Source organism: Hypanus sabinus, chromosome 2 (genome assembly GCF_030144855.1).
Source record: "Hypanus sabinus isolate sHypSab1 chromosome 2, sHypSab1.hap1, whole genome shotgun sequence".
NCBI classification, from domain to species: Eukaryota; Metazoa; Chordata; class Chondrichthyes; order Myliobatiformes; family Dasyatidae; genus Hypanus; species Hypanus sabinus.
Window position 1 is genome coordinate 7769662 of NC_082707.1, and position 72089 is coordinate 7841750.

The following is a 72089-nucleotide window of genomic DNA, read 5'->3' on the forward strand; positions in this document are numbered from 1 at the left end:
GTGCCCCGAGCTTTCACTACCCACGACGGTACTGTGCTACTCGTTTGTCACACGTGCATCAGTACATCGAAGCATCCAGGGAAATGTGCCATTTGTGTCAACAACCAACACAGACCGAAGACAGGCTGGGGCAGCCCGCAAGCTTCCAGCGCCAACAAAGCATGCCCACAGCTTACTAACGCTGACCTGTACGTCTGTCAACCATTTACAGCACTCTCCCCTCTAAGCAACAGAAGTGTTTCCACACACATAGCCTTTGTTGCCACGCAGATGCAATTGGAGAAAGCTAAAAATAGTTTACAAAACAGACTGAAAGAACTGCCTACTTTGAACAGAACAGAACAACATACACAAAGTGCCAGAGCAGTGGGCTAAACACTCATCCTTGAGGTATGCTAGTACTGGTTGTCAGCAAGGAGGAGATGATATTTCTAATCTTCACTGACCGTAGTCTCCTGATGAGGTTTGGGGGCTTGTTGATTATTGATTACAGCACCATGGTGTTGAACAGAGTTCTGACAGCAGGCTGAGAAAGGTACCTGTACTGCTGTTGTCCAGGTGACCCAAGGCCAAGTGGAGAGGCAACGAGATGGCATCTGCTGTCGACCTATATAACCTAGGCAAAATGCAGTGGGTCCTGGTCCTTGCTTAGGCAGGAGTTGGTTTTGGATTTAGGAGTTGAGTTAGGGTGAGAGGAATGATAGTGGATGTTTGGGTGGAAACCCTTCAGAACTGGAAAGGACGACTACAGAGGACAAGTAAAGTGTGAGGGTAGAGGGAGGGGTATGATAATCAAAGATGTAAGAAGCTGGGAGGTGATAGGTGGGAGCAGTAAAGGGTTGAAGAAGAAGAAATTTGATATGACAGGATAGTGGACCATGGAACACAGAGAAAGAGCAGGGGAACCAGAGGGAGGAGATAGGCAAGTGAGGAGAAGAGAAGAGTTAAGAGAGGAACCTAGATGGGGATTTGGAAAAAGGGAGAAGGGAGGAGAGGGGGTAAATTACCGGCAGTTGGAGAAATTGATATTCATGCCATCGGGCTCAAGCCTGCCCAGACGTGGGGTGTTGATCTTCCATCAGGAAATCCACTCTGTCACGGTGGAAAGAACAAAGATTATTTTATTTACTTATGGGAGATACAGCATGGAACAGGCCCTCCAGCTCAGAGCTGCACCGCCTAGCAGCCCACCCACAAAGCCTAATCACAGTGACCAATTGACCTACTAACCAGTACGACTGTGGACTGTGGGAGGAAACCAGATCACCCAGAGGAAACCCACACAGTCACAGGGGTAAACACAAACTTCTTATAGAGTGTGCTGGAACTGAATTCCAAACTCTGACGCCACTGTACACTACTGTCCCCCAATCTTCGTCACACCAATGTAGAAGGGGCCACACCGTGAGCACCAGACAACCCCAAAAGATTCACAGATGGTGTTGGCTCATCTGGGAGGACTGTTTGGGGCCCTGTTTGGAGGTGAGGGAGGAGATGTAGCACTTGTCTTGTTGCAAGGATAAATACCAGGAGATAGATTAATGAGGAGGGACGAATAGACAAGGTGATAGTGGAGGAAGGTGATAGTGATAGTGGATAGTGCCAAATGCAGAGAGAGAGAGACAGGGAAGATATGTGTAGCAAGGCATCTGACTCAGAGTCTCGACATGGGCACCTCCTGTCAGAACCATATTTGAGTGGAGCTCGGCTGTGTGATATCAGATTCACAGCTTCAGTGAGTTGGACAGAAGACACACACTACCGGTAAGTAAATTACCATAAGGCCATATTCCCCTCAACCCCATTCTCCTGCCTTCCCTGACGGGCAAAATCAGGGTCACATATCATTGGTCAAAAAGACCATGGCGGAGTGAAATTAATCCATTCAGCCCTTCGAATCACCAAATACTCCACCATTTGACCATGGCTGATTTATTATCCCTCTCAACCCCATTCCCCTGCCTTCTCCCCGTAACCTTTGAAACCCTGACTAATCAAGAACCTATCAGCCTCTACTTTAAATATACCAATGACTTGTCCTCCACAGCCATCTGTGGCAGTGAATTCCACAGATTCACCATGGACTGACATGTCGAATGGGAAAAGAAATTCCTCCTCTTCTCTATTCCAAACGGACATCCCTCAATCCTGAGGGTGTACCCTTTGGTACTAAACTCCCAAATCCACTCTACCTAGACCTTTTAATATTCGATGGGTTTCCCTCATTTTGCTCAGCTCCAGCGGGTACAGGCCCAGAGCCATCAAACGCTCCTCATGCAGTGACCCTTTCATTCCTGAGGTCACTTTTGTGAACTTCCTTTGGACCCTCACTAATGCCAGCACATCTTTTGTTAGATAAGAGGCCCAAAACTACTGACAATACTCCAAGTGCAGTCTGACCAATGCCCATGTATTTAGACAAGGCAGACACTAAACATTCAGTAAACCCTTCCAGTTACAAATACTTGTCTAACGGGGTGCTCGAGCCCTGCCTCACTGCAGCACATTTCCACTGATCCCACAGCACCGGTTAACCTACAGAACAAGGTGACCCAGTCAACGTGCTCGCTTTATTGTCGGCCAGCGCCATGAAGTCACCAGCCAGCACCGCGGCCCCAAACGGTATAAAGTGGAAAGGTGATAATGTTCCTAAGGGCCAATTCCTGGCAAACACGGAGGAGTGGTTGTTGCTGAGCACGTAAGATTGATACTTACAGCAGCATAAAGGTGCCAAGAGACTCCAGAGTATGTGGTAATCCCAATCAGGGTGACCCCTGGAACTGGCTGAAATCACCCATCCAACCCTGGCCACAGAACAACCTTTGGAAGTCAGTCCAACAAAAAAAGAGGTCGCCTCTGGAAAATGCATGTGTGTTGATGAGTCATGGGGCTGGATGTCTCTGGAAGATGTTCTATTATTCTATTCAAAGCACAGAATATATGAAATAAGGTGGACGATCTTGTTGTGCTATTACAGACCATCAAGTATGATGTTGTGGCCATCAGTGATTCATGACTGAAGGATGATTGTAGCTGGGATCTGAATGTGCAAGGTTACACATTATATTGGAGGGATAGGAAGGTAGACAGAGGAGGTGGCATGGCTCTGCTGGTAAAGAATGGCATCAAATCAGTGGAAAGATGTGATATAAGGCTGGAAGATGTTGAATCCTTGTGGGTTGAGTTAAGAAAGGGTAAAGGGTAAAAGGACCCTGATGCCAGTTATATACAGGTCCCCCAACAGTAGTTGGGATGTGGACCACCGATTACAACAGGAAATATAAAACGGGCATCAAAAGGGCAATGTTATGATAGTCATGGGAGATTTCAACATGCAGATCAACTGGCAAAATAAAATTGGTAAAGGATCTCAAGGGAGTGAATTTGTTTTATGCCTAGGAGATGGCTTTTTAGAGCAATTTGTCAATGAGCAACTAGGGGATCAGCTATACTGGTTTGGTTGTAACGTAATGAACCAGAGGTGAATAGGGAGCTTAAGGTAAAGGAACCCAGAGGAAGCAGTGATCACAATAGGATTGAAACTTAATAGGGAGAAAGTAAAGTCTGATATAACAGTATTTCAGTGGAGTAAGGGAAATCAGCGGTACGAGAGTGGAGGTGGCCAAAGTAAATTGGAAGGAGCTACTGGCAGGGATGTCAGCAGAGCTGCAATGGTGCAACTTTCTGAGAAAAATGTATTCCAAAAATGAAGAAATATTCAAATGCCAAAATAATACAACTTGGCTGACAAGAGAAATCAAAGCTAATGTAAAAGCAAAACAGAGAGCATACAACAAAGCAAAAATTAGTGAGAAGAGGATTGGGGAGCTTTTAAAAACCTAGAGAACAACTAAAAGAATCATTAGGAGGGAAGAGATGAAATGTTAAAACAAGCTAGCAAACAATATCAAAGTAGATAGTAAAAGCTTTTTCAAATATATGAGGGAGGATATAGGACTGCTAGAAATGAGGCTGGAGAAATAGTAACAGGGGCCAAGGAGATGGCAGATGAACTAAATGAGTATTTTTCATTACTAGAAACACTAGTGGTGTGCCAGATGTTGAAGGGTGTGAGGGAAGAAAAGTGGACACAGTTACTGTTACAAGGGAGAAGGTGCTCAAAAAGCTGGAAGACTTAAAGGTACATAAATCACCTGCAGCCAGATGAACTGCACCCTCGTGTTCTGAAAGAGGTAACGGCAGAGATTGTAGAGGCATTAGTAATGATCTTTCAAAAATCATTGAACTGTGGCATGGTGCTAGAAGACTGGAAAATTGCAAATGTCACTCCACTCTTTAGGAAAGAAGGCAGCAGAAAGGAAATTCTAGACCAGTTAACCTAACCTCAGTGGTTGGGAAGATGTTGGAGTGAATTGTTAAGGATGAGGTTATGGAGTACTTGGTGACACATGATAAGATCGGACAAAAATAGGAAATTTTTGCCTGGCAAACCTGTTGGAATTCTTTGAGGAGATTACAAGTAGGATGGATAAAGGGGATGCAGTGGACCTTGTGTATTTGGACATTCCGAAGGCCTTTGACAAGATGCCACACATGAGGCTGCTTCCCAAGTTAAGAGCTCATGGTATTACAGGAAACTTACCAACATGGGTAGAGAACTGGGTGATTGGTAGGAGGCAGTGAGTGGGAATAAAAGGATCCTTGTCTGGTTGGCTGCCAGTGACTAGTGGTGTTCCACAGAGGTCAGTGTTGGGACCACTTCTTTTATGTTCTATATCAATGATCTAGAAGATAGAATAGATGGCTTTGTTGCCAAGTTTGCAGATGATATAAAGATTGGTGGAGGGGCAGGTAGTATCGAGGAAACAGGTAGGCTGCAGAAGGACTTAGATTAGCAGAATGAGCAAGAAAGTGGCAAATGAAATATAATGTTGGAAAATGCATGGTCATGCACTTTGGTAGTAGAAATAACTGTGTAGACTATTTTCTAAACAGTGATAAAATTCAAAAATCTGAAATGCAAAGGAACCTGGGAGTCCTCGTGCAGAACACCCTAAAGGTTAGCTTGAGTTGGTGGTGAGGAAGGCAAATGCAATGTTAGCATTCATTTCAAGAGGTCTAGAATACAAGAACAGGGATGTGATGCTGAGGCTTTACAAGGCACTGGTGAGGCCTCACCTTGAGTATTGTGGACAGTTTTGGGCTCCTCATCTATGAAAAGATATGCTTGCTTTAGAGATGGTTCAGAGGAGGTTCACAAGGATGATTCCAGGAACTAAAGGGTTATCATACATTTGATAGCTCTGGGTCTGTATTCAGTGGAATTTAGAAGAATGAGGGGAGATCTCATTGAAACCTTTTGAATGTTGAAAGGCCCAGACAAACTAGATGTGGTAAGGATGTTTCCCATGGTGGGGGAGTCTAGGACAAGAGGGCACAACCTCAGGTTAGAGGGATGCCTATTTAAAACAGAGATGTGGAGAAATTTCTTTAGCCAAAGGGTGGTGAGTTTATGGGTCTTTTTTTAATACAGGCAGCGGTAGAGGCCAGGTCATTGGATGTATTTTAAGGTAGAGCTTGAGAGGTTCTTAATTGGACACTGCATCAAAGGTTACGGGGAGAAGGCTGAGAATGTGAAAAGGGTCAGCTATGATTGAGTGTACCTATCCAAACTTCTTTTAAATGTTAAAATCAAACTTACATGCATCATTCCACACTCACAACCCTGAGTGAATAAATTTACCCTTGTGTTCCCTTTAAACTTCTCCCCTTCTGCCCCGAACTCATCTCTGGTTAAGGTCCCACCCAACCACAGTGGAAAAAGCCTGCTTGCATTTATCCCGTGTCTAACATCACTTTATGGACATACAATCAATCGATGTATGTAAGCCAGCTTATGTATTTATATTTATCGTATTTTTATCATTGTATTATCTCATGTTTGTTTTATGTTGGATAGGATCTGGAGTAACAATTATTTCATTCTCCTTTACACCTGTGTACAGGAAATGACATTAAACAAACTTGAATTATTCAATATAACATTAAAGGTTGCTAAACAGGTCAAGAAAATGGGTATATTGTTTCCTTTGTGAGCGAATCAAAGAAAGAATTAACAAGCTTAAAAGTCACAGATTACTCGAGTTGAGTATGATGTTCTCCCAAGGAGTTATTCCCTAATGGAGAACGCCTGTGTGTGACTTTATTTAACATGCACAGGCAACCACCACACAAATCAGAGCCAGGGTCCCATCTGCACAGGATTGGCAACAGCCTCCCCAGCATCAAGGACACTTTGAAAAGGCAATGCCTCAAAACCACAGCATCAATTATTAAGGACCCCATCACCCAGGACATGCCCTCTTCTCATTGCTACCATCAGGGAGGAGGTACAGGAGCCTGAAGAGACACCCCCAGAAGTTTCAGGAACAGCTTCTTCCCCTCTGCCACACAATCTCTGAATGGACAATGAACCCATGAACTAACATTTTCTTTCTTTTGCTCTTCTTGCACCATGTTAATTTGTGAATATATTTCTAATTGCACTTTAGTTTCATTATGTTCTGCAATGTACATATTTTTATGTAGTGCTGCCACAAAACAAATTTCACGACATATGCTGATATTAAACCTGATTCTGGATTCTGATTCATTTACATGGACAGTTATACCCACAGGCCCTCCAGCATCAACTATGGATGCTGTCACAGCTGTCTACGTCAATATGTAAGCTGGTACACAAACTAGGGCGGTATGATATGGAGAGCAAGCTCTTGCCTATGCAGCAGGCACAATTCATTGTATGTTTCAATGTACATGCGATAAATAAATTTATCTGTATCTGCTAAACATTGTGAGCACGCAGTGTCCGAGTCTAGGCCAGGTAGGAGACATCCTGTCATGTTTTGAGGCCTGGCTGTGAGAGGATGGGTAGGAGGGCTTGATTTGCTTTTGTCTTTAATGATACGAGACGAGTACCCCCCCCCCCCCATCTGAAGTGCTTGGGGATGGAAGTGTTTCAGATTTCAGAATATATGTTAGTTTCCATACCCGAATATTTGTGCTACCAGTAAGCAGACTTTACTTACACTTGTTCCATTTGTACTTAACAGTAACATCACATACCATTAATATAATGTCTGTGCAGGATACCAAAAGCAGTATGACAGTATCGGGAGAATACCTGAACCAGCTGTTGAACAACTGCAAGCTTTAGATCTCCATCTACAATGCCGTGTTTTGATTAACAAGTTATAGTACACTAGTGTTTCACTTTTTGTTTTCTGTACAGTATAAAAACAATCAGCATTGTAGACCTGATGTTAAGTTTCATCAGCAACGATCTTTGCAAAGTCATCAAGGAATTTTTCTGCTGCTTCATGATCAGCAGACACTTTTAAAATGTAATACTGGGCCTTCTTAAATTTTCTGCAACCAGTCTGCTGAATATTCACAATAACCATTGCTTTTCAGTTCGCTGTGATAGATCTTTGCCTGTTTCATGATTAGTATACTGTAAGTGGCATATGTTCACTTCAATGCTGACAAATCCACTCAATACATGAGAGATTGCATTTTTCACTGTATTTCTATTTTCATTAACTTGTGTTACATGTGAAGTCACTTCTCCAAATGCCTGCAGTGCAAAGACCTTCCTGACACCCTGCGCAATTTTCTATTTGTGACCCGTCAGCCCTCAAAACAATGTTGAATTTCAGCTTTGAGTACTTTTCATACCAATAATGTAGCTCAAACTGCTTTACAATGGAACAAAGTGCAAACAGGAAGATAAAAGGACAAAAAGACATTAATTAAAAGCATATCCCCTTGCCCACCAGCGAAGGAAGAGGGCGATTAGAGGTCCAGACAGGCTCTGGATGATCATGTTTCATATGTATGGAGCAGACAAGAGCAGCTCAAGAATTGATGCCGCTGGCTTCAGCACTTGAAGCTGGCGAATGACACTGCTTAAGCTCTGGAGGGTGTGCAATTGCAGATAAAAGAATTAACAGCTGAAATAGTAGCTACCACAACTAAGGCTTTGCAGAATCGCATGGCCTAGATTTTCTTAGCCGAGCGTGTGCCATCACATGACAGGAATGCTGTCCTTATATATCCCTGGAGTCTGAGAATAGAATAACGAATATGACACTTTCTTAAGGAGAAAGTGGAAAAGATAAAGTTTTTTTTATTGGATAGGTTTTCAGCTGGCATTAATACAGATGATCACCAGGATGCTGCCTCGATTAGAGGGGATGTATGAAATTGGACAAACTTGGGCCGTCCTCTCTGGAGTGGTGGAGGCTGAGGGGAGGTCTGATAGACCATGAGGGGCACGAGTAGGCAAACAGCATCTTTTTCCCAGGATGGAATACCAGAGGGCATGCATTCAAGGTTAAAAGGAGTAATTTCAAAGGAGATGAGGGGCAAGTTGTTTATAGTGTGGGGAGTGTGCTGAAAGCGCTGCCTGGGGTGGTGGTAAAGGCAGATGAATGTGAGGAAAATGAAAGGGTATGGTCATTCTGTAGGCAGGAGAAAGAGATTAGTTTAGTTGGCCATTTGACGGCAAATTCAACTAGCTTGGAACAACACAGTGGGCTGAAGTCCCTGTTGTACTGTTCTAAATTCTACAAAATGGGAGAAGATACTGGAAGGAGAAAAATGACAAACCTTTGGCAAAAGAGTAGGAAAGCGTTTAATCAGGACAGCTGAGATAGAATGTGCTGACTACATCCTCTTGTGCTGCCTGATCTGTCACTTCACCACTGGCAAGCAACCATCACTCAAGTTCTCAATGGTTTCTAATCTGGAAAATGAAAGAACACATTTTCTGTAAAGTGGTCTTACAGTCTGCGATGTTTTATTAATAAGTTAAAGAGAGTTCATTGAAAAGGACACACTTCTGTGTCTGCTGTTCCCAGCACTTCAGTCCTCTGCGTCAGACTCCTCTTCCTCCTGGCTGATCTGGAAATAGCGCAGCTCGTAGCTCTCCTTGTCAGAGGCAACCACCCGCAGCCAGTCGCGCAGATTGTTCTTTTTCAGGTACTTCTTTGTCAGATATTTCAGGTACCTGAAGCATGAGAGACACACAGCCCAGTCAATCATGGAAACCACCCTCACCTCCAATGACTCCATCTACACTTCCTGCTGCCTCAGAAAAACAGCTGACATAACCATCGTGGTTAGTCTGAAGTTCCTACAGCGCCAGCAACCTGGGTTCAATTCCCGACGCAGTCTGTAAGGAGTTTGTACATTCTCCCTGTGACAGAGTGACTTTCCTCCGAGTGCTCCAGTTTCCTCCCACAGTACAAAGATATACTGGTTAGTAGTAGGTTAACTGGTCACATGGGTGTAATTGGGAGGTGCGGGCTGTTACCGTGCTGTATCTCTACATAAATACATAATCAAGGACACTCTTTATGCCCTCACCAGAGGCAAAAGATAGTGATTTGAGAACAGGTACACCAGACTCAGGAACAGATTCTGACAGTTCTTGAAGGGACTTCCTATCCAATAAGCTCGAGCTCTGAATGCGGAACAGTCCTCTAGTACCGGAATATGAATCTACCTGATTATGATCTCATGCCTGATTTTCTGCCTACACTGCATTTTCTCTGCTACACTTTATTCTGAGTTGTTATTTTCCCCTGTACTAGCTTAATGCACTGAAGTGATGGAATTATCATATGGATAATAATGTCGCTATCAGGTGGGGGTAAGCATGCCTGATGAGTCACCAGTTGGAAAACAGTACCGGTTGGGCAAAAAGCAAAAGTGGCCCAAAGTTAAAAGTATTTACAAATAGACAAATGAAAACTAACATCTACAGAAATACAGAGGCTTTCTGCATAATTCCCTTTGTCGTTAACCATTCACTAACCGTCAAATCCAACCCCCACACCTCCCAGCAAAGCCAAAATGAGGGTTTAAATCTGTCTGTATAAGGTGTAGGGTGCCTGCACCCACTAACTGGGCATTATCTTAGGATGCCCTAAACTGTCCCTAGGGCCTTTTGGGGCCATCGTGCTGTCTATAAACCAATGTAACAGCCTGAGTTAAAATAAATGAAACTGGAATGCCTGGGCCTAGAATCCTTATTTTCATGGGTTATAAACTAACATAGCACATTAATTGAAGGGGTTGTTCTGATTAGCCAAGCTAGTGACTGTATTACTGTTGGGGTGTAAATGGTAAATTCCCCAAGAACTGCAGAACAGGAGGGTAAAGTGCGTGAACTACTGGGGAAACTAGACCAGGGACAGAATGAGGAGTGACTAGCCGGGCAAGGGGCAAAGTTAGCGGGAGAATTATTATCACTGCCAACCTATTCTGTCACGTGCTACTCTGAGTTATGTTCTTTGCCACGTACTCCTTTCTGCACTGAAGTGATCAGATGATCAGTATACAACACAATGCCTCACTGTATTCAGTACGTGTGGCGATAACCTAGCCTCACTTCCACCCTTGCACTTTGTCTGCATGCACTGTAACTAGATTCTCCAACACTTCACCTGCGAATCTGTTTGGGTCACCTCCCGAATCCAGTGCTCCCAATGCGGCCTCCTCTACATCGGTAAGACTCAACATAGATTGGGGGTCGCTTTGTCCAGCACCTCTGCTACATTCACAACAAACAGAATTTCCTGGGGGCCAACCACTTTAATTAGAATCCTCTCTCTCTCCGACAGCTTCCCCCCCCCCTTCTTTTACTCCTCACTTACCTCATCTCCTCCCCTACCCATCACCTCCCCAGGTGCCCCTCCTCCCTCCCTTTATCCACTCCTGTTAAGATTCCTTCTTCTCCAGCCATTTGCCTTTTCCACCTGTCACCTCCCAACTTCTCACTTCATCCCCCTCCCCTACCTATCTACCACCTTCTTACCCCCCCCCACCTTTTTATTCTGACTTCTTCCACCTTCCTTTCCAGTCCTGAAGAAGGGGCTCGACAATTCATTTCCACAAATGCCTAACTGCTGAATTCCTCCAGCGCGTGTTACTCATCTGCACAATCTCTCGTGCTCATGATATTCTGCTTGGTTTTCCTTTAGTATCACCTCAGTGTACCTTTATTTAGAGATACAGCAGAGCAGGTGAAGTGGACAGTGGGTGGGTGGGGGAAGAGGTACAAAGGGGGTGATAGGTAGAAAAGGTGTAAGGGACCTTGTGGAGAAGATGTTTCCAATAATGCCGGAGTAAGACCAGAGGGCATAGAATAGAGGGATGAACAGAGATGCGATGGAATTTCTTTAGCCAGAGGTGGGGAATCTGTGGAATTCATTGCAACAGGCAGCTGTGGAGGCCAGGTCATTGAATATTTTAAAGCAGATGTTGATAGGTTCTTGATTAGTCAAAGGTTAACAGGGTGAAGAGAGATTAGGGTTAAGGACTAGTGGCTAATCCAACACAAATCCTGGAGGGCAGACTGTAACATATGCTTACCTCTTGGAGAACTGTTTGGCCGAGGTGACGGTAATCTTGTTCCGGAAGCGTTCAATCTGCACGATGTTGCCCAGATTCCCAGCCTTCCCTCCGACCTTCACCTTCTCCCTCAGGAACTGCTCCTGTCAGTAAAACAAATGTGTGGGACACTAGGGAAGGAACCCTAGGCACAACTAGGGACAGTAACCCTAGTCAGAACAGGCAGTTAGGAAAGCCACTGGAAGATCAAACTGAAAGCCAGATTAAATTCCGCAGCCCATTACATATTTCTTACATACCCATTTCCTGGGGAAGGGACTAAGCAAATTCCAGTACCCACTCACCAGTTCAAAATAAATTATCAAAGTACGTAATTCACCAGATGCCACCCTGAGAGTCATTTTCTTGTGGGCATTTACAGAAAATACAAGAAACAGCACGGTAGCGTAGCATATAGCATGATGCTATTTCAGCTTGGGGCATCGGAGTTCAGAGTTCATCCTCTATAAGGAGCTTGTACATCCTCCCCATGCACTAAGCACAGCCTTTGCTGTCGCACAGGTGGAATTTTCGTCTATATCATGTAAATATAATTTTGAAATTATGTTGCCATACGTCACCTTGATCAGAACAACATGAAGCCATGACAGCTTCATGACACGAGACATTACCCACTTCAATATAACTTTCAAATCTATGTTAATACAATAGACAATAGGTGCAGAAGTAGACCATTCGGCCCTACGAGCCTGCACCGCCATTCTGAGATCATGGCTGATCATCTACTATCAATACCCGGTTCCTGCCTTGTCCCCATATCCCTTGATTCCCCTATCCATAACATACCTATCTAGCTCCTTCTTGAAAGCATCCAGAGAATTGGCCTCCACTGCTTTCCGAGTCAGTGCATTCCAGACCCCCCACAACTCTCTGGAAAAGAAGTTTTTCCCTAACTCTGTCCGAAATGACCTACCCCTTATTCTCAAACCATGCCCTCTGGTACTGGACTCTCCCAGCATCTGGAACATATTTCCTGCCTCTATCTTGTCCAATCCCTTTATAATCTTATATGCTGCAATCAGATCCCCTCTCAATCTCCTTAATTCCAGCGTGTACAAGCCCAGTCTCTCTAAACTCTCTGCATAAGACAGTCTGGACATCCCAGGAATTAACCTTGTGAATCTACGCTGCACTTCCTCTACAGCCAGGATGTCCTTCCTTAACCCTGGAGACCAAAACTGTACACAATACTCCAGGTGTAGTCTCACCAGGGTTCTGTACAAATGCAAGAGGATTTCCTTGCTCTTGTACTCAATTCCCTTTGTAATAAAGGCCAACATTCCATTAGCCTTCTTCACTGCCTGCTGCACTTGCTCATTCACCTTCAGCGACTGATGAACAAGGACTCCTAGATCTCTTTGTATTTCTCCCTTACCTAACACTACACCGTTCAGATAATAATCTGCCTTCCTGTTCTTACTCCCAAAGTGGATAACCTCACACTTATTCACATTAAACGTCATCTGCCAAGTATCTGCCCTCTCACCCAGCCTATCCAAGTCACCCTGAATTCTCCTAACATCCTCATCACGTCACACTGCCACCCAGCTTAGTATCATCAGCAAACTTGCTGATGTTATTCTCAATGCCTTCATCTAAATCGTTGACGTAAATTGTAAACAGCTATGGTCCCAATACCGAGCCCTGTGGCAACCCACTAGTCACCACCTGCCATTCCGAGAAACACCCATTCACCGTTACTCTTTGCATTCTATCTGCCAATCACTTTTCTATCCACGTCAATATCTCCCCCCCCCCCCCCCCAATGCCATGAGCTCTGATTTTACCCACCAATCTCCTATGTGGGACCTTATCAAATGCCTTCTGAAAATCGAGGTACACTACATCCACTGGATCTCCCTTGTCTAACTTCCTGGTTACATCCTCGAAAAACTCCAGTAGATTAGTCAAGCATGATTTGCCCTTGGTAAATCCATGCTGGCTCGGCCCAATCCTATCACTGCTATCTAGATATGCCACTATTTCATCTTTAATAATGGGCTCCAGCATCTTCCCCACTACTGATGTTAGGCTGCTAGGACAATAGTTCTGTTTTCTCCCTCCCTCCTTTCTTAAAAAGTGGGATAACATCAGCCATTCTCCAATCCTCAGGAACAGATCCTGAATCTAAGGAACATTGGAAAATGATTACCAATGCATCCGCAATTTCCAGAGCCACCTCCTTTAGTACCCGAGGATGCAGACCATCTGGACCTGGGGATTTGTCAGCCTTCAGTCCCATCAGTCTACTCATCACCGTTTCCTTCCTAATGTCAATCTGTTTCATTTCCTCTGTTACCCATGTCCTTGGCCCATCCATACATCTGGGAGATTGCTTGTGTCTTCCCTAGTGAAGACAGATCTAAAGTATTTAAATTCTTCTGCCATTTCTCTGTTTCCCATAACAATTTCACCCAATTCATTCTTCAAGGGCCCAACATTGTTCTTAACTATTTTCTTTCTCTTCACGTACCTAAAAAAGCTTTTTCGATCCTCCTTTATATTCCTGGCTAGCTTGCGCTCGTACCTCATTTTTTCTCCCCGTATTGCCTTTTCAGCTAAGTTCCTGCTGTTCCTTAAAAATTTCCCAATCATCTGTCCTCCCACTCACCTTAGCTCTGTCATAGTTCCTTTTTTTAAATGCTATGCAATCTCTGACTTCCTTTGTCAACCACTGTGGCACCTTTCCCCCCTTTGAATCCTTCCTTCTCCGGGGGATGAACTGATTTTGCACCTTGTGCATCATTCCCAAGAATGCCTGCCATTGCTGTTCCGCTGTCTTTTCTGCTAGGATATCTGTCCATTTAACTTTAGCCAGCTCCTCCCTCATGGCTCCATAGTTTCCCCTGTTCAACTTCAACACTGACACCTCCGAGCTGCCCTTATCCTTCTCAAATTGCAGATAAAAACTTATCATATTATGGTCAACACCTCCTAATGGCTCCTTTACTGCAAGATTGCTTATCAAATCCTGTTCAATACAAAACACTAAATCCAGAATAGCCTTGTCCCTGGTCGAGTCTCATACAAGCTGTTCCAAGAATGCATCTCGTAGGCACTCTACAAACTCCCTTTCCTGGGGTCCAGCACCAACCTGATTCTCCCAGTTCACCTGTATGTTGAAATCCCCATAACTACTGCGACATTACCTTTGCCACATGCCAATGTTAACTCCCTATTCAACTTGCACCCAATATCCATGCTACGGTTTGGGGGCCTGTAGACAACACCCATTAGGGTCTTTTTGCCCTTACTGTTCCTCAGTTCTATCCACACAGACTCTACTTCTCCTGATCCTATGTCCCTGCCTTGCAAAGTACTGAATCTCATTCCTCACCAACAGGGCCACCCCAGCCTCTCTGCCCACATTTCTGTCCTTACGATAGCACGTATACCCTTGTACATTCATTTCCCAGGACTGATCTCCCTGCAGCCATGTCTCCGTTATCCCAACAACATCATAGTTACCCATTCACACCTGGGCTTCAAGCTCATCCGCCTTATTTCTGACACTTCGTGCATTCAGATTTAGAATTTTTAGCCCATTTCTCCTCTCTCTGTTTAAATCACTGCCTATTGTGCTTAACCCAGCTCCTCGAACTCCCATCAGACTATACGCCCTTTGAATTTTATGTGAAATACATGTACAGAGAAGAAATGTACAAGAGAAATATCCTGTAATTATGTGAATGTACCACAATCTTGAAATATTTTAGTGTTTCACAATACTTACAAATTGTACAATTAACACAGTATAGAAGTCGGTCATTCTTTGTTAATAAAACATTGTCCTTCTGAACTCACCTGTTACAAAGTACAAAAAAATTGTTGCCTAAAAGTACTGCAGAAATACTGATGTTGAACTACATGCTTGGAAGCAAAGAATTTGAAGCATTGTTAATTCTTGTTGACATTGTTGGAACATTTCGAACTTCTAGTGCTGACTGCAAATGTGGATTCAGTTTTATGAATTCAAACAAATGTACATTAAAGGGTACCTTTCATCTGGATGTGAAATTAACCTGGACAGTGTTGAAAGGCAATGGATTGTAATAAAGACAGACAAGAAAAAGATTACAAAATGTTAAAGATTTTCTTTGTTGTTTCGTTATACTCTTATCTTATTTAAATCTTCTCTTCAGTATATTAAAGCCTCCAGTATTTAGTCAATTATACAACACAGAAACAGGCCTTTTAGCCCATCTGGTCAATGCCAACCACAATGCCCCGTTTCCCTGAATTTGGACCACATTGAAACTTTTCCTATCTGTGCACCAGTCAAAGTAAATGTTATTTATCAAAGTAAAATTTGTCACCCTGAGATTCACTGCAACACACACAAAATACTGGAGGAACTCAGCAGGTCAGACAGCATCTGTGGAAATGAGTAGTCGACTTTTCAGGTCCTGAAGAAAGGTCTCCGCCTGAAACGTCGACTGCTTACTCTTTTCCAGATCTGCCTTGCCTGCTGAGTTGCTCCGTCATTCTGTGCACGTTGCTCTGGATTTCCAGCTCTTGCAGGTGCTCTCATGCAGGAAATTCATTTTCCTGAGGGCCTTCACAGTAAATACAAAGAAAGACAACAGAAACAATGAAAAACCACACCAAATACAAACAAAGACAACAAAATGCATATACAAAAATAGTAATAATAAAAAGGTAATAAATAAATATTGAGAACATGAGTTCTAGAGTCCTTCAAAGTGAGTTCAGAGTTTGGGTGAGTGAGTCGGGTGGTTCCCCTCTGGTTCAAGAATCCGAACTGTTTCTAAACCCAGTGGTGTGGGATCCAAGTTCCCTGTACCCCTTTCCTGATACAGCGGTTAGAAAAGAGAATGGCCTGGATGTTGGGAGCCCTCGATGATGGATGATGCATTCCTGTGGCAGGCTGCCTTAAGACTTGATAATTCCAGCATGAGAAACTTTGTCTCTCGTTGTGCTGTCTATAAGGAGGGTGAACCCAGTTCATGAAGCTAAAAGATCTACTATGCAATCAGAAGGTAGATATCCAAAGTAGAATCCGCTTCCTCAAGTGTTACGTATGGTCAGTGCTGAGGTGTGGATCAGAAACATGGACGCTGAAGAAGGATGACATGAAACGAAATGTGGTGCTATCGATGAATGTTGAAGATCAGCTGGGTAGAGGAGGTTTCAAATGAGACGGTTTTGTCTGAAACTGATAGACCACGGACAATGCTGGAGAAGATTATGAAGTTAAATTTGCTTATTGCGGACACATTACGTGGAGAGATAACATCTTGTCAGACCTGCTATATGGAAAGGTGGAGGAAGGCAAAGAACAACGTGGCCGGATAACATCAAGGATTGGACCAAGCTGGACAAAACTAGGGACGTTGTGTATGCGTTGGGACGGAGCGACATGGAGGGAAATCGTCTGCCAACTGGAAATTCCAGATGCGACCGAACGATGATGAGCCCTCACAAGGTGACAGGCCCTGATGGAATACCTGGTAGGACTCTGAAAACATGCTAACCAACTGGCGAAAAGAGCTATAAAGTTGTAAAATCAGTCAGCTCCATCTTGGATACTAGTCTCGTAGATTCCAAGACATCTTCAATGAGCGGCGCCTCAGAAAGGCGACATCCATTATTAAGGATACCTTCTTCTCATTGTTACCATCAGGATGGAGGTACAGAAACCTGAGGGCACATTCTCAGTGATTCAGGAACAGCTTGTTGCCCTCTGCCATACAATTCCTAAATGGACATTGAACCCATGAACACGACCTCACTTCTTAAGAAATATATATTACTTCTATTTCTGCACTATTTTAAAAATATATATATTAATTGATTTACTTATATTATCTATATAATCATGTATTGCATTGAACTACTGCTAAGTTAACAGATTCCACAACACACGCTGGTGATATTTGAAGTACGTACAAAGTTGGCCGAGTCAAGGATACCATCTTCCACTGGATTGGAGATGTTCAGGGTGAATTGCCAGACCGGCCTCCTCTTTCCCTCAAACGCAAGTTTTGTTTTCTGCCGGGAGATGAAATTCGAACAATCAGGCCCTGACGGACATCAATCTCAACAACCCCCACAACACAGGCAGCCGATATGTGTTCCGCACCCTCCCAGACAGCTTGGTCCTTCCTCAGGGGATACATTTCTATGCTTGAGGTGCAGGACCATAAGACACAAGAGGATAATTTTCTATTCTGCCCTTCAAGTGTGCTCTGCCATTCAATCATGGCTGATTTATTACCCCATTCTCCCGCTTTTGATGCCAACTAATCAACCTCCACTATACCCAGTGACCAGGCCTGAACTTCATCTGTGGCAATGAATTCCAGATTCAGCACCCTCTGGCTTAAGAAATTTCTCATCTGTTCTGAATGGATACCGAAGTTGTGCCCTCTGGTCCTAGACTTCCCTACTACAGGAAACTCTACCTAGGCCTTTCAATATTTGTTAAGTTTCAATGAGATTTTCCCCCTCATTCTTTTAAAGCCCAGTGAGTGCATGCCTAGAGTCAAACACTCCTCATATGTTAGCCCTTTCATTCTTCTGAGCCTCCTCTAGACCCTCTCCAATGCCAGCACATACTTTCTTAGTATGGGGCAAAACAGCTAAAAACTCTCCAAGTAGGAAGTTGGTTATTGGCAGACCGAAGAAGGGGCAGGCAGGAATAGTTCAAAGTTCAAGCAATTTTATTAGCAAGGTACATACATGTTAACACATACTACCCAATTTAGACAGCCCAGTCAGGACATTGCTCACACCACACAATGCCCAGGCAGGAGATTCCTCATACCACCCACACACTGCCCAGGTGGAAGATCCCTCACATCAGTGTCCAGATGGGAGATTCTTCACACCACACACACAGCAGAGTGGAGATTCCTCACATGATACATAGTACAGGCAGGTCCCTCACATTACTCCCTCAGCCCCAGTGGGTTATCCACATAATCCAGGTGGGAGATCCTTCACACAACAGAGCACGTGGGAGATCCCTCACACCAAGACCAGTGATCCCTATATCATACACACCCCAGTGGGAGATCCCTCACTACACACACTGGCTGGGAGCAGGATTCCCCACAAACCTAGTTTGATCCCTCACTACACAAACAGACCGGGTGGGAGATCCCTCACACCACACAGGCAGCAGAGGTGGGAGATCCCTCAGACATACACACACAGGGGACTAGGCGATGGGGACGGGTAGGTGTACCAGCACGGGACGAAAGATCGATAGCCCTGCCAATTTTGTAAGGTAAATGGTGTAATGCCGGACAGCACATGGCGGAGTGGCCGAACGGCTTTCCGCCCGGTTTATTCATGGGAACTTGGTGCTAAATCGCACACTCCTATCTCCACAGGCACCCCCATGCTCCAGAGTCCTGGCCCTCGGGCTCGGCCTTCTTCACCTACCGGCGACATCGATCACCGATCCCCGGCTACTAAAAGGAACAGGAGCCCGCGCCTCTCCTTTTTATAGGCCATGGGCTGCGTGATGACGTCAGCGCGCCGGCCACGCCCCTCCGTTCGTGCCGTCCCGGGACAGCGGACCGCGTCACGTGGTAAGGCCAGCCGCTGCCACGTGTTTCAGATACAAAGCAACACGGGAAGTGTTGGAGGAGCGTCAATGCAAAGAATGAACAGTCGACTTTTCGGGCCGAAACTCTTCGACAGGACTAGAAAGGAGGGAAGTCGGAATAAGAAGGTGCAGAAGAGGAGTTAGAAGTAAATTCCGTTCAATTTCTCTAACTTCCAGTAATTGCCCCCTCCCCCCACTTCACCATACCCCCATACCTATTTCTCACTCATCTTATCTCCTTACCTGCCTGTCACCTCTCTCTGGTGCTCTTCTCCCTTCCCTTCAATGGTCTCCACTCCTTTCTCTAGCCCTGTATCTCTTTCACCATTCAACTTCCCAGATCTTTACTTCCCCCTCTCCTGGTTTCACCCATCACCTTATACTTAGTTCCCTCCTACCCAGTCCTGATGAAGGGTCTCTGTCTAAAATATCCACAGTTTCTTCATTTCCGGAGATGCAGCCTGACCTTCTCTTAGTACCTCCAGCATTGTGTGTGTTGCTTGGGATTCCCAGGATCTGAAGATTTTCTCATGTTTCAGGTGAAAGACGTGTTTCACTCTACGATATTTAGCCATAAGAGCTCTACAGCCAGAAGAAAAAAGCTCATTTGGTCCATCTAATCCTTACCTTGTCCCAGCAACCCACACATGACCAAAGTCCTCCACACTCCTCCTATCCATGTACTGATCCAAATTTATCTTAAATGTTGAAATGAAATCCTCACTCCCTGGCAGCTCGTTCCACACTCTCACCACTTCCTGAGTGAAGAAATTCTCTCTTAAACTTTTCTTAACCCATATCCATTGGTTGTATTTTCACTCAGCCTCAGTGGAGAAAGCCCACTTGCATTTAAGGCCATCTTAATTTTGTATCAAATTTCCCCTCATTCTCCTATACTCCAGGGAATAAACCATAGCCTATTCAACTTTTCAACCAAGGAGGGCATTAAGGTGAGAGGCGGTAATTTCAAAGGAGATGAGAGGGACAGGTTTTTTACACAGAGAGTGGTGGGTGTGTGGAATCTGCAGGTTGGGGAGGTGGTAGAGGCAGATATGTTAGAAACTTTTAAGAGATGTTTAGATAAGCACATGAATGTGAGGGAAATGGAAGGATATGGACATCATGTAGGCAGAAGGGATTAGTTTAGTTGGCCACTTGATGACTAATTGGCTCACCACAACATTGAGTCAAGGGCTTATTCCTGTGCCGTACTGCTCTATGTCTGTTCCTGTAACTCAGGTCTTCAAATTCTGGCAATATGCTTGTAAATTTTGTCTGCATGCTGAAATGTTTCAGGGGAACAGGAGGAGGAACTCCTTCACTCTGGTGAGAAGTGTGAAACAAGCTGCCAGCGCAAGTGGTTCAACATTTCAGAGAAATTTGGATGAGTACACGGACAGGAAGGGTATTGAGGGCTGTGGCATGGTTGCAGATCGATGGGACTAAGCAGAATAATATCTTGACTTGTACTGGATGGGCCAGCTGGTCTGTTTTTATACTGTAATGCTGTATGAGAGGTTGGTCAACAAGATTAGGGCACGTGGAATTGGGATTGAGGTAGTGACATGGAGTGAGAATTGCTTGATGGATAGAACGTCAAGGGAAAATAAACAGATGGCAGGCTATGACTGATGGGATTTTGCAGGATTGCATACATTCTGCGTGAACAGGTCACAGCTTCACTGATACAGAACCAGATGGAAAAGTGACTTAGGAGGCTTCATGGGGATGTCAGCAAGCCTTGTGAAAGAGACTAGGCAATGGCGTGCACCTCAAATAGCCTCTGACAACCAAGTCTATCTCCAGGCCCTCACATGTGGCTTACTCCTAAGCCCGGCAGAAACGTTTCTGCTGACGGAAGAAAGGGTGAAGGTGGATTACTGGCAGATGGGGGTCGTGTGTTGGCAGTTCATCTAGGAGAAGGAAAACTCTGATCTCAAACCTGTGCTGCCTTGTGACTATACCCACTCACAGGGAAGGTTTCGGAGTAGACCTGAGGAAAAGTCCAGGGCTGGAGTCCCTGAGGCAGTCCTATGTTGAGTTCAACACTGACCGGCAGCACCATCGACGAAACTGCATCGGTCTACGCCGTTCCTTTGGGTTCATCAGTTTGTGGAGAGGGAGAGCCTGCTCTCCAAATCATACTACCCTGGTTTGTGTATCTAGACAGCTGGGACACAACATCCATGGTTGACCCAACCAGTAGAGTCCTCAGTGAATGAGAACTTATGGAAGTGAGATAGATCAGCTTGTTGGGCGTTGTTACAATGACAACAAGGAAATGATTATGGACTTCAGGAAGGAGAAGACAAAGGAACACACACCAGTCCTCATCGAGGGAGCAGAAGTGGAAAGGGTGAGCAGTTTCAAGTTCCTGGGTGTCAAAATCTCTGAGGATCTATTCTGGAACCAACATATTAATGCAATTACAAAAAGTCACATCAGCAGCTATATTTCCTTGGGACTTTGAGGAGATTTGGCATGTCACCAAAGACTAGCAAATTACTGCTATACCATGGACAGCTTTCTGATTGGTTGCATCACTGGTATGGAGGGGCCACTGGACAGCATCAGAAACAGATGCAGAGGGTTACAAACTTAACCAGCTCCCCCATGGACACCAGCCTCCCCGGTATCCAGGACATCTTCAAAATGGTAGCATCCATCATTAAGAACCCTAATTACGCAGGACATGCCCTACCATCGAGGAAGAGAGACAGGAGCCTGAAGACAATCAATGTTTAAGGAACAGCTTCTTCCCGTCCATCATTAGATTTTTGAACAAACCCATGAACAGTACCCTGGATTCTGGAAAAGAACTTAATCTTGAACAATGTTAAATCATCCACACGGACACACAGAAACAGTATTTTTGTTTAAATATACAGTACTGGAGGTAGTTCATAAAATGTTCACATGATTAAAACCTGGAAGGGCAAACTGTCTTGAGGAAGATTTGGTCATTTGAATTCCTGTATCAGCAGCCGCTTAAAGGAGAGGCAAAGTGATTTAAATATTTAAGGTCCTTAGGCCTAGATGGGATAGACATGGATAGGATGCAGTTAGTGTGACACTATTACAGCTTGGGCTTTAGAGTTCGTAGTTCAATTCTGGCACCATAGTAAAGTGTTTTTACATTCTCCCCACGGCCGAGTACATTTCCCCCAAATGCTCTGGCTTCCTTCCACAGTCCAAAGACGTACCAGAATCAGGTTTAACATCACTGATATCTGTCATGAAATTTGTTAATTTGCGACAGCAGTACATTGCAAGACACAACAATAAAAAGCTATAAATTACAATAAGAAACATAGTAAGAAAAGATAGTAGATTTGAAAGTGGGAGGGGGAGATCCGAAATGATAGAAGACCAGAGGGAGAGGGATGAAGCCAAGAGCGTGTAAGTTGATTGGCAAAAGGGATACAGAGCTGGAGAAGGGAAAGGATCATGAGACGGGAGGCCAAGGGAGAAAGAAAGGGGGAGGGGAGCACCAGAGGGAGATAGAGAGCAGGCAAGGCATGATTGTGAGAGGGACAAAGAGGGAAAAAGGCGGGGGGGATAATAAATGAATAAATAAGGGATGGGGTAAGAGGGGAGGAGGGGCATTAATGGAAGTAGAGAAATCAATGTTCATGCCATCAGGTTGGAGGCTACCCAGGTGTTGTTCTTTCAGTTAGTCCTGACGAAGGGTCTTGGCCCGAAACGTCAATATTGCTTCTTACTATAGATGCTGCCTGACCTGTTGCATTCCACCAGCATTTTGTATATGTTGCTTGAATTTCCAGCATCTGCAGATTTTGTGTCCACATTTACTCACTCACTTTTAAGGACTCTATAACTCGTGTTCTCCGTATTATTTATTTATTATCAGTGGTTTTTTTGTATTCTTACACTTTACTATTTTTGCACATTGGCTATTTGTCAGTCCTTGTGTATATTTTTTAATTTGCTTGGCAAAGCTCGCAGTACAATCTCCAGCATGGTTCGCAGACACCCAAACACAAACATATCATAGCGCAATCTCCAGCAATGTTTGCGGATACACAATTAACGCAAACCTCATGCAGCGCAATCTCCAGTGAGGTTTGTAGAGTACCTAACCAGCACAGATCTCTTGTAGCACAATCTCCAGCAGTTTGCGGCATACCCTACCAGCCCAAAACTCTTGGACAGAGTACAAGTCAGATAGAGGTGGAGAACAAAGTTCATGGAGTTATAGAAGACTGGAGCACATAAACAGGCCCTTTGACCTTTCTAGTCTGTGCCAAATTATTCTGCCTAGTCTCATTGACCTGCACAAAGACCACAGCGCTCCATACCCCTCCCACAATCAACACTCTCATTTATTTTGTTTGCTTCTGTATTTGCAGTTTTGTCTTTTGTACACTAGCTGTTTCTCAGTCTTGTTTTTTTTACAAATTCTATTCTTTCTTTGCATGAATTCCTGTTAATTGGGCCATCAGTTAATCGGGGTAGCTGTTTGTTTCAAGAATAAAACTTAATCAAGTAAAATAGCCCGGATTCCGAGCACACAAAACAGAATGCTGGAGGAACTCAACAGGAAAAAAAGTACAGCTGAGGTCAGCACTTTGTGTGTGTGGCTCAGATTTCCAGCATCTGCAGATTTTCTCTTGTTAGCCTGGATTCCCTTCACTTGTTTGAGACATTATGCTGCTTAATTGAGTCAGGAGACTTGCAAACAGCATCAGTAAAATGGATGCTAGGCACTACACTGCTTCAAGCAAATTATTTTGAAATAGCATTAGTTGTACTTGCTTGTGATCAAAAAAGAGCAATATTTGTCACTGACAGTTGGCAATAAGCAAGCAGTAAGACAATTCAAAACTGTTTTGCCCACTGCATTTTCAAGCATGGATATGGCAGAAAGTGAAACAATTTTGCTGCTTAAACAGGTTAGGAACTACAAAGATTATGAAGGTATTAATCAACAAAAGCATTGTATGAAGACAGTCCATTAACTACTGTACTAGGCATTTGCACTTCACTTCAAAGGAACAAGTCCAATGAATTCTTCCATCGATTAATTTTATTAAATTGCAGTATTGGTAGTGTTCTAATTTATTCTGTATTTCACTTAGTTACTCAATTTGTTGTTTTAAAAACATCTTTTCCATGAAACTTCAGCTGAGCAAGCCATTTCATTGGGTTAAAATGTCCTGATGTGTCCAAATTAACCAGAAATCCACTGTACTGTGAATGTCCAGAAGCTAAAGAACCTCAGGGTTGTATATGGTGACATGCATGCATGTTGATAAATTTACTTTAAATGTTGCATGAACTTGGAGTACAAGTCACTGGTGATCATTTAATTCTGTCATTATGGATGGAAATCTCCCTATATTGTTGCAGTCTTGTCTGACGCACAAGATTTGCACCGAATTTAATACACCCTGCTAAACTACGCACAGAACAAAAGAATGCAAAGTGCTCAGATCTGCATTTACTGAAGAATAGATTATGTTTTTAGTGGACTGACCCCACCACAAGGTCATCCACAAGTGATGTTGTAGGAAAGCAGCATCCATCCAGGCCATGCCATTGTGAAGGAGGTACAAGAGCCTTATGTCCCACAAGACCAGGTTCAGGAAGTTATTACCCAAAAACCATCAGGCTCTTGAAAGTGTGGTTAACTTCATTCACCTCAACAATGAATTGATTCCACAACCTATGGACTATCTTTCAATGACAACTCATATGTTCTCAATTTTTTTCTTTGCCTTCTTTTGCACATTGGTTGTTTGTCCATCTGTGTATTTTTTCATTGATTCTATCTTTTTTTTGTATCAAGAGTGCCTGCATGAAAAGGAATTTCATGTCAAATTTGAATTTTGACACACCTCTGATGAACCCCACCTCATCAATACTGGAAACAAAGGTCTAATAAAATCAGAGGTTCAAACCTAATGATTCAATGCGTGGGCACAATATTGCGCAATGCTATTACAACTCAGGACGTTGCAATTTGGAGGTCAATTCCGGTGTCCTCTAAGAAATGCGTAGTTTCCTCCAGGTGCTTTGATGATATAACAGTTAGTATGTTAGTTAGGGTTAAATGGGTGGGTGGCTGGGCAGCACAGCTCAGAGGGCTGGAAGGGCCTATTCCGTGCCACATCTGTAAATATACAAATCAAGTAAAAAGCGGATAAAATCCAACATCAAATGCATGGCACAGAGACAAATTCCAGCAAAATGCTTCACTCATTTTAATATCATCGCATGATAAATACAATAAAATAAGCAACCAAATAGTTATTTTTTAATTATATTTGTGATTGCAGTCTGGGTGACAAAGGCCTCGAGTGAGATTTCACAGCATGGCATCCCCACCCAACCCCCTGCTCTCCAGAATCATATCAGCATTCTTAAAACGCCTGTATATAAAACAATCGGAACACCGAGGCAGGACAAGCGCCAGCATTGAATGGAAATTTACAGGATGAGCAGCCTAAATAAAAAATTCAAGAAGCGCTGGGATTATAACCGAGGTAATACATCTTGGTTGCTGTTAGCTGCTCAACCTGTGGTACAGAAACCCTCAAAGCAAGGCAGATTGGCAGAGAATCACAGGGCAAGTGGCTGTCTGATTCATTCTACAGGTCAGCTCTACTAACAAAGAGGACCAACTCCAGTAAACGTTACATCAAGCTTTTATTTGGGAGCACCAAGAGCCGTGATTTAGTACAGTGCCGATCGGCCCGCAGTGAACACTGGGAAGCTGGCTGGGCAATAAGGTCATGTCCGTCCGGCATCATTGGGAAAATAATTTGAAGGAGATGAGGTCGTGTTGTGAAGGCCATTACTTTGGCGATAATTAATCCAATTTAGATCCCAAGAGTTTGGCCTGAGTGGTCAGTACTGGCTGCTGATTTCCCATTTACTGTTTGGCCATTGGCTTGATGGCAACGGCAGCCTCCTCTCTCATGGCTTGTTGAACTGTGACCTAGTAAGGAGGAAAAAAAGTACATCAGCAAGGTGAATGAGACGGGGACCAGCTTAATTCACTCACCACCCAAAACTACTTCCATCCAGCCCATGCCCTATTCCCACTACTCCCATCACGGTGCTGACACAGGATCAGGACACACACCACTCACTTTAGGAAAGCTCTTACTCTGCCACCATCAGGCTATTGAACCAATGTGATTAACTTCACTCAACTCAGCACTGAACACAAGCTATGGACTCACTTTCAAGGATTCTACAACTAGTTCTCAGTAATGTTCATTTACTTTATTATTAGTCTTTTTCTGGTTTTACGGTTCTACTGTGAATAGCCACCAGAAAATGAATCTCAAGGTGAATACATACTGCGATAGCAAACTTGTTTTGAACTTTCTCCATTCAGTTCTGAATGGCTAATGGCACTTCAGAAGACCATGACAGACAGGAGCAGTATAAGTCTTTTGGGCAATTAAGGAGTGACCTCCTTGACACCTATCGAACATTGAAAGGCCTTGATTGACTGAATATGGGGAAGATGTTTCCTATAGTGAGGAAGACAAACTCAGAATGAAGGAGACGAGGATGAATTTCTTTAGAGAGTGTGGTGAACCTGTGGAATTCACTACCACACCAAAGGTGGCTGTAGAGACCAAGTCATTTGGGTGTACTTAAGGCAGAGGTTGATAAATTCTTCATTTGTCAGGGTATGAAGGGATACCAAGAGAAGGCAGGAAATTGGGGCAAAGAGGGAAAACCAATAAAATGGCAAAGCAGACTCGATGGGCCAAACGGCCTAATTCTGCTCCTCTATCTTATGGTCCTGTTGTGTCGCCTGGTCCTATACTCTCCCACCATTGGGAACATCCTCTGCACATCCATTGTACGGAGTCCTTTCAATATTCAGTAGATTTCAATGAGATCCCCCACTCATTCTTTTTAACTTCAGTGAGAACAGGCCCAGAGCCAAACGCTCCTCACAAGTTAACTCTTTCTTTCTCGATAATTTCTGTAAACCTCCCCGGGCCCTCTCCAAAGCCAGCATATACTTTCCTAGATAAGGGGCTCCAAACTGCTCTCAATATTCCAAGTTTTCAATAAAGCCTCGGCTGCGATCTAAATTAAGACGCTCTAAGATATTGTATTTGCATCTCTCTAAAATGGTCCTTTAAGAGCCTCATGAATCACGAAGATTGTCACTTTACCTGCAGATACTGAAAACAGATCATTGTCGCCACCTACTCTAGACCTATAGGAAAAGCACCAACACCTTTCTGAATGTTGTCCCACAATTACCACTTGTCACCTCCACACTCGGCATTCATCGCTACTGGTCCACAAATCAAGCCATGTCCACTCACAGAAAAACACCGTAGAAAGCAATCAGCAGTGCCTGGTTATGGAATCGAACAAAAGTTCCTATAGCGACTAGTGGTGTGTCTCAGGGATCTGCACTGGGTCCAATGTTGTTTGTCATATAATGATCTGAATGATGGGGTGGTAAATTGGATTAGTTAAGTATGCAGACAATACTAAGACAGGTGGCATTGTGGATAATGAAGTAGGTTTTCAAAGCTTGCAGAAAGATTTAGGCCAGTTAGAAGAGTGGGCTGAAAGATGGCAGATGGAGTTTAATGCTGATAAGTGTGAGGTGCTACATTTTGGTAGAAATGATCAAAATAGGACGTACATGGTAAATGGTAGGGCATTGAAGAATGCAGTAGAACAGAGTGATCTAGGCATAGTTCCCTGAAGGTGGAATCTCATGTGGATAGGGTGGTGAAGAAAGCTTTTGGTATGCTGGCCTTTATAAATCAGAGCATTGAATATAGGAGTTGGGATGTAATGTTAAAATTGTACAAGGCACTGGTAAGGCCGAATTTGGAGTATTGTGTACAGTTCTGGTCACTGAAATATAGGAAAGATGTCAACAAAATAGAGTACAGAGAAGATTTACTAGAATGTTACCTGGGTTTCAGCACCTAAGTTACAGGGAAAGATTGAACAAGTTAGGTTTTAATTCTTTGGAGCATAGAAGGTTGAGGGGGGACTTGATAGAGGTATTTAAAATTACGAGGGGGATAGAGTTGACACGGATAGGCTTTTTCCATTGAGTAGGGGAGATTCAAACAAGAGGACATGAGTTGAGAGTTAGGGGGCAAAAGTTTAGGGGTAACACGAGGGGGAATTTCTTTACTCACAGAGTGGTAGCTCTATGGAATGAGCTTCCAGTAGAAGTGGCAGAGGCAGGTTCGGTATTGTAATTTAAAGTAAAATTGGATAGGTATATGGACAGGAAAGGAATGGAGGGATTTAGGCTGTGTGCAGGTCAGTGGGACTAGGTGAGAGTAAGCATTCAGCACGGACTAGAAGGGCTGAGATGGCCTGTTTCCGTGTTGTAATTGTTATATAGTTATAAAAGGTCCTTTTCAGGCTCAAGAGCACACCACTTATTTTGTGAATGACCCAACATGTTTAGTCACTAGCATTAACCTGTGTACACATACAAATCCTTTTAACACATGTTCAGGTCACTTTACCATTAGATCTTCTCCAGCCTCAAATCTCTGTAAGATTTCTTTGCCCAGATCGCCTTCTGCCAGTTTAAGATCCTCACGAATTTCACCACTATCCGTCATCAGTGAAAGATAGCCATCAGTAATTCCAATCAACTGCAGACAGAAAAAAATTAACTTCAATCTTTTATCGAAACAAATTAGTATAGACAAGTTGTAGACAAATTTATGGTAATTTTCAGTAGAGACCCACAGGGATAACATTCAAGATTGTTATGCTGGATCCAATGCAGCACAAAAAAAAACTGAAGAACCAATAAATACAAATACATAAGATAACTTATTCATAGATTGATCGTACGTTCATAAACTGACACTATGTAGTGTCTCTACGCAAGATGACTGTCAGGAAATGATGTGGTGGTGGTTGGGGTATGGTGGAGTGGCTTAGCAGGGGGAAGTGTTGATCAGCTTTACTTGGGAAAAACGAGTGTTTTTGAGTTTGGTGGTTCTGGTATGGATGCTACACAACCTCCTCCTCAATAGGTGTGGGACAAGCAGTACAGCTGTAGGTGGGATCATTCATTTTGTTACCAGTTCTTTTCTAGCACCTTTCTGTATACTTGTACATTATACATCTGGTGCTGGTGATACGTTAGCCAGTTTTGACTACCCGTTATAGAGCTTTCCTGTCCAATGTGCAGTTTCAAAACCCTGCAATGATACAACTTATTAGGATAATCTCGACTGTGCATCTGTAGAATGATGCGAGTATGGACATGCATAGGCCAGCAAGAATGAAGGACCTGACAGTACAGCTCAACCGCTGGTAATGTGAACTGTCAAAGAAAGAAGTCCAAATAAAGCGATATTCTACATATGATAGAATACCCAATTCTGGCTGGACTGCCACTGCACAGGATCATAAAAAGCTGCAGAGGGTTGCAAACTCAGCTCCATCATAAGCACTAGCCTCCCTAGCATCTGCAAAAGGCATCATTAAAGACCTACATTACTCAGGACATGCCTTCTTCTCATCACTTATCAGGGAGATGGCACAGGAACCTGAAGACATCCCACACAACAGACAGCACCCCACCCCCTAAACAGCAGACTTTTGAAAGGTCACTATTTTGCTCCCCTTTTGCAGTACTATTTTAATAAAAATACATTTCTTTGAATTGTACTACTGTCACAAAAGAACAAGATTCATTGAGATAAATAATTTTATTTAGAGATGCAGAAATAGCCCTTCCAGTTCGACAAGCCAGCATTGACCAATTAACCTACTGACCTGTACACCACTGGGGGGAAATTGGAGCACCTGGAGGAAACCAGTCACTGGGAGAATAAACACTTGCAATAATATACCTCATTCTGATTTCAAAAGTTCATTTCAAATTTTTTTGAAAATATTTAAAGTATAAAGGTAAACCATTCCGCCTCTCTTGCCTGCTCCATTATTCAATCCTCAACACCAGAGAGCTGACAGAGATCAACTACATGCTAGGTAGAAACACTTTTGCACTTGTGTCATGAAAGATGATCTTGGGAAGACTTTAAATCTTTACCTTCATAGATGGACTATGCAAAAATTTGGCAGTATTTTGGGAGTACATGCACAGAATGCACCACTGGATATTTTCCTTTGGAAATAGGTAATTGAACCAAAATACAGACATGTATAAAGGATGGTTATTAAGGGCATCTTCAAAGAAGAGCATCTCAATATGGAAACTAAGTAGAGTTCAGGGAAGGAGCATTTAACTAGTAAGTTAGTGCATAATGACATTCAAAATCAGGTTTAATAACACTGGCATATGTAGTGAAATTTCACTTTGCAGCAGCAGTACAATACATTACAATGAGAAGTATATTTTCTAAAATTAGTGCATAACACAAAGATAAAAAAGTGAGGCAGTGTATTGTCCACTCAGAAATCCAAAGATGGTGAAGTGCTCCAAAAACGATCACTACAAGGGCCGCTGTTTGCAGATGGATAACAGACAACTTAAGCAAGCTGGCAGGAGGATTCTTGACCGCAATTATTATTTGATGACAGAAGAGCTGGTGCACAGAAACATCCCTGTGCGCCTGGCTCATGAAATGCAACAAGTAGTATTTGGCAAGGGTAGGGGTAAAGGTATCAAGTCTCTCAATGACCAGCAGTTCCTATTGTGCAGGATGATCACACAGCACTGCTTCAAAGTCAAAGAATTGCCTGGGATAATAGGCATTGAACAACCACACGTGTCCCAACACAGACAGAAGTGTAGAAGCCACCGCTGAATACTCTGAACTTGGGGACTTAGAGCTAAAACCTTTTTAAAAAACCCCACAAAGGAGGTTGTTTGATTGGATAATTAAAATGCACACACCATTTTGCATACATGAAGAATCAAGGGATGTACAGGTTAGTCAGGAGAGTAAAGTATGTATGCTGAGGCCTCAGCTGGAGTATTGTGAGCAGTTTCAGGCTCCTTATCTGAGAAAGGACGTGCAAGCAATGAAGCAGGAACAGAGGAAGTTAACAAAAATGATTCTGGAACTGAAAGGCTAATCATATGAGGAGTATCTGTGGGCTTTGGGCCTGCACTTGCTAGAATTTAGAAGGGGGGCCTCACTGATTTTGGATACTGTTATGGAGACCAGGTTACTGGCACTGAGTGTGTCTGTGGCTGTGAATGGGACACCAGACACTGGAATGGTATGTTACTACCCAGGTGCCAGGGTCAGGGCCATCTCACATCACGTTCACAGCATTTAAAGGAGAGGGAGAGCAGCTAGATGTCTTGGTACATATTTGTACCAATGACACATGAAGGAATAGCAAAGAGGTCCTGAAAACAGAATTTAGAGAGCTAGGCAGAAAACTGGTAAGCAAAAAATCCAGGGTAGTAATTTCTGGATGCTGGCATGCCATGCACAGTGATGGTAGGAACAGGATGATTGACAGATTAATTTACAGTTGAAAAGCTGTGCAGGTAGCAGGGCTTCAGGTTCTTGGATCATTGGGCTCTCATCTGGGGGAAGTATGATCTGTACTAGTGGTCGTCAACCCGATGATTGCGATCGACTGGTCGATCTTTGAGACTTTCCCAGTAGATCCCGGGAAAAATGAAAAATACACGAATACTGTTGAGATTGTTTCCGGGTTGCGGGGTTTTAGTTCCGTTCTTTCTGCCCAGTGTGCATGCATGTAGCTCCCCCGCACTACACCGTGTACTTCAGTGGTCCCCAACCACCGGGTTACAAGGAAACAATACGAGTCAGCTGCACCTTTCCCCATTCCGTCAGGCCCACTGTTGAACTTGAACACACGTGAGGTCATCGGTCACCTAAACGCAGTGATACCCTCTTGCCAGGGATCACTGGTTGGCCTCACGGGGCCTGGAGCGTGGACAGATGGGCGCTGCCTCAAAAACCTGTTTAGCAGACGACCTAATTCGGGCTCAGGGGTTTGTAAGTAGCAGAGCAGCTACCTCGCTGCGATCTACTGAAGCAAACTTTTGTCGGCCGATAGATCCTACACCGGGGGGGAGAGGCGCCCTGTCGCACTCCTCATTCTCTCACTCTGGACTGCCATCACCGCAGCCCCGGTAAGGGAACCTCTGGCCCTAAGGGCCTGGAGGCTGTCTAATGAGGCGATGAAGCCCTCAAAACTGCTTCGGTACCCTAAGTCCAAGCACCCTGCACTTAAAAGACAAACCCATTCAGTTTTGAGTGGAAAAAAAATGAGCAAGCGGGACAGAAGCCAAGTGTTGAGAGCCGCGAAAACTAAACTGTGAAATAGACTGGACATAAGGAACCTGTTTCAAGTATCACTGTATTCCTGTCATGTTTAACACCCCCCCCCCCCCCCCGTCAGCCAGTCCGCAAGAATATTGTCAATATTAAACCGGTCCACGGTGCAATAAAAGGGTGGGTACCCCTGGTGTTTATACATTATTTCTACTTCCAGGTTGTGGGGTTTTACTTCCGGCCTTTTCCGCCCCGGTGCACATGCGTGTAACTAATCGATCTGAGGTCGATCTTGCCTTTCTGAGGTAGGGGATCTTGGGCTTAAAAAGGTTGGTGACCACTAATCTGTACAAAAGTGATGGATTGCACCCAAACCCAAGGGAGACCAACATTCTTGTGAGCAGTTACAGAAGATGCTCAAAAAAAAAAGGAAAACACACAGACCAGAGGAACTGCACCCTAGGGTTCTGAAAAAGGCAGCAGTAGAGATTGTGGAGGAATTAGAAATGATCTTTCAAAAGCCACTGGCATGGTGCCAGAACACTGGAAAATTGCAAACATCACTCCACTCTTTAATGAAGGAAGGCAGCAGAAAGGAATTATAGACCAGTTAGCCTGACCTCAGTGGTTAGGAAGATGTTGGACTCAATTGTTATGGATGAGGTTATGGAGTATTTGGTGACACAGGACACAATAGAACAAAATCAGCATGGTTTCCTTAAGGAAAAATCTTGCCTGACAAACCTGTTGGCATTCTTTCAGGAGATTGCAAGTAGGATAGATAAAGAGGATGCTGTATATATGGACTTCCAGAAAGCCTATGATAATGTGCCACACAAGGCTGTTTATCAAGTTAAGAGCCCGCAGTACTATACAGGTATGGTTAGAGCACTGACTGATTACAGGACGTAGTAGTGGGACCAGAACAATCCTTTTCTGGTTGGCTGCCAGTGACCAGTGGTGTTCCACAGAGATCAGAGTTGGGACCGCTTCTTTTTATACTATATATCAACTATTTAGATGATGGAATAGATGGTTTTGTTGCCAAGTTTGCAGATAATACAAAGATTGGTGGAAGTTCAGGTACTGTTGAGGAAACAGGTAGGCTGCAGAAGAAATGAGCAGAATGGGCAAGAAAGTGGCAAATGAAATCATCTTGGAAAATGCATGTCATGCACTTTATTGATAGTAGAAATGTGCAGACTATTTTCTAAACAGTGATAAAATCCAAAAATCTGAAATGCAAAGGAACTGGGAGTCCTTGTGCAGAACACCCTAAAGGTTAGCTTGCAGACTGAGTTGGTGGTGAGGAAGGCAAATGCCATGTTAGCATTCATTTCTAGAGGTCTAGAATACAAGAGCAAGGATGTGATGCTGAAGCTCTAAGGGACTGCTGAGGCCTTGCCTAGAGTATTGTGAAAGGTTTTGGGTTCCTCATCTAAGAAAAGATGTGCAGGCATGGGAGAATGTCCAGAGGAGGTTCGTAAGGATGATTCCAGGAATGAAAGGGTTGTTACACGAGGAATGTTTGATGGCTCAGGGTCTGGACCGACTAATTTAGAAGAGGTGAGGGAGATTTCACTGGAACCTTTCCAAACCTGAAAGGCCTAGACAAGAGTACACGTGGAAAGGAATGAAGTTAAGCTATGAAAACAAGAGGCAGAAACAATGGGCCGACCAGAAAAGTCTAGTCTGTGGATCTTGGGCAGGCGGTAGAAGCAAGCAGTGCAGAGTAAGAGAACTCCAAGTTTGGTAGCAGTGGATGGAGTTCTCCAGAGTTGATGAAGTTTGTGAGTGGAGTGGGATACTTTTCAGGAAGTAGGTAGATGGAGCAGTTGAGTTGCCAGCTGGCCTCAGCAACTCTGCTGTACTATAACAGCACACCCTTTGTCTGCAGATTTGATAACAAGGATGCAATCAGCTCAGAGAGAGCAGGGGTCAGTGCACTCAGAGGGGCTAAGGTTCAAGGAGGAACAGATACTGAAGTTGAGCCAGCCGATGTCTTGGCGTGGCAGCAACTAGATGAAAAGATCCAGGACATGCTGAGAAACAGCACAGGGTATCCACTTCCTCTCCATCTGCCAAAAGTGGAACTTCCCAGTGGCCAAACACTTTACTTCCTATTCTCAGTTCTGTTTGGACAGGTTGTGCCATGATGAGGCCACCCTCAAGGTGGAGGAGCAACACCCAGTATTCCGTCTGAGTAGCCTACCTGCTTAAATGAATATTGATCTCTCCTTCAGGTAAAAAAGTTATCCCCCCCCCACCCAACTCTGGCCTCTTACCTCTTCCCAACTGCCTATCACGGTGCCTCACCTCCTATGGCCAACTCTTGTTCTATCAGATTAGCTCCTCTCCAGTCCTTTACCTTTCCCTTCCAGCTGGGTTCACCTTCACATTCTAGCCATCTTCCTTCCTCTTCCTTTTTATTTTGGCATCTTCCCCTTATTCTTTCCAGTCCTGAAGGGTCTCTGCCTGAAACATCAACTGTTTATTCATTCCCCTGGATGCTGTCTGACCAGAGTTCCTCCAGCATTTTGTGGTATATTAATCAGACAGGAAAGTGGCAAGTGGATTTGGATACAGCCAAGCATGACATCATACACCTGGGAAAATCACACCAGCATATAGGACATTTACTATGAATGATCAGGAGTGTGATGGAACACAGGGAAATAGGAATAGAGGGCACCAGTAGTGGCCATCAGAACACTACTACTACTGTTCACAGCATTACAGAGTCTGTAAATTCTGGCGGGGCAGGGTGTGGCATGGGGATGCGTGTGATGCAGAGTGCATCATCAGGGTCCCTCTTCAACCCACCCAAGTTATTTATCAGGAGCGCTGTGTTTGCAGTGCCCTTAGCATTGTGAAGGATCCCTCCCAACAGGCCGTAAAGACTACTGAACTTCCTGCCACCACCTAGGTCTCAGCACATATGAAGGGCCAATAGCATTATACTCTTTACCTTTTAAACCAGTGTCAGAAATGCATATTATTCTAATTGTCAATCTTCTGCAATATTCAGTATTTGTTATATATGATAATATTACTTTGTGTCACGTCTGAGTTATATGCCCTGTGTGTTTTAAATTACGAGGCATAGATAAAGAGGGCTGTAACAGTCATCTTCCCAAGGCAGGAAAGTTGAAAACTGGAGGTATAGGTTAAGGGGGAGAAGGAAAAGTGAATATGGAATGAGCTGCAAAAGCAAGTAGTAGAGGCAGGTACATTATTGGACTGCTACATGGATAGCCTGGATGTGCACTGATATAGGCTGAAGACATCAAAGCACTAGGTGTGTGGACACAGTGGAATAATTGGGCTAATGAGCCTGTAAATCTGTATAACCAAGGCGTCCAAATTGCTGTTTGAGCTCACTGAGACTCAAACTAAAATGAGTGCCAGATCATGCAGACCATTAGTCCATTAACCATTCTCCAAAACACCAAATGAGCACAGCTAAAATAAGTCTAGCCTGTCTTTACAGGAGGTCAGAACAAGAAGCTTCTGCTTTACTGCATTTGTCAGGAATTTTCCCCCAACCTTTTTTTTTGTTAGCTATGAACTTCACAACAAGGAAATACAAACTGCCGAGAGAGAGCGCGCACAGTGATTTCACTCGGGGCCTAGCAAGCCATACCTACCATCTATTTGTCAAACAGGTTTTGCAATGAAAACCAGTTTGTTCTGCTCCTTTCATAATAACGTAACTTTTCAGATGACGATACAGTTCAAAGTGTTTTACAATGAGATAAAAGTGCAAACGTGAAAATAAATAATAAGGTGTTGGTTAAAACCAAGGTTAAATAAACACCAACACACAAAATGCTAGAAGAACTCAGGTTGGAAGCATCTAAGGAGGGGAATGAATAATCCGCGATTTGGGCTGAGACTGGACTGAAACATTTACTGTTTATTCATTCCCATAGAAGCTGCCGGACCTAACCATGTTCTTCCAGCATTTTGTGTGTTGCTTTGGACTTCCAGCATTTGCAGAATCTTGTGTTCTATAAATAAGTTTCGAGCTGGCATTTAGAAGTGTCAACAGAGTCTGCAGGCCTTATCTTTAGGTATTAAATTCCACAGTTAAGGAATTTTCTTATAAAACCACATCTGAAAATCTGCAATTTGGGTTCACCCCAGGGAACTGGCCAGGCAAGAGCAGCAGCTAATTGCCCACATGGCAAACTGCCATGAAACGAGCATGTCAAATGAGACACCATTTCAGACTGTCCTGAACTGAAAATCTGCCCAACCCTCCATCTACGGCAATTAAGACAACTGGAGTTCACACCACACAGCAGCACTTGCTGCTCAATGGTACTTACAGAGCAGCTGACTCAGCTCTCCTGCTTAAAGCCAAGCAGCAAATGGTGGAAAGAGAAATTCACTCCAAAATATAAACAAAATCTCACCCCTCCCTTTTCCAGTTCTGATATAGGGTCTCAGCCCAAAATGCTGTGAGTTTATTCATTTCCATAGATGCTGAGTTCCTCCACCATTTTGTGTGTCGCTCTGGATTTCTTGTGTTTGATTCTGCAGATAGGTATCTTGAGCAATATACATAGAAAGCAGGAGAAACTGACTTTGGATTCGCCCAACATTTTTGTGTTGTACTTCAAATTGCGGGGGACTCTAGGACCAGGACACACCCTCAGAATAGCAGAACGTTCCTTTAGAACAGAGGAGGAGGAAATTCTTTAATCAGAGGAAGGCTAATCTGTGGAATTCATTGCCAGACTGCAATACAGGCCAAGTCAATGGGTACATTTAAAGCAGGATTTATAGTTTCTCGATTGGTCAGGGCATCAAAGATTACAGGGAAAAGGCAGGAGAATGGGTTGGAGCAGGATATTAAAATTAGTCATGGAGTTGTGGAGCAAACTCGACAGGCCAAATGGCCTAATTCTGCCCCTATGTCTTAGTCTAATTGGATATGGTGACTGCCAAACACAAGGATAGGTTGAGTGTGTTACAGCTTTTATCTGAAGCGAAGGACAAGAAGGGGTTTTATCAAGTCCTAGTCCCCCATTGACTAAAACTCATGTCAGGATACAGTAATTCAGCTGGGAATTTCTTTTAAGGCAATAGGACATAGGAGCAGAATTTGGCCTTTTGGCCCTTCAAATCTGCAGCACTATTCTGCTAAAGAATATTTGTTTTCCCTGTCAACATTATGTCCTGCCTTCTCCCCTATAATTCTCATGAACATCCGCTGGGCTGTATCCAAGGCCAGCATGTAGAAGAAAAATGGAGATCCATGTAGGAAGGGCTGGACTGATACTGCAGTATGTTAAAAGGATGGGCACATACAGTTCCATGTCCTACGAAACTGCTGCATTGTCCTGTGAAGTAACCTGGCAAACTACAGAACAGCAGGCAAACAAATGCTATCCGATAAAGGACTTTTAATCGATCATAGCTGCTCACCTGATAATCATTTCTCTTGACATTAGGGACATCCATATTATGGGTAGAAGGGCAGATATCTTCATACTTCCTTGAAGTGAATATATCAAGGCCAACCATATGAACCTGGAAAAGATGTATACCCATCATTACTGTCACTTGTTACAGGCATTACGGCCAAAATGCTATAGGATTTTAAATCTAGAACACTTTCTTACTAACCCTATTCCACAAGTAAACAAAATAATTCCCTGGCATTTGATTACATGGAGTTCTCTGTGGATGTACACCAAATTTGAAGGACAAAATCTACAACTGTACTTTTGCATTTAATATGTTTCACAAAATTATATGGCAAGGTTTTAAATTCTGCTGAAATACAAATGTTAGCAGTAGTCTTCAACAAACACTATAGCAAACCTGTCTATACACCTGGCTTTTACCCAAATTTCACCTTCTTGCACAGAAACGAATACAGGAGTAGGCCACTTTTATTTAAGATGCAGTGTAAAACAGGCCCTTCCAGCCCTTCAAACCGCACTGTACAGCAACCCACCAATTTAACCCTAGCCTAACCACTGAACAATTTACAATGAACATGCTTACAGAGGATGCAGGGATTGTACACCGAAGACCCGAGCTGTATTATGCTGCTACGTGGCATAGTGCCTCAGGTCAACTTCAAACCATCCAAACTGAACAAGAGTTGTTGCAAGTCAAAATCCTCCTGCATTGCATCATGTAGCAGTAACTATATTAAGACCAATAAATACCTCCATCCTAAATCTGAATGTTCAGCATTTCCTGTCAATACCACCAGCTGTTTCTATTTTACAGATCACGGAGACAAATACTGGTTAAATAAGACACAGAAAAGTAGCAAAATGGTTGAAAATGGTGTTCCTCTTCCAGTATCGCTTACAATTGTTCCACCTGCATATCGAAGAAATCATCAAACGACAGTAACCTCCTGTATCTAAAGTGGCCACGAAGTGCAGGTTCATGGTCTGATGCTGTAGCACATTCACTGCAGGGTTCAATCTGTTGTGCTCTTCTGCACGCCACTGTTCTAACGTGTGGTGTCACCATCAACTTAGCTTGCCTGCCTAAGTGTGTGGATAGGCACATGAATGTGTGGAAATTGGATGAATATAGACTGAGTAGGCAGAAGGGCTTAGTTTAGCCAGCCACTTGATTACTGATTTAATTGCTTTTGCACGACATTGAGGGCCAAAGGGCCTGTTCCTGTGCTCTACTGTTCTATGTTCCAGAAATTAATCCATGAAGATCCCTTTTAGTCAAACTTGTACACAACACTGTAGGCGTGGCCCCTATAACCCATACAATCTCTTTAAGACCTGTTCATTCCTGTACTCAAACTTCTTGCAATAAAATTTACTTCCCAAACTTCATTCTGTACCTGCTTGTCAGTTATGTGCATACTTTCTAAAAGTCATGCAACAATGACACTCAGGGACTTGGGTTAGATTGGCTTCTGCTATATATGGGCTGTGTAATAATTGGTACTCTGATTTTCACCTTGGCCTCAGAGGATGTGTACAGAGGAGTAACAATTAAACCTGAAAACCGATGCAAATGTTCAAAACACACTGCTTGAATACTTTCCCTTCTAAAGTAAAAAAAAATGACGCTTTCTCTCCATATTGCTTTCTACTTGTCACAACTTCAACCACCCAGTTATCATATCTCTCTCCTTGATGAAGTGTCTGTTGTACAATAACTTGCTAGTAATCTTGTGCAATAGACACATCCAGAGTCTCTTTGGATGGGATGTGCAGCTAGGGAAAGAGCTCCAAACATGGGTTATGGGGAACGATCGGATGATGCAACACCTCACCGTGTATGCAATATAACAATGAACATGACCAACAGGTTTAAAGATCAAAACTTCATTGTCACATGTACATCACAAGATAGTGAAATGTGTCATGTTCATCAGTGACCAACACGGTCCAAGGACATGCTGGGGGCAGCCTGCAAGTGTCAGCATGCTGCCGGTGCCAACATAGCACACCCATAACTTACTAACCCTAACCATGTCTTCGGACTGTGGGAGGAAACCCATGCAGTCACAGGGAGAACGTACAAACTCCTTACAGGGTGGTAAAGAAGCCCTGACTCTAAAGCATTACAATAAATGCTTACTCTACTGTGCCATCCTGTGGGCTGGATCTGCATATTAATATCTCAGATGTGCAGTACTGCATGCTATTTCAATACCTAACAAGTTCTTAATGCTAAATACATTGACAAATTAAGCCACACTCTGGATGTTAGGAAATATTAAAGTAATGGAAAAGGCTATTTAAATAATAAAGCAGTTCCTGCATTGAGTCAGAGCTGAAGGATGTGTGATCTGTTAGCAGCCATCTCTGTAGTTATTATGCTCCAGCACACAATGCAGCAACAGGGACATGTGTCTCACTCTGCACCTCCTGCAGCAAACATTCATGCAGCTGGCTATAATTTTAACCATCCTTTTATACAATATTCTTATCAACAATTTCATCAACAACATTAACACTCCTCAGCCATCAGGCTTTTGAACCTGAGGGGATAGCTTCACTCACCAACTTATGGACTCACTTTTAAGGACTCTACAATTCACGTTCTTGATACTTATTGCTTAATTATAATTGCATTGGTTACTCTTCCACCTGTCTTGTATTTCCCCCCACTGACTATTGTTTTCTTTCTCTTTACCAAGAATGCCCACAAGAAAATGAGTAAGGGTTGTATATTGTGGCATGTAATAAATTTACTATCAACTTTCAATTCCAAATGTGTGCCACTAAGGGGGTGGGAGAAAAACAATTTCTCAATCCCCCTGTACTCCTACCGGTTACTTTAAAATGTGGTTCCTCTAACTGAAAAGGGCTCTTTCTGTCCACTTTTCCACCATTTTATAATATGTGGCTCAGGCCAATCTCCCCTCAATCTCAAACTATCCAATCTGACCAAGTGTTCCTCCAAGTCAAAATCCTTCCAGATGGCCTCATCTGGCAGTAACTATACTGAGACCAACAAATAACTCCATCCTAAATCTGAACATTCAGCATCTCCCTTTGCTAGCACAGCAGTTCTAATCTGGTTTAATAAGGTACAGTAAAAAGATTTAAATAATTAAAAATGGGATTGTTGGGTTCTAAGCCACTGCCTTTTTTCAAGTTCTCAACATCAATGCTGCTGTGGTTAAAGCCTTTCTTTCCCAACACCAAGTTACCTGCAAAAACTACAGCGTAAAAAGCCCAAGGAAACCAAATTAGAAACCAATTTACTTACTGAATTAGCCTGTCTTTCAGATCCAGCACTAATCACAGATCCAGCACAGATCCATTAAGCTAAACTGAAGTCCCTGTCAGATTTTCAATCATATGCAAATTGAAACAGTGAAACGCATTGTTTGCATAACAACCAACTCATTCAAAGAACATTAATTTCAAAATGAAATTTGATCATTTAAATACCTATAATTCAAATAGGAAATCCTATTGTAACAAGCTTACCCATTAAACCCACTCTGATCGCCAAAATGCAAAAATCACACCTTATTGACATGAAATTGATTGATTTAAACTCACAGAACAGACTCTTTGGACCCTTCATGCAGCACCACCCAGTAACCCACCTATTAACCCTAGCCTAATCATAAGGTCACCAAGATATAAGAAGTGAATTAGGCCACCGCCATTCAAACATGGCTGACCCTTTGCCCACCTCCTCAGCCCAACTCCCAGCCTTCTCCCCATAACCTTTGCTGTGTCCAATCAAGAACCTATGAAGCTCTACCTTAAATACAACCAACGAGCTGGCCAATCATGGGACAATTTACAATTAACCCAACTGGTATTGGAGGAAAACAGAGCACCAGAAGGAAACTCATGCATATAAGAAACACACAAGCTTTGCATACAGAGAATGCTAGAATTGAAATCTGAACTCTAGATAGCCCGAGCTGTAATAGCATTGCGCTAACCGCTACAATACTTGTGAATACTTCAGCTGACCCCAGTCAGATGCACTTAAAAACTCAGCTGAAACTTCACTTAAAATCCATATAAAAAGGAAGATTTACTGGCAAAATGATGGACCACAGTTAGTACATTTTACTCCTCATAAAACAAATTCATTCTAGTCCAAAGTTACTGTTGAGTTTCTGAGGCAAAAGGAGAGGATAAAAAAGATGATCACAAACCTTAGCATGCCCATGCTTGCCAGTCTTAGATGTTGACATTTCAACAATCTTGCAAGGGCGCCCTTTCAGAAGCACATACCCATTCTTGCGCAAAGAAGAGCACTGCATAGGATAGGTGGTAGATGCCCCAGCATCTCCAGTTGTGAAATCCAGGTTGTCATCCATAGTTCCTGTGTTTTAGTGGAGACACTAAGGAGAGGGATTCACACATTACACAAATATCGGCAAAAACCCCAGACAACAACTCCAAACTAAACTGCAAAACCTCATCAAAACAGCTGGGGGGCATTTCAGAGTTTATATTTGATGAGTAAAATCACTTCAGTGAAAATAAAAAAATCAAAGGGACATCTTTCATTATTTTTATTATAAAATGTCCCAAGGTATATTGCCAGTACCAATATACCAAAAATGGTGACACTGGCCCATTGGACAATAAAACAATGCATGAACATTATCTCAGTCTTTTTTTGCTCTACCTTTATTTATACATATACTTCTTGTAATCTAGCTTAAGGTATTGCTGCAGTAAAACAAATTTCATGACTCACTCCAGTGATATTAAACTTGATTCTAATCAGGAGTTATTAGTGTAGTTAGGTTAGATTCGAAGAGTACCTTTTACAGAGAATAGGAACAGATCCCTGGACCAGTGACAGGGAAGTTCACAACTTAAGAACTATTGTAGGAAATCAAATGAAAGGACAGGGTAAACAGTATAAAACTGTTTCTGCGATATCTGGCAACCATAGAATATAAAGTTAGAAGTAAATCAAAGTACATAAGACACCATAAGCAACCCTGAGATTTATTTTGTTTTAGACAATAACAGTCTAAAACACAATAGAACAAATGAAAAACTGCACAATGTGCAAGTACAGTTGTGGAAATACAAAAAGAAGAGTAAATAATAAACATTGAGAGCACGAGTTGTAGAATCATTGAAAGCTAGTTCACAGGATGTGGAATAACTGTTCCTGAACCTGGCAATGTGGGACCCGAGGCTCCTCACTGCGCTGCTTTCCTCCAACAGCACTCTGTGTAGTTATGCTCAGTGATAGGAGGATTTCACAGGTCTGTTTCCACTCCTCTTACAGGTTTTAACAGTGAAGAGAGGGAGGTGCAACACTTGTAAAACAGAAAGCCATTTTAGTACATCTTGCATTTTCACACCTAGACAATTTGAATCACTAAGGCCTGGTGTTAGTAAATGGGATACCATGGAACAAAAGGCCAGTTTGTTTTTCTAGAATTGATGCTGGTTGGATCAGAATCAAGTTTATACACCATGAAATTTGCTACTTTGCTGCAGCCATATATCACAATACATAGTGAAGCAGTGTACATGGGTTCAAATTGTCCACTAAGAAATTTGATGGCAGAGGGGAAGCAGCTTGTTCCTAAAACATTCGAGTCTCTCTGTTCAGGCTCATGTTCCTTCTCCTTGATGGCAACGAGAAGAGGGCCTGTCCTGCATAATGGGGTCTTTATAATGATGGATCGCACCTTATGAAGGTGTCCTCAATATAGCAACAAATTTGGATGTTCGAGTTTAGACTTTGGAATGAGACAAGCTAAGCCAGTGGATTCATCAAGAGTCAAGGTATTAAAAACAAGGATGAAGGCAGGGTAGCGTCATGTAACAGAAGATAGGGAGGAAAAACTCAGGGATTGCAAACTAAAACTCATCTAAGATCAAACATAAGAGATGGATGTATTTCTTTAGCTTGAGTGTGGTGACTGTGCAATTCATCACTACAGAAAGCTGTAGATGCCAAGTCATAGAAACACAGAAAACCTACAGCACAATACAGGCCCTTTGGCCCACAAAGCTGTGCCAAACATGTCCTTACCTTAGAAATTACCTAGGGTTCAATCATCATTACAAAGCGTCAAAGACGTGACAGCGACTCTACATCATTAGGAGTTTGAGGAGATTTGATATATTACCAGATTTCTATAGATGCCCAGTAAACGACATTCTAACTGGTATAGGTTGCTAATGACTTTCTGATAGAGGTTCCAATGCACATGATTGTGAGAGGCTGCAAAGGGTGTAGACTCAGCCAGTTAGAGGACCTCAAGAAGGGGCATCCATCACTAAGGTTCCATACCATCCAGGACACTCCTCTTCCCCACCATCACCATTATGGAGATGGTACAGGAACCTGAAGACCCATATGCAACATTTTATGAACAGTCTTGTCCCTTCTGCCACCAGAATTGTGAATTTTACAGAAACCTATGAAGACTACCTCACTATTCTTTTCTTCCCCATTATTTTTTGTCGCTAATAATTTTTAACTTCTGTATTTGTCTCCTGTACAAAGCAACAAATTCAGTCATAGAACTAGGCCCTTTGGCCCATCTAGTCTGTGCATGATCCCATCAATCTGAACCCAGACCCGAGCTCTCCCATCTGCATATCTAACTAAATTCCCTTAAATGCTGAAATCAAAACTGCATCCACCACTTGAGTTGGCAGCTTGTCTACACTGAGTGAAGTGCCCCCTCATGTTCCCTTTAAACATTTCACTTCCCATCCTTAAATATGACTTTCACTCAACCTCATTGGAGAACTTTTATATACCCATTTTCCTACACTCCAGGGGGGAGAAGTCCTAACCTATTCAACCTTTCCTTACAACTCAATTCCCAGCAACATCCTTGTAAAATTTCAATCTTTGTCTTTACCGTAGGTAGGTGACTAAATTTCACAATAGATGTCAGAAATACCCGTGATTTCGTTGGACTCCCAATTATTTGGGATCTATTCCACCAGCATGTGAAGTAAAAATCTAATGTTTTCTAAAAGTTACAACAAATATATTCAGACTATCTTTTTTTCAATTAGAGAACCCAACTGCTGGCTCATTTACATAAATTACCCTTGTTCAAACTCACAGCCCTAAAGCATTCATTTTTCTGGGCCAATGAAAACAATGAACTACCCTCCCAAGCCTGATCAGAATGTAAAAAAAAATCTGAATGTCTTTATTTGCACCCTCTTGCCCTTGGAAACCACGATTGGAAAAGTAAAGCTCGTTTAAAAGCAAAAGGGGCTTCTAACAGTTCTAATAGTACACGAGAACTTTTAAATTTACATTTCCCACTTTCAAAATCAAAGATCATTTTAACAGCATTTATTAACACTACCAATTAAGCATAAAATATGTAGGCCTCAGCACATGAAGTGGGAGGAAAAAGGCACAGGACAGGCAAACTGCCTGGATTTAGCCAATATAATTCATTGGCACAGCATCTCCTCCCTTTCAGTTATACTCAGCCCTCTCACACACTTCTACCATATTTTACTTTACACACTGCCCCACTTCAATCTTTCCAGAATAATTCTTACCTAACACCTTCACTCCATTTAACTCTCACCCACTTCCGCAGGAAAGACAACCTCAGCTTTCTACCCCACCACCAGAATTAACCCATTCTCCAACAACCTGTCCCCTTGGATCTCCCTCCCCATCCCACCCACACAGCCAATCCCAAATCCTCTGGATCAACCATCCATCCCATGGCGAACAATCTGTAACCTCCAACCAAACCCAAATGAAAGTCATAAACTTAACACCGGGTCCATATCCGCCCACCCGCACCACTCCCGTCAACCCCCCACCCAACCCAGATAGGTCCTCCTCGCCACTCCCCCGGATCAATCCGATACCCACCGTATTGAACCCCATCCCCAATCTTCCCCTTCTCGACAGCCTCAACGCATAAAGCCCCCGAACATTTTCCCCACTCATTCAGAATGACCCCTATGCATCCCCAAACAGATCGACTCCGTCGAATTAACCCCCACCCGCAACAACCTCCCGAACAGATTTTCCCCATGCGGATCGATCCCACACCGCTGGATTAACCCTCACGCTCAACAAGAACATCACCTCAATCTTCACCCCCCCCCAAACGCAACAACCTCCCGAACAGCCTTTCCCCACCCCGGATTGATCCCATGCCCGCCGGATTAACCTCCGCACCAACAAGAACCTCCCACTCAATCTCCTCTCACCGACAGCCCAAACGCAAAATCCTCCCTAAAAGACTCTTCCCCAACCCGGATTGACCCCGCTCCCACAAACTCAAACCCCCAGGCATCTGCACCGACCACCCGCAACACTAGGAAACGCAAGATGAGGCCCGCAGGCCCGGACCACACGCCTGCCCCGGGCACAGTCGTTAGCAGCCGAGGCCTGGGAGGTCGCACCCACCCGCTTCTCTCCCTCCCTCTATCAATCGAACGATTGGGCCACTCGCTCGGCCGCAAACGACGAAGTGCGCGAAAGGCCGGCCGCCCGCCCGAGCCCCGTTTCCTTCCTCCCTCCACCCCGGCCCGGATCGCCGCAAAGCCGCCGCCTCACCAGCTAACGGTCGGCAGAGAAGGCAGCCGCTGCGCATGCGCGGACCCCACGACTGCGCCAACCAGCAGCCCTTGCGCGAGTGGGGTGGAATCTGCACCAATCAGCAATCGTCGGCTGCTACCCCGCTGTCCAACCTGTCCCCGTACCACGCGCTCACGTGGACGCAGCGTGATGTCCCCACGTCGGGAGGACTGCGCAGCCGCAGGAGGATGCGCACCGCGTAAGATAATTGCCCACTGAAGCACGTGATGCGCCGTAGGACAGGATTGAGTTGGCGTGTCTCGGTCCGGAGTTATAACAACACAATCAGAGACCAGAATCTGGTTTAATATCTCGCTTTGCTGAAGCTGTGCATACAAAACGCTACCAGAAGTAATTATATATATAAATTATATTCAATAACTGGGAGCTAAATTAAGTTCATTAAAAAAGAAAGGAAAAAAACTGAGGCGGTGTTCATTGTCCATTCAGAAAACTGACAATGGTGGGGAAGAAGCTGTTCTCACAAATTTGAGTGTGTGTTTTCAGACTCTGCCTGATGGTAGTAATGTGACCAGGACAGTCCTGAGTGATGGGGTCCTTCATGATGAATGCTGCCTTCTTGAGGCATTGCCTCTTGAAGATGTCCTCGATGATGGAGCTGGCTGAGTTTACAACTTTCTGCAGCTTTACCAATACTGCCCCTCTGTACCGGAAAGTGATGCAGCCAGTTGGGATGCTCTCCATGGTACATCTGCAGAAATTTGCTATGGTGCTATGCTAAGTCTCCTCAAAGTCCAAATGAAATATAGCCACGGTTTGTAAAAGCATCAACATGCTCGGCCCAGGATAGAACTCCAGGGATGTTCACCCAGAGGAACTTGGAGCTGCTCACTGTTTCCACTGCTGATCCCTTGATGAGGACTGGCATGTGGTCCCTCGACTTTCCCTTCCTGAAGTTCACAAGCAATTCTTTGGCCTTACTGACATTGAGTGTGAGCTTGTTGCCATGGCACCACTCAGCCGCATGATTTTCCTTGATCCTGTTTGTATCCTCATCTCCATCCGAAATTCTGCCAACAATAGTTGTGTTATCTGCAAATTTATAGTTGGCATTTGAACTGTGCCTGGCCACACAGTCATGGTTTTAGTCCGGGTAGAACAGTGGGCTAAGCTCACATCCCTGAGATGTGCCCGTGCTGATTGTCAGTAAGGAACAGACGTGTCCAAGCTGCACTGACTGTGGTCACCTCATGAGGAAGTCAAGGATCCAGCTGCAGAGAGAAGTACAGAGGCCCAGGTTTTGGAGCTTGTTGATTAAAAATAAGTGTATGATTGTATTGAATGCTGAGCTGTAGTCAATAAACAGCAGCCAACATAAATACTGATACAGTCCAGATGATCCAGAGCCAGAGAGATTGCGTCCACTGGAGACCTTTTGCGGCAATAGGTAAGTTGCAGCAGATTCGGGTCTTTGCTTAAGCAGGAGTTGATCCTGGACGTGACCAGCTCTCAAGGCACTGCATCGCTGTAGCTATGAGTGGCACAGAGTGATAGTCATTGATACAGCTCACCCTGCCCTTCTTGGCATCTGGTATAATTGTTGCTCTTTTCAAGCTGGTGGGAAATTGAAGATGTCCTTGAACGCTCCCGCCGGTTGGTTGATGAGGTTTATGGAGCCCTATCAGGGCCTGAGGCCTTGCCAGGGTTTGCCTTCTTGAAAAACATTCTGATGTTGGCCTCCAAGACAGACATCACAGGGTCACTGGATGCGACAGGGATTTGCACAGGTCTAGGTTTATTCTCCCTTTTAAAGTGTGCATCAAAGATCAGAAGATACAGGAGCAGAATTAGGCCATTTGGCCCATCGAGTCTGCTCTGCCATTTCATCATGGCTGCTTCAATTTTCCTCTCAGCCCCAACCTCCTTCTTTCTCCCCGTGTCCCTTCATGCCCTGACCAATCAAGAATCTATCAACCTCTCCCTTAAATATACATAAAGACTTGGTGTCCACAGCTGTCTGTGGCAAAGAATTCCGTGGATACGCCATCTGCTGCCTAAAGAAATTCCTCCGCATCTCCATTCTAAAAGGATGTCCCTCTATTCTGAGGCTGCTCTCCCACCATCGGCAACATCCTCTCCACATCCACTCTAACAAGGCCTTTCACCATTCGATAGGTTTCAATGAGGTCACCTCTTGTTCTTCTGAATTCTAATCAATACAGGCCCAGAGCTATCATACACTCTTCAAATGATTAGCCATTCATTTTCATGAATACCCTTTGAACCTTTGCACATTCTTCCTAAGATAAGGGCCCAAAATTGCCCGCAATCCTCCAAGAGAGGCCTCACCAGTGCTTTATAAAGTCTCAACATTGCTCCTTGATTTTATATTCTAGTCCTCTTGAAATGAATGCTAACATTGCAATTGCCTTCTTCACTATAGGCTCAATCTGCAAATTAACCTTTAGGGAATCCTGCACAAGGTCTCCCAAGTCTCTCTACACCTCAGTGTTTTGTATTTTCTCTCCAGTTATAAAACAGTCAACATTTCATTTCTTAGACCATAAGACATAGGAACAGAATTATTTCATTCTGCCCATCGAGTCTGCTCCGCCATTCCATCATGGCTGATCCCAGATCCCACTCAACCACATCTACCTACCTTCTCGTTATATCCTTTGATGCCCTGACCAATCAGGAATTATCTTCTGCTTTAAATGCACCCACAGACTTGGCCTCGCAGCTGTCTGTACCACAGATCCACCACTCTCTAAATTCCAGTGAGTATGGTCCCAAAGCTGCCAAACACTCCTCATATGTTAACCCCTTCATTCCTGGAATCATCCTCATGAATCTGCTCTGGACTCTGTCCAATGACAATACATCCTTTCTGAGATATGGGGCCCAAAACTGTTGACAATACTCCAAGCGCAGCCTGACCAGTGTCTTATGAAGCCTCAGCATTATCTCCTGGCTTTTATATTCTATCCCCCTTGAAATAAATGCCAACATTGCATTTGCCTTCATTACCACAAACTCAACCTGTGAGTCTACACGAGGACTCCCAAGTCCCTCTGCACCGCTGATGTTTGAGCCTTCTCCCCATTTGGGTAATAATCTGCCCTATTGATCCCTTTACCAAAATGCATTATCATACTGTGACGGGGTCCAGAAATGACCCTAGTTTGTGACGGGGTCCAGAATTCACTTTATGAACTGTGCTGCTATTAAGAGAGTGAGGGAGGCGTCCAACGTAATGGGAGAGAGAGACAGAGACTGCTCGAAAGATTGATGTTATGGTTTCTCTACAACCTTTCCACAAGGACACTTGTCTGCTTGTAAAACTCTTACAGAGAGAGGAGGGCGGAGCAGGTTGATGGACAGTGGGTGTGCAACATGTGGGGATAAAAACCAGGTCCGCTGATACACAGACAGACACACGGTTGCGGACACTGGAAGAACTTTGTTGTGCCCACAGGAAGGTGGGGTTTTAGGAGGAGCGACTTGGGGAAATCACTCAGTGGCTCTCGCAGTGTGAAAAGGTGCAACCGGTGGGGAATTATTTGTGTGCCCACCCTCACCTGGGTGATGATTCCATCACTGAAGAATGTTCGTACGTGTTATGGTCACAGTCGGTGACTTCAACAGAATTCCGGAGGAGAACTGGAAGATCAACGGCATCAGCTCACCTCTCTCTCTCTCCAACATTACTCAACTAACTACCTCCAACTCTCTTCATCATCGAAAGACTACATCCATCCACCCCTAGGTTTGAAAGAGCCTAGTTTTGTTCCTATTTCCACACTTATGTCCATATATATCATTGCTAACCTGTTTGATATATCTGCATTTATAGTACTGTATTGCGTAGTTACTAATAAACACTATTAGTTAATAACAACAGACTCCAATGCGTTTTCCATTTCTGCTGGTTCTTTAACCCATCACAGGGTACGTAACAATACATTTACCAGCACTGTATTCTATCTGCCACTTTTTTGCTCATTCTTCCAATTTGTCTAAGTCCTGCTGCAATTGCATTGCTTCCTCAGCATTATCTACCCCTCCACCTGTCTTCGTATCATCCCCAAACCTTGCCACAAAGCCATCAATTCTACTATCCAAATCAGTGACAAACAATGTGAAAAGTAGGGGTACCTATACTGGCAGGAACACGAGTAGTCACTGGCAGACAACCAGAAAAGGCCCCCTTTATTCCCACTCACTGCCTCCTGCCTGTCAGTTATTCCTCTATCCATGCATGTACCTGTAATGCCATAGGATTTTATCCTGTTAAGCAGCCTCATGTGGCATCTTATCAAATGCCTTTTGAAAATCCAAGTGGATGTCAAAATCAATTCTTCTACCAAAGTGCATGCCTATACACTTCCTCACACTGTATTCCATCTGACATTTCTTTGCCCATTCTCCAAATCTGTCCTTCTGTAGCCTCTCTCCTTCCACAAAACTATCCACCCCTCCTTCTACCTTCATATCGTCTGCAAACTTTGTGACAAAGCCATCAATTCCGACATCCAAATTATTGGCATATAGTATAAAAAGAAATGATCCCAACACAGACCCCAGTAGAACATCACTCGTCACCGGCAGCCAGCTATTGAGCTCATCTGGGAATGAAGAATCACAGCCATTCATGAAGAAGTAATGGCCTGCAAAGCCTGTCAGAGCCAACGTGCATCCAGTTTCATCTCTAACTTCAATCAGAGTTCCTTTATTGCCCTTAAAATAGCCTCCGAAGTTTGTACCTGGACGTCTTGTAGAGTTTTGGATCATTATTCTTGCATGCCACAGATCTAGCCCTCAGCAGAATATGAATCTCCTGGTTCATCCACAGTTTTTGGCTTGGGTATGCCCAGTACGTTCTCAAAGGTGCACGCTCATTCACATTGGTCTTGATGAAGTTAGAGACAACTGTGGTGTATTCATTCAGATTCCAAGAAGAATACCTGAATATTGTCCATCCACTGACTCAAAACAATCCACTGCTCTCCTTGACATTACCCTCCTGGCACTCACCACTGGTTCTGCAGTCTTCAGTCTCTGCCTATACAGCCAGTTGATAAGACTTTACAAAGTTTGGGTGTGGGAAGGCACAGTGGTCTTGACGGTGGTCAGTAGTGTTGGCTTCTATAGTTCCACAGGTGATATGTTGGTGGTAGTTGTTCAGAGACTTATGCAAGCTGGCCTGTTTGAAATCCCCTGCAATTATAGGGAAGGCTGGGTGCATTGTTTCATGATGTTTGTAATGTTTTGTAATTCCAGAAACTAATCAAAGGAACGCACAGGAGCATGGGAATGTGTATGTTGTATTTTAGTTTAGTGAAGTCTCATGTCCACGGACAGTCTATACATGGCCCAGCCAGAACTGGACACATTTTTGCGTCGTTGTTGAATTCGGTAAGGTCTGAAACAATACAGGGTTCCTCGAGCAATGGGCACTGCAGAAAATGTTGCACAGTTTGTGGCTCAGTTCCATATTCACAAGTTGTCAGGCTGGTTGTATATCCCCATTTGCTTAGTGACACCTTTGAACGACCTACACCGGTCCTCGGCACTTCCTTGAGACCAAGGTAGAAGCGTTCACGTCGCGTCCCTGTTTCAACCCATTCTACCAACAGCACATGCAGCAAGTAGGGTATCCAACATCTTTGTTTAGTGAGGTGTTGCTTTGGCATTTTCTGGACATGTTGGCATCCTGAACAGTGCACTGCAAGCTGCCTGATCTGCTGATCTATCCCAGGCCACCAGATAAAGCTTCAAGCCAATGCCTAGAGGGCTGGCATGCAGCTCCTCCAACACTTTAACTCTCAGCTCAGATGGTACAACAACTTTCAATCCCGACATAAAGCAACCCTGTCAAGGACAAGTTCATCCAGACTTGGTAAAGATGGGGGAACTAGAATTTTTGTTTCATACTGCAGCCATTTTGGGTGGCCGCGTTGACCAGGGAAGTGTGGTCTATTCTGGTTTCCTTCTGGATCGTCTCTGCTGTAACAGGGAGACTTCCGAATACGACAATCCATCAGCACTTCCACGATTAGTAGTCCTCTTGAACTCGACATTGTAATTGTGTCCTTCAGGTGTTACCCCGTAACTGGGTCACTTACCAGCAAAGATAGAGAGGTCCGTTGAAGTCTGATGGTACTATTTTTAACAGTATTTATTGATAAAAATACACAAAAATAACATCAACGCAAACATACAGATAATACACGTCGTCAATACTAAATCTAAAAGCGCAGGTAAAATAATAATCGATAAGGAATAGCTCTATCGTTGTCTAGGGGCTAATGTATTGTCCGATGGAAATATAAAAGTCACTTTAGTTCATTCAAGCTGCAGCTTTTTGGTTTGAGAGAAAGACGGGTTAGAACTTGCCCAGTCCTTTTATGATGTCAATCCTTCGAGAGTCGTTGGGAGTTGATTTCCCCGTTGTTAGCTAAAAACTGTTCTTCCGTGGTAAAGGCACACCGATTCCAGGGCAAATGGAAACGGACGCACGTGGCCTTCCCACCGGCTTTTGCTATTACGGGATCGCTAGCGTTTCTTCTGGTTCATCTGAGGGGCTGTTCCCACAGACCCTCTTTTATCCTGACTCACAGGGTCTCAGATGTCAATCAGGTTGGAATGATGCAATCCCTCCACCAACCCCCCCCTCCTCGGTTCATTGCCTGGGGGCTTCGATGCATCATACCGGATTCAATACACAATCCCATCTCCAAGAGACAATAGCCAGTATCAATGGTTCCGCCTTTCGGAGGCCAGGACACATTCCAAACTCTTTGTGGATTCTGCATGTCTTTCTCTCATTTCCTGGGTCTCCTGAACGGACTCAATAGTGATCTTGCGATTCTCACAAAGGAGGGGGCTACCCCACACCCTTCGGCCCCTCAGAGCTGTGGCACATTCATAACACAAGAAACAGAGCCCATCTCTGTGTTCTTGCTGATGCTGTTGGTGGAACTCCCTTCTGTGGATTGAAAATGGACAATAGTGGTTGAGGATCAGTAATGAGAGCAAATTCTCTCCCACGCATTGAAACTTTTTATTCAGCATTCCGGACAAGGCCTCTCTGCAGTGGTAAGGGATATGGCATCCACTTCCATCACATGTGACATGACTGCCCCTCTACCATAAGGCAAGGCATCACACGGAAGCTTCGCTGGATGATGTGTGAGTAATGCGTCTGACATCACCATTTTCTTTGCTTTTTAGGCAAGCCTCAGAGTCTACTTTGCTGAAATATTTCCCTCCAGAAAGGTTTGTAAAGATAAGATATCATTGCAAATACCCTCTTTCCTGGCCAGAGGGTATTGATCTACTTTCAGTACTTGTTTGATGGTGATCTTAAAATTACCACAGATCCTGAAAAAAAAACATTCTTCATGGCTTCTGGGAACACAGACATTGCCCATGGGCTCCACTCAAACTTGGAATGGAGGTCTCAAGATGGCGCTTATGGAGTAAACCGCTTTTGGCTTTGCTCCAAACCTTTTACGTCTTTTTAACCTACAAACACCCCTTAAATGATCTTTTTATACTTATTCTAAAGGGGTTTAAACATATAGAATTTTTCTTTTTAACTATTCGATCTATTTTCAACTCGCTGAAATGTCTAAACCAAAAGAATCGAAACAGACGAAAGAACCGATAACTTTAGAAACTATTGTAAAGCTTATAGAAGATAAATTTGCAGGACTGGAGAGAAAAATAACCAAACAGCTTTTTGCGTTTGATGAGCATTTAAAATCATTCGAAGGAGAACTTCAAACACTTACACTGGAATTACAAAAACAACAAGCAAGTATTTTGGTACTTGAAGAAGCCGCTATCAAGAAAGAACATATTATCGAAACTTTGCAACAAGAGCAAGCTTCGACTTTTCAACAGATGGATCGTTATAAATCTAAAATTACTGATCTTGAAAATCACTCTCGAAGACAAAATCTTCGGCTAATTGGGATTCCGGAAAAGTTTGAGAGCGGTGATCTTACCGTTTTCTTTTCTAAACTTCTAATGGATGTCTGCGGTTCAGAAGTTCTGGACTCTCCTCCAATAATCGATCGTGCTCACCGTGTCTCTCGCTATCATTCTGATTCAGACAAACCACGGCATGTAATTCTCCGGATCCATTACCCTCATATCAAAGAGCGTCTGATTCGGGTGGCTCGGAAAAAGGGTATGATTAACTTTCAAGAATTTAAATTTCGTATTTTGGAAGATTATAGCCCTGAAGTTTTAAGGGCAAGAATGGCTTTAAGACCGGTTATGTCGAAATTTCACCAGACAGGCTAGAAGTAAGCGCTGTTATTTCCAGCACACCTGAGTGTTACATCTGAAGACGGAACTTTTCGGCTGTTTAAATCTCCAGCGGACACTCAAAGTTTTTTGGAAAAATGACACTCTATCGGGTTGACTAATGTAATAATTAGTCTATAAATTTCGATCTCTTACAGAATGATGTTTTTTTTTAGGTATGGCTGACATGTATTTTTTATATATTGTAAAAGTTTTTTTGGTTTATTCTTATTAAATTATTTTTTTATATTTTATTAATCTATTAACCTTGAAAATAACTGATTAGGGTTCCTTTTTTAAGTTTGTATAAGCTTTTTTATATTTTTAACATTTAAATATTAAGATTTAAAAAAAAACAATAATAAAATGGCGTTTCTTCTTCCCGACAGACTCTAGTGCTTGGAACATCATATCCGTTTTGATGAGTTTGAAAGTTTTAAACTCTCATTTAAAATACTAATTTAGTATTATTTATTTATGTGTTTTATCAATTTAATTTTTTAACCCTTTTGTTATATATACATATAAAATACTAATTTTATATTTTAACTTTTGTTATATTAACCCTTTCTTATAATATGGGTTGTTCGTATTTTTTTCAATTTTTTTTGTCTGAGTTGCCGTCCTGAGACACGGGGGTAATTTTAGTATTAGATTGCCTGCTTGCCTCTTTTTGGCTTTGTTCCTGGGGTCTCGAGGGTGGAGGGAGGGGGATTTTTCTTTTTCTTTTTTCTCTTTTCGCTTGCTTTTTGCATAGTTTTATTTCATGGGCCTATATGAAACTACAAAAATGGTTGCAGTGCCGTGACTTCCGGTTTCTCCTTGAACTCACTTCCTTCTTCCGGGTTCATGAGTTCACTTTTTTTTAAACTTATGTGTTAACTGTAATAAATATTGTCAATATGGATAGGATTATTAATTTTGTTTCTTGGAATACTAATGGTTTAAATCATCCGATCAAACGGAAAAAAATATTCAAAGTATCCCATAGAATGAATGCCAATGTTATTTTTGTGCAGGAGACTCATGTAAGGAAGGTGGATAGTCAACATTTTTTTAGGTTTTTGAAGGGCCAACAATATCACGCAAATTCGCAAGCCAAAGAGGTGTTTCTATTTTTATAGACTCATCAACTTCTTTTATACATCATGAAACAATTTCAGATCCACAAGGTAGATTTTTGCTTATTACTGGTCTACTTTTTAATCAAAAAGTTGTTTTAGTTAATGTTTATGCTCCAAATACTGATTGTCCTGAATTTTTTAAATGCTTATTTACATCCTTTCCTAATCTGAATCAATATAGATTGATAATGGGTGGGGATTTTAACTGTTGTTTAAACCCTGTGATGGATAGATCCAAGCCCACCCAAACTCTTCCGAATAAATGGGCTTCTCTTTTAACTCTTTTGTGATTGATTCAGCTATTTGTGTAATTTGGTGTTTTCTACACCCTAATGACAAAGAATTTTCATACTTTTCCCATGTTTATCATAATTACTCAAGAATTGATTACTTTTTCATTGATCACTATTTACTCACAGATGTTACTGATTGTAAATATGACTGTATTACCATATCTGATCATGCACCTCTGAAGTTATCTATTAAAATAATGGATTCATATATCAATGCTAAATTTTGGAGGTTTAATCCTATTTTATTGCAGGATTTAGACTTTGTTAACTTTATTAAACAACAAATTGATTTGTTTTTCTCAACAAATTCTACAGCAGAGATCTCTAGTGGAATTTTGTGGGATACTTTTAAAGCATATATTCGTGGACAGATTATTTCATACTCTGCTGCAGTTAGGAAACGAACTAATTCTAAAATATTAACATTAGTTGATAAAATCAAAGCAACTGATAAGATTTATTCAATGGCCCCTAGTAAAGAACTTTATAAAGAAAGAGTGGAACTTCAAATGGAACATAGTTTATTATTATCCTCTTCGATTGAAAGTCAGTTATTTAAATCAAAAACCCAATTCTATATGTATGGAGATAAGTCTGGTAAATTACTGGCTAATCAATTGAAAATTGTTTCGGTTAAACGACAGATTACCAGGATTCATAAACAAGATGGTACTCTGACGATCGACCACAAAGAGATAAATAGAGCCTTTCAAGATTTTTATAACTCCTTATATCAATCAGAATTCACTAAGGACTCTTCTATAATAAATGAATTTTTAAGGAAATTGAATATTCCAAAAGTAACTGTTGAGGATAACGTAATTTTAGATACACCTATTACGGAGTCTGAAATAGAAAAGGCTATTTTTTCAATGAATTCTGGTAAAGCTTCTGGTCCAGATGGTTTTCCCGTAGAATTTTTTAAATCTTTTTCTTCTATACTTTCTCCTTGGCTTTGTAAAATTTTTAAAGATGCATTAAGTGTAGGTAAATTACCACAATCTTTTTATGAAGCTTATATTTCTTTAATTCTTAAAAAAGATAAAGACCCTACTGAATGTGCATCCTATCGGCCTATATCCTTGTTAAATACGGATTTTAAGATTTTCAGTAAAATTTTGGCTATTAGATTAGAAAATTTACCTCGAATTATTTCTGAAGATCAGACTGGATTTATTAAAAATCGCTATTCATCTTTTAACATTAGAAAATTAATTAATATTATTTATACTTCTTCATCTAAAATACCAGAATGTGTTATTTCTTTAGATGCTGAAAAAGCATTTGATAGAGTTGAATGGCCATATTTATTTACTACAATGCAACAATTCAATTTTATTTCAAAATTTATATCATGGATTAAATTAATATACCATAAACCTTTAGCTTCAGTTTTTACCAATAATCAAAGATCCCCTTTTTATCAGCTATTTCATGGTACAAGGCAAGGTTGCCCTTTAAGTCCTTTACTATTTGACATTGCTTTAGAACCGTTGGCTATAGCTATTCGTGAATCACCTAATATTCTGGGTATTACCCATGGGGAGAGGACGTATAAAGAATTATATGCTGAGGATTTGTTATTATACATATCTGACCCTGAAAGATCTAACCCTGCTATTTTGTCTTTGCTTGCTCAATTTAGAAATTTTTCTGGTTATAAATTGAATTTTAATAAGAGTGAACTATTTCCATTAAATATGCAAGTTCCAATTTATAAACATTTACCATATAAAATTGTTACAGATTATTTTACTTACCTAGGTATTAAAATTACTAAAAAACATAAAGATTTATTTAAGGTTAACTTTTTACCTTTAATTGATCAAATTAAGCAACTTGCTATTAGGTGGTCTCCACTATCTTTGTCATTGGTTGGTAGAGTTAATGCTATTAAGATGATGATACTACCTAAATTCTTATATTTATTTCAAGCATTACCAATTTTTATTCCTAAAGCTTTTTTTGATACTATTGACTCTAAAATATCTTCTTACTTGTGGCAGAACAAAAATCCTAGATAGGGTAAAAAATATTTACAGAAGCCTAAGAAGGAGGGCGGCTTGGCTTTACCAAACTTAAGATTTTACTATTGGGCAGTCAATATACGGTATTTAATATTCTGGACACAAGAATGGACTATAGCTACTTGCCCACAATGGGTAAATTTGGAATGTAAATCTGAGCAAGATTTTTCACTGATTTCAATCTTAGGATCTTCACTTCCTTTTTCTTTATTCAAATTGAATAAACAGATAACTAATCCTATAGTCAGATATACATTATGAATTTGGTTTCAATTTCGTAAATTTTTTGGTTTGAATAAATTTGTTTTATCATGTCCTATAATATCTAATTATTTTTTTCAGCCTTCATCTATGGATCAAGCTTTTCTTTTATGGAAAACAAAAGGTATAACATGTTTTTGTGATCTGTTTCTGGATGATAACATTATGTCCTTTGAACAGCTATCTAATAAATATAATTTACCTAAAACCCATTTTTTTAGATATTTGCAAGTTAGAAATTTTTTGTATAAAGAGTTACAGTCTTTTTCGAAAGGATGTCCATTGGACATCACAGATAGAATTTTAGCCCTTAATCCTTATCAAAAGGGTTTAGTAGCCATCATTTATAAGATGATCATGAATTTACAGTTAGATGTATCAGAAAAAATTAAGAAGGAATGGCAAGAAGAGTTGCATTGTCCTATATCTACTAAGCAATGGGAAAAAATTTTATTATTGGTAAATTCGTCCTCTACTTGTGCTAAACATGCCCTAATACAATTTAAGGTTGTACTTAGAGCTCATATGTCTAAGGATAAACTTGCTCGATATTATTCTCATCTTAACTCAACCTGCGATAGATGTCATTCTGATGTTGCTTCATTGACTCATATGTTCTGGTCTTGTCCTTGTTTACAAAATTATTGGAAAGATATTTTCAGTATTATTTCAAGAGTTTTAAATATTAATTTCCAACCGCATCCTCTTACTGCAATTTTCGGTTTACCAATGACGGATAATAATGGTTTATCCGCTTCATCTCAACGAATGATTGCATTTGTTACATTAATGGCTAGAAGATCTATTTTATTGAATTGGAAAGAACTTAATCCTCCAACTGTATTTCAGTGGTTTTCTCAAACTATTTCTTGTTTGAGTTTAGAAAAAATTAGAAGTGTGGTTTTTGATCCTTCAGTTAAATTTGAAGAAACTTGGAGACCTTTTATTCAACATTTTCACATGAGTTGAATTGTCTTTTCCTAAACCTTACTTATACTATCCTTAATCAATTGGATGGAGGTTCGGAGTTCACAACAGCCAATTAGTCCACACGCCGTTAGGCTGGTAGTGCCACAGGTACATATGGCTATAAAGAAAGGTTTTGGCACATTGGCCTTAAAATCAAAGTATTGAGTACAGGAGTTAGAATGTTAAGTTGAAGATGTATAAGATGCTAGTGGGGCCTAATTCAGAGTATTGTGTGCAGTTTTGGTCACCTACCTACTGGAAAGGTGTCAAGAAGTTTGAAAAAGTGCTACAAGGAAGTTGCAGGGACTTGAGGGAAAGGTTGAATAGGTTAGGACTTTATTCCCTGAAACACAAGGGAATGAGGGTCAACTCGTTGACTCGACCTTTGGGCTTCTAACTCCAGACATGATGACTTTGGTCGTCAATCTTTTGCTTTGGCCTATGGATTTTGCCAATCTCTGCTCCATGTCTGGGAACCTTACCGAGCCTCCCTGTGCCTAGATCTGGGGTGTCAGGGTGGTGTTGCGGTTAGCACAGTGCAATTGCAGCTCTGGGTGTCGGAGTTCCATTCCAACGTCAACTGTATGGAGTCTCTATACGTCGTCCCTGTGGAACACCGTGGCTTTCCTCCTATGAAGATGTACCGGTTCATATGTTATTTCATCTTTGTAAATTGGCTAGGGCTGTATCAGGGATTTGCTGAGTGGCATGGCTCAAAGGGCCTAAAAAGCCCAAATTGCACTATCTCTCAATAAATAAATACTTTGCAATTTAAATTTTGTAACAAACTAGATTTGCTTTTCTGGAAGCCTCTTAAATCCTTGGGATATTGTAGAGTTATTGAGCCACACAGTAGAGAAAGAGGCCATTTGGCCCATCTGGTCCATAACATCTGTTTCATCCAGGCATAAGGTGTATTGAGTTCAAGAGCCAGGAAGGTGATGTTGCACTCCATTAAAAATCTGGTTAGATCACACTTGCAATATTGTGTTCCATTCTGGTTGCCTCATTACAGGAAGGATATCAAAGCTTTAGAAAGGGTGCAGACAAGACTTAGCAGGATGCTCCCTGGATTGGAGAGCATCTCTTATGAGGTTATGTTGAGCTAGGTAGGAGGATGAGAGATGACTTGATAGGCTGTACAAGATAAGAGGAGTGGAGAGCCAGTCTTCAGATGCTGGAAATCCAGAGTAACACACACAAAATTTTGGAGGAACTCAGCAGGTCAGGCAGCATCTATGGAATTGCATGAACAGTTGAAGTTGTGGGCCGAGATACTTCATTGGGATTGGAAAGGAAGGGGGAAAATGCCAGAGTAAGAAGGCTTGGGGGAGGGGGGAGGAGTACAAGCTGGTAGGTGATAGGTGAGACCTGGAGAGAGGGAAGATGGTGGGTGGAGGAAGGGAGATGAAGTAAGAACCTGGGGAGGCCAGTTGGAGAAGTGTGTGTGTGTGTGTGTGTGTGTGTGTGTGTGTGTGTGTGTGTGTGTGTGTGTGTGTGTGTGTGTGTGTGTGTGTGTGTGTGTGTGAGTGACAGACAGAGGAAAGGGGCTTGTTTTGCTGTTGTTGTTGTTGTTTTGTTGCATGTTGTGGTCTGTGTTGTTCTGCTAAGCACTGTGGGTATGCTGTGTTGGCTCCAGAATGTGTGGTGACACTTGTGGGTCATGTTGTTAACACAAACGACACATTTCACTGTATGTTTCAATGTAGCTCTGATGAATAAGTCTGAATGTGAATCTGGAAAGATAAAGAGCTGAAGAAGAAGGAATTTGATTGGACAAGACAGTTGACCATGGAAGATATGGAAGGAGGAAGGGAACCATAGGGAGGTGATAGACAGGCGAGAAGAGAAGGGATGAGAGGGGAACTGAAATGGGGAAGGATAAGGAGAGAAGGTGGGAGGAGAGAAAATTATTGGACATTGGGGAAATTGACGTTCGTGCAGGCTACACAGATGGTATACAAGGTTCCTTGACTATGTTACAATGGAAATATATTCAAAGGTGCCACTCAGTGATTTCACACATCTACCACAGCGAGTCTTAAAGAGATAGATGTATACGTAGGTTAATAGGAATCTGGGGAACAACTCACTGAGGGGGTTGTTCAAAGCTCAAATTTATTATCAAAGTATGTATATGTCATCATATACAACCTTAAGTTTCATTTTCCTGACAGCATTCACAGTAAATGCAAGAAACACAATAGAATCAATAAAAGATCACACCCAACAGAATGGACAAGAAACACGTGTAAAAGATAACAAACTCAGTAAATACAAAAAACTAATAAAATAATAATAAATAACTTGATTTAGACCGATTAGGAGAATGGGAAAGAAAGTGGCAAATTAAATGTTGGAAAATGCATGTCGTGCACTTTGGTAGTAGAAATAAATGACCAGACTATTTTCCAAATCGAGAGAAAATCCAAAAATCTGAGATGCAGAGGGTCTTAAGAGTCCTTGTGCAGAACACCCTGAAGGTTAACTTGCAGGATGAGTTGGTAGTGAGGAAGGCAAATGCAATATTAGCATTCATTTCAAGAGGTGTAGAGTGCAAGAATAGGGATTTGATGCTGAGGCTTTATAAGGCACTGGTTACGTCTCACCTTCAGTATCGTAAACAGTTTCGGGCTCCTCATCTAAGAAAAGATGTGCTGACATTGTAGACGGTTTTGAGGAAGTTCACAACAATAATTCCAGGAATGAAAGGGTTATCATATGAGGAATGTTTGATGGTTCTGGGCCTATGCTCACTGGAATTTAGAAGGATTGGAAGGGGGGGGGGGGATCTGATTGGACCATTTGAATGTTGAAAGGCTTAAACAGAGTAGAAACGGAAAGTATATTTTCCATGGTGGGGGAATCTAGGACAAGAGAGCACAGCCTCAGGATAAAGGGGCATCCATATAAAACAAAGATGCGGAGAAATCTCTTTAGCCAGCTGGTTGTGAATTTGTCAAATTTATTACCACAAGAAGCTGTGGAGACCAGGTCATTGGGTATATTTATGCTGGAGTTTGATAGGTTCTTGATTGGTCATGGCATTAAATGTTTTGGGGAGAAGGCCGGGGAGAGGGGGGGTGGAGAAAAGGTTCAGCCATGAACCTGAATAGCAGAGAAGACTCAATGTACCAAATGTCCTAATTCTGCTCCTATGTCTTATGGTCTTATAAATGCAGAAGCAAAGAATATTGAGACCTTGAGATGAAGAGTCCTTGAAAGTGAGTCCATTGGTTGTGGGAACAGTTCAGTGCTGGGGTGAGTGAAGTTGAGTGAAGTTATCCCCTCTGGTTCAACAGCCTGATGGTTGAGGGATAATTACTGTTCCTGCACCTGTTGGTGTAGGTTCTGAGGCTCCTGTATCTTCTTCCTGATGGCAGAGTGAGAAGAGAACATGGCCTTGATGATGGATACTGCTTTCCTGTAACAGCGCTCCACGTTGATTTGCTCAATGGTGGGGAGGGCTTTACCCATGATGCACTGGGCCACATTTTTCGCAGGATATTCCATTCAAGGGCAGTGGTGTTCCATATGGAATGAGCTCCCAGAGGAATTGTTAGGGTGGATACAATCACAATATTTATAAGATATACAGCAAAAAGCATTCTTTGCATCAATGACCAACACAGTCCGAGGATGTACTGGAGGCACTGCCCTTCCGACACTGACATTACTTATTTATTTATTTTAGAAATACAGTATAGAACAGGCCTTTCCGATCCAGTGAACAGCACTGCCTAGTGGCACTGTAGAGCAAGCAGTTAGCGCAATGCTTTTAAGTGCCAGTGACTCAGGTCCATTGATTAACTTAACTGGTCATTGAAAATTGTCCTGTGATTGAGCTGGGATTAATCGCAGCTTAATTACCGTAGGCGATGTGGCTTGAAGGGTCAGAAGAGGCCATTCTGTACTCTATCTCAATAAAATTTAAAAACAAAACACCTATTTAACCCTAGTCTAATCACAGGATAATTTTGATTGACCGACCAAGCAGCACACCTTTAGAATGCGGAGGAAACTGGAGAACACGCACGTGGTCACAGGGAGAGTGTACAAGCTCCTTACAGACAGAGACGGGAATTGAACCCGGGACACTCCTGCTTGTAATATCATTGCACAATCCACCATGCTAGCATGCCGACCACTTTGATCGCTTTGCAATAACATGGTCCTTGCATTCCTTTTGCTCGCATTGTGACTTTTCTTTAAAAGAAATTTGTTATTTGTGTTTTTCTGGTGAGCATGCCTGGGATGCTGCTGGAAACTTTCCGTGGCACCTGTGTACACTCATACACTCAGTGGCCACTTGGTCAGGCTCCTCCTGTACCTAATAAAGTGACCGCTGAGCATCTGACATTCAGACCAGTTTCTCGGGTAGCAAACGTTCAGATGGATTTGGGTCAAAACCAGGTACTCTCAGGCACTTCAAGCAGCAAATAAAGTGACAAATGGGTGCCTGTTCTGCTGCTGTAGCCCATCCGCTTCAAGGTTCGACGTGTTGTGCATTCGGAGATGCTCTTCTGCACACCACTGTTGTAATGAGTGGTTATTTGAGTTATTGTTGTCTTCCAGTCATCTTTAGTCAGTCTGGCTATTTTTCAGTGACCTCACAAATTAACAAAGTGTTTTCACCCACAGAACTGCCACTCACTGGATGTGTTTTGTTTTTTTTTGTGCCATTCTCTGTAAATTCTAGAGATTGTTGTGTATGAAAATCCCAGGAGATCAGCAGTTTCTGAGATACTCAGACCACCCCGTCTGGCACCAACAATCATTCCACAGTCAAAGTCACTTGGATCACTTTTCATCCCCATTCTCATGTTTGGTCTGAACAACAACTGAACCTCTTGACTGTGTCTGCATGCTTTTATGTGTAACTGGGTGACCATCGAATGCTATTCATTATTGTTAAAGAGTGTACTCAGGCATCCATCCGGGTAATGCTAGAATAGTGGTCTGTGCCTTTAAGTGGAGATGGTGATGTCATTATGCATACGGGGGATAGTGAGGAGACCATTTTGTTTTCTGCTGCAGAAGCGGGTGGGGCGTTGGAATCAAGTTCCCCCAGAGGTACTGAGCTTGGTGAAGAAAGGTGAGCATTAATTTACAATATCCATGTGAATTCGTCTATGCTTGTTGGCGAATCGAGAATATCGGTAATTGGACATATTTTACACGTGGATGCTTTAGATTTTCACGAGTAAAGAACTCGACACTGGATAGCGTGGTTTGCAAAGTTCCTCACCGGCCAAGTAGGTCAGTCTTCCTGTAATTTAACTACCAGGCAATATCTTGTAAAAGTTGTGCCAAAGTGTACCTTTTGTCTAACTTTATTGTATCACGACTGATTGTGCACGTAACAGCGTAACGTGAATGCTTAGTCTCCGTTTGGGGGTTCAGCACGTGTTTACTAAAGAATAGTAGACATCTTAGATGAGATGTATTTGCTTACATTTTTTGCTGCTGTGCATAAGATACAGGGTTGGGGGGATTCTAATGTTATTTGTATTATGTTACTTCAGAATTGCCGCTACCGTATTAGTTTTGTGCGTTCTTTGTATTTTTATACAGCATACGCAATTGGTCGATACACAGGTGTGTGGATCGAAGGTTAAACAGAGATTGTAACGGCAGGACCTGATTGTAAAGTTGTTCGTTTTGTTTTGAGAACCTCTTCTGGCACTTAAACATTTAAAACAGATAACAGAATTAAAGCCGGAAAAAGTAGTTGTTGTTCTGAGTGTGTGCTTTTCCCCAGGCTATAACATGTACATTGAGTTGCTGCCACATGATTGGCTGAATAGATATTTGTATTAATAATCTGGAGTACAGGTGAACCACAGACTGTATGTACCTGTGCGACAAAGGACATCCATGGACAGAGGTCAGGCTGGCAAGTGCATCCTGGGATCAGGGATCCATGTGGGCAGGATACACGAGGGCCACTGACTGCCAAGGCACGCAAGTTAAGCTTGAGGCCTGGAGTATGGGGTCCTGTCATTGGTGAGTTCTAGAGTTGATACCGACAACTGAAGCCTGAAGGCCCACAGGTTGAGGCCTGACAGTGAACATTCAGGGTCTATGAGTCTGCGAGTCCACTGGAGAAGCTGGAGGACTGATGTCTATAAGTTCACTGGAGGCTGTAGGCCCAAATTCAGCCTGTCCAGGGGTTGGAGGCCTGTCTGTGAGTGGGTGGATGGGAGGGGGGAAAGGGGCTTGCTTTGCTGCTGTTGTTGTTGTTTGTGTTGTTCTGCTGAACATTGTGGACATGCTATGTTGGCGCCGGAATGTGTGGTGATACTTTCAGGCTGCCCCCAGCACACCGTCAGGTTGTGCTGGTTTTTCGTAGTGTGTTTAGATATTTAGGTGATAAATAAGTGAATCTGAACCTGACGAAATCAAGGCAACAACAAATTCAGTTTGACATGTTCAGACAAGATCCCAAACAGGATTTAGGAACCAGAAATTAGTTATCTGCTTTTTTCACTGCACTTCTCTTTAAAGCAGAGGGAATGAACCATAGTCTGGAGAAGAGGGGGTGGGGAGTTCATGTGGCCCTGTAACTGAGTGACGTAGAGGATATTTTTCAGAGATAAAGTGTGGAACAGGCCCTTCTGGCACTTTGAGCTGTGTTGCCAGCAACCCGCCGTTTTAACCCTAACTTCATCACATGACAAGCTACAATGACCAATTAACCTACTAACTGGTACGTCTTTGGACTGTGGGAGGACCCACGTATCCCATGAGGAGGATGTAGAGACGCCTTGCAGATGATGTCGGAATTGAACCCTGAACACCGACGCCCATGTTTTAATAACGTCGTGCTAACCACTACGCTACTGAGGCACCCAGGCCCAGGTATGATTCAGAAGAATAATTTTCAGCCGACGCAGGATGATTCAGAACAGCGAAGTTGGAGAACCAGCCCTTAAAAGGCCATATATTTTCCCTATTATCCTGATGACTCACTCCTCCTCCAATGCTGCATTTTTGGAATTTCTCCAAATATATCATTAAATCTTGCTAGTAAAAGCCAAGCACAGTTGGCAGTTACCCAAATCTTGCTACTTGCAGTAGTGTGTTTAATATTTCCATAATCTCTGAGTAACAGTGTAAATATACAGTGCTGTGCAAACGTCTTGTAAAGTGGCACATGTAAAGAATTCTGTAAAGCGAAGATGCTTTTAACAATGGATCCCATTGAGTGGTGTAACTAGGGTTGTGGATAGGACTTTAAACTTTAAACAGGAGGGTAGCTTCAGGAGGGTAGATAAAGCAAAAGAGAAAAGTGCGGATAAAGTAAAAACAAAAGTTGAAGAACAGAAAAGTAAGAGTGGAGTACAGAAAGGTCAAGTTCATAAGAGGCAAAGATTACTAGAGTTTAAAGCACAACGAGTGGTAGGACATTTTATCTGAATGCACATAACAAGGTCAGAGAACCCGTGGTACAAATCAGTATTAAGGGGTATGATTTGGTGGCCGTTACAGAAACGTAGTTGCAGGGAGGAGAGGATTGGGAATTAAATATCCAAGGATATCAGGGAATACTGAAGGATAGGAAGGAAGTTAAGGGAGGTGGGATAGCACTCTTAATTAAAGATTAATTCAAGATCAGAGTGATAGTGAGAGATGACATAAGATCTAAGGAGCAGAATGCTGAATCCATCTGGGTAGAGATTAGGGATAGTAAAGGGATAAAGTCACTGGTGGGTTGTCTATCGGCCACTGAGTAATAACGTTACAGTGGCACGGGCAATAAACAGAGAGCTATCTGAGGCAGGTAAGAATGGAACAGCAGTTGTCATGGGGGACTTTAATTTCCACACGGATTGGGTGGAATCAACTTGGTTGAGGCAGTCTTGAGGAGGACTTCATAGAATGCATCTGTGATGGCTTTCTTGAACAGCATGTTACTGAACCTACAAAGGAGCAGTGCTATCTTACGTTGGGTCCTGTGCAATGAGACAGGTAAAATTAGTGATCTTGGAGTTAGGGATCCTTTTGGAAAGACTGATCACAGTATAATGGAGTTTCTCATACAAATGCAGGGTGCAATAGTTTGATCTAAAACCAGTGTATTATGCCTAAATGAGGAAGACTACAAAGGGATGAGTGAGGAGTTGGATAGGGTAGACTGGAAACACAGGCTTAATGGTGGGATGGTGCTCAAGGAAAGTATATTCCAGTTAAAAGCAAGGACAATAAGGTTGGGCAGAACCAGCCAAGGATAACTAAGGAAATAAAGGAAGGCATCAAACTAAAAGCTCATGTATACAAAGTCGCCAAGAGTAGTGGGAAACTGGAAAACTGGGAAAACTTTAAAAAGCAACAAAGAACCACTGAGCGATCAATAAGGAAAGGGAAGATAGATTATGAAAAAAGTAGCATAAAATATAAAAACATTTGATACAAGTTTTCATAATTATATAAAGTAGAAAAGTGTTGACTAAAGTGAATGTTGGTCCCTTGGAGGACGAGAAGGAGGAATTGATATTGTGTAATGAGGAAATGGCCAAGGATTTGAATGACTATTTTGTGTTGGTCTTCACAGTGGAGGACACATCTAACATGCCAAAGAGAGATGTTATGGATGCGATGAGAGGTGAGGACCTCGATGCAATAGCTATCACTAAAGAGCAAACTTGTGGGCCTGAAGATAGACAAGTCCCCTGGTCCCAATGGAATGCATCCCAGGGTACTGAAAGAGATGGCAGAAGTAATAGTTGAAACTTTGGTGATAATTTAACAAGATTCTCTTGACTCTGGGCAAGTCCCGGCGGATTGGAAGATGGCGAATGTCACATCACTGATCAAAAAAGGATGTAGGCAAAAGGCAGGTAACTACAGGCCAGTTAGTTTAACATCTGTAGTTGGGAAAATGCTTGAAGCCATCATTAAAAAAGAAATAGTGAGGCATCTGGAAAGAAATGGATCCGTCAGGCAGACACAGCATGGATTCAGCAAAGGCAGGTTCTGTTTGACAAACCTACTGGAGTTCTTTGAGGATATAATGAAAGCAGTGGATAGAAGGGAACAGATGAGTGTTATTTACTTGGAATTCCCGAAGGCGTTCGATAAGGTGCCACATGAAAGACTTCTTCATAAGATAAGGATGCATAGAGTTGGGGGTGACGTATTAGCATGGATAGAGGATTGGTTAATCAATAGAAAGCAGAGGATTGGGATACATGGGTGTTACTCTGGTTGGCAATCAGTGGTGAGCACTGTGCCATGCTGGGCCTGCGACTGTACACGATATACATTAACAGTCTGGAAGAAGGGACCGACTGTAATGCATCGAAGTTTGCTGATGATACTCAATTGAATGGAAAAGCAAATTATGCAGAGGATACGGAGAGCCTGCAGAGAGATATAAATAGGTAAAGTGAGTGGGCAAAGGTCTGACAGATGGAATACATTGTTGGTAAATGCGAGGTCGTCCACTTTGGAAGGAAAAATGGAAGATCAGGTTATTATTTAAATGGTAAAAGATTGCAGCGTGCTGCTGTGCAGAGGGACTTGGGAGTGCTCATGCATGAATTGCAAAAAGTTGGTTTGCAGGATCAGCAGGCTACCGAGAAGGCAAATGGGATGTTGGCCTTCATTGCTAGAGGATTGAATTTGAGAGCAGGGAGGTTATGCTGCAACTGTACAGGGAACTGGTGAGGCCGCACCTGGAGTACTGTGTGCAGTTCTGATCTCCATACTTGAGGAAGGATAGACTGGCTTTGGAGGTGATGCAGAGGAGGTTCACCAGGTTCATTTCAGAGACGAGGGGGTTAGACTGTGAGGAGAGATTGAGGAGGGACTGTACTCTCTGGAACTCAGAAGGATGAGAGGAGATCTTATAGAAACATATAAAATTATGTAAGGGATAGATAAGATAGAGGCAGCAAAGATGTTTCTTCTGGGAGGTGAGACTAGACCTAGGATATATAGCCTTAAGATTTGGGGGAGTAGATTTAGGGTGGAGATTAGGAAGAACTGCTTTTCCCAGAGAGTGGTGAATCTGTGGAATTCTCTGCCCAATGAAACAGTGAAGGCTACCTCAGTAAATATATTTAAAACAAATTTGGATAAATTTTTGCATAGTAGGGGAATTACGGTTATGGGGAAAAGGCAGGTGGATGAAGATGAGTCCATGGTCGGATTTGCTGTGATCTTATTGAATGGCATAGCAGGCTTGACAGGCTAGATAGCCCACTCCTGCTCCTATTTCTTATGTTCTTATGTAAAATAATGAAATGTAAAGTTTCTAAACATCTGACAAAATCAATACAAAGAGCAGTAAACGGTAAAAAAAACAAAATTAAATCCATATTTGGTGTGACCACCCTTTGCCTTTAAAACTGCATCGGATCTCTTAGGTACACTGTCATGCAGTTTAATAAGAAAATCAGCTGGTCGGTTGTTCCAAGCACATTGGATAACTTGTCACAGTTCTTCTGTAGACTTTGGCTGTCTCACTTGCTTCTGTCTCTCCAGGTAATCCCAGACACCTACAGTGATGTTGAGATCAGGGCTCTGTGGAGGCCACACTATCTGAAACTATATCAAAATCTAGGCTGCCTAAGACTTTTGCACAGTGCTGTCTTGTTCTTTGTTGTTTTCATAATTCATAGGTAGGAGGTATGTGCACGGTATACATTATATGTGCACATCTCACTGAAAGTAAAATGAAAAACATACACAACTTATCCCTGGGGCTCCAGTTTTCCTTTCAACTACTTTTATGCTTTGGAGTTACAAGACATAAAGGTGGTGACGAGTAAGTTTTAAAACAAACCTGAGACAACTACCTACATGTTGAAGCACAGTGAGGTATTTAGGTTTTTAAAAAATGCAGCATACTTCCTTCGCAAGACAGAGAGATATGGTCGAGTTAAAAAAAGGCCGAAATCAGATGAAATTCACAGGTTCATAAACATTGAATATCTGGTGATCATAAAAATAACTAGGAACAAACAGGCTACATTGGAAAGATAGACGCGTTCAATTACACGAAAGATATACAAAACAAATTGAGCAGTTTTTAAAATTAATGGAACAGCCAATGAAAAATGAGTGCCAGTTATGCTAAGTGCATAACTCAGAGCATACAGTTTGCTTCAAAGTTTAACCGCTTCAACCAAACCAGCCGAAATGAACTTTGATGATTTTGTAGGAACATGTAGAACTAAAGCCATTGTTGATTGCAGAATGTTTTAGATTTCATAAGTGAAATCAACAGGAAGGGGAGTCCTTTTCAGCACACATGGCTGATTTGAAGAAATTGCCTGAGCATTGTCAGTTCAGTAATGGGCTTCATGATGCACTGAGAGATCATTTAGATTGTGGAATTTTACAAGGAAGCATTCAAAAACAGCTCCTAACTGAAGCACATCTCAAATTTAATAGAGCAGTTAAAATCACTGTATCGATAGAAATAGCAGGCCAAGATGAGTTGCGTTCAGGAATGAAAGTAGGGGTGAACAAAATTGCAACGTCCAAACAGAAACCTACCCGACCAAACAAATTGTGTTACCATTGTGACAGGCTCACAATACAGGGTTAAAAGTGAAACTTGCAGAAAATGAGCTTGCACGGCATTTCAAAGATACTGAACTGAAGCTTGCAGATATCCAACATAGAATTTATACTGGAGAAAAGATAACTCCTTTGGGAATGACATTTGTAGCAGTGAAATACAACAATCAACAATCCACATTGGGCATGTATATGGTGCGGCTGTCACTGGCTGAGAATGCTGCAAGTCGATTGGAGATCCATCCGCCAATTGAAAGTGATTTAAGAAAGACACTTGACGATGCCCAACAGTGTTCAAGAATGTCATTCAAAACTCAAACATATCAAAGGTAAAATAGAAGTTTGCAAGGATTCAGCATGGCACCTACGACTTTGACAAACTTCTGTAGATGTGTGGTGCAAGATATATTGACTGCATGCATGGTATGGAAACACCAATGCCATTGAATGGAAAACTCTACAAAAAGTAGTGGAGATGGCCCGGTCCATCGTGGGTAAAGCCCTCCACACCACTGAGCTCTCCTACTCAAAGCCATGTTGCAGGAAAGCAGCATCCATTATCCACCAAAGAGGATAACTTCAGTCACCTTCACTCGCCCCATCACTGAACTGCTCCCACAACCTATGGACTCACTTTCAAGAACTCTTCATCTCATGTTCTCGATGTTTATTGCCTTTTTATTTGCACAGTTGGTTATTATTCTATTATGGATTTATTGAATATGCCTGCAAGAAAATGAATCATATGAAAAAGTACATATATGTACTTTTGGAGGTTGGTGACCAGTGGTGTGCCTCAGGGATCTGTTCTGGGACCCCTTCTCTTAGTGATTTTTATAAATGACCTGGATGAGGAAGTGGAGGGATGGGTTAGTAAATTTGCTAATGACACAAAGGTTGGGGGTGTTGTGGATAGTGTGGAGGGCTGTCAGAGGTTACAATGGGACATTGATAGGATGCATAACTGGGCTTGAGAAGTGGCAGATGTTCAACCCAGATAAGTGTGAAGTGGTTCATTTTGGTGGGTCAAATATGATGCAGAGTATAGTATTAAAGGTAAAACCCTTGGCAGTGTGGAGGATCAGAGGGATCTTGGGGTCCAAGTCCATAGGATGTTCAAAGCAGATGCTTTGTGGTTAAGTAGGCTTACAGTGCATTGGCCTCCATCAACTGTGGTACTGAGTTTAAGAGCTGAGAGGTAATGTTACAGCTATATAGGACCCTGGTCAGACCCCACTTGGAGTACCGTGCTCAGTTCCGGTCACCTCACTACAGGAAGGATGTGGAAACTAGAGAAGAGGTGCAGAGGAGATTTACAAGGATGTTGCTTGGACTGGGGAGCGTGCCTT

At 42.6% G+C, this 72089-nt stretch overlaps 2 protein-coding genes across 4 annotated transcripts; both read right to left on the reverse strand.

Moving 5' to 3' along the window:
* Positions 1-7547: 7547 nt before the first annotated feature.
* LOC132406236 (ribosomal protein eL22-like) lies at positions 7548-18959 on the reverse strand. Of its 2 annotated transcripts, XM_059991615.1 has the most exons (5): positions 18850-18959; positions 17350-17451; positions 11401-11522; positions 8862-9031; positions 7548-8767 (listed from the first exon to the last, which is right to left on the reverse strand). In XM_059991615.1, the coding sequence occupies exons 1-4, from the start codon at positions 18856-18858 to the stop codon at positions 8887-8889; spliced, it is 378 nt and encodes a 125-aa protein (XP_059847598.1). In that variant the 5' UTR covers positions 18859-18959; the 3' UTR covers positions 7548-8767; positions 8862-8886. The 2 variants fall into 2 exon arrangements, with proteins under 2 accessions (XP_059847598.1, XP_059847589.1); XM_059991606.1 differs by lacking the exon at positions 7548-8767 and having other exon boundaries at positions 8800-9031.
* Positions 18960-25215: 6256 nt separating this feature from the next.
* LOC132406246 (eukaryotic translation initiation factor 5A-1-like) lies at positions 25216-46376 on the reverse strand. 2 transcript variants are annotated; one of them, XM_059991625.1, is made up of 5 exons: positions 46237-46376; positions 41861-42049; positions 37666-37770; positions 28516-28647; positions 25216-25976 (listed from the first exon to the last, which is right to left on the reverse strand). In XM_059991625.1, the coding sequence occupies exons 2-5, from the start codon at positions 42023-42025 to the stop codon at positions 25911-25913; spliced, it is 468 nt and encodes a 155-aa protein (XP_059847608.1). In that variant the 5' UTR covers positions 42026-42049; positions 46237-46376; the 3' UTR covers positions 25216-25910. The 2 variants fall into 2 exon arrangements, with proteins under 2 accessions (XP_059847608.1, XP_059847618.1); XM_059991635.1 differs by lacking the exon at positions 46237-46376 and adding an exon at positions 46087-46230.
* Between the last annotated feature and the right edge of the window lie 25713 nt (positions 46377-72089).

Excerpts from the sequence above, each read along its gene's own strand:
- LOC132406236 (XM_059991615.1), bottom strand. Across the intron at positions 11,523-17,349 it reads TCCTTGACTCGGCCAACTTT|GAGCAGTTCCTGAGGGAGAA; the intron begins GTACGTACTTCA and ends TTTTACTGACAG. Across the intron at positions 9,032-11,400 it reads GCCAAACAGTTCTCCAAGAG|GTACCTGAAATATCTGACAA; the intron begins GTAAGCATATGT and ends CTCATGCTTCAG.
- LOC132406246 (XM_059991625.1), bottom strand. The coding sequence starts at position 42,025 with ATGGATGACAACCTGGATTTCACAACTGGAGATGCTGGGGCATCTACC. Across the intron at positions 28,648-37,665 it reads TCAAGAGAAATGATTATCAG|TTGATTGGAATTACTGATGG; the intron begins GTGAGCAGCTAT and ends TTCTGTCTGCAG. Across the intron at positions 25,977-28,515 it reads AGGCTGGAGAAGATCTAATG|GTCACAGTTCAACAAGCCAT; the intron begins GTAAAGTGACCT and ends CCTCCTTACTAG.